General features: G+C 38.1%; 3 protein-coding genes and 2 non-coding genes across 5 annotated transcripts; 3 read left to right on the top strand and 2 right to left on the bottom strand.

The window, feature by feature from the left end:
* Positions 1 to 5862: 5862 nt before the first annotated feature.
* On the top strand, positions 5863 to 13980 carry LOC141325606 (uncharacterized). The gene is made up of 3 exons (XM_073834384.1): positions 5863 to 5892; positions 6560 to 6675; positions 9425 to 13980. The coding sequence occupies exons 2-3, from the start codon at positions 6591 to 6593 to the stop codon at positions 10150 to 10152; spliced, it is 813 nt and encodes a 270-aa protein (XP_073690485.1). The 5' UTR covers positions 5863 to 5892; positions 6560 to 6590; the 3' UTR covers positions 10153 to 13980.
* A 20347-nt stretch (positions 13981 to 34327) lies between these two features.
* LOC141326536 (uncharacterized) lies at positions 34328 to 43085 on the top strand. The gene is made up of 2 exons (XM_073835274.1): positions 34328 to 34909; positions 42217 to 43085. Exons 1-2 carry the CDS (start codon positions 34465 to 34467, stop codon positions 43065 to 43067), a joined length of 1296 nt encoding a protein of 431 aa, XP_073691375.1. The 5' UTR covers positions 34328 to 34464; the 3' UTR covers positions 43068 to 43085.
* A 6020-nt stretch (positions 43086 to 49105) lies between these two features.
* On the bottom strand, positions 49106 to 49177 carry trnaw-cca (transfer RNA tryptophan (anticodon CCA)). Its single transcript has one exon. It is a non-coding gene; the product is annotated as a tRNA-Trp (tRNA).
* Positions 49178 to 50524: 1347 nt separating this feature from the next.
* trnaw-cca (transfer RNA tryptophan (anticodon CCA)) lies at positions 50525 to 50596 on the bottom strand. Its single transcript has one exon. It is a non-coding gene; the product is annotated as a tRNA-Trp (tRNA).
* A 3007-nt stretch (positions 50597 to 53603) lies between these two features.
* Positions 53604 to 62023, top strand: LOC141326535 (membrane-spanning 4-domains subfamily A member 4A-like). Its single transcript, XM_073835273.1, has 8 exons — positions 53604 to 53715; positions 54120 to 54321; positions 54822 to 54932; positions 55051 to 55119; positions 57950 to 58093; positions 58360 to 58473; positions 61423 to 61503; positions 61651 to 62023. Exons 2-8 carry the CDS (start codon positions 54145 to 54147, stop codon positions 61714 to 61716), a joined length of 762 nt encoding a protein of 253 aa, XP_073691374.1. The 5' UTR covers positions 53604 to 53715; positions 54120 to 54144; the 3' UTR covers positions 61717 to 62023.
* Positions 62024 to 72089: the final 10066 nt, after the last annotated feature.

Raw genomic sequence — 72089 nt, 5'->3', positions numbered from 1 at the left:
ATAAAAAAAAGAGATTTTTTTTTTTTTTAAATTCAACAGCTTTCTTAGTTTTCATACAAGTTCGCATTTTAAAGGTTGTATCAGCGATTTCTAGCCTAAAACATAAAGTGTCGATTTCAGCTTACCTTTCTTCACAATCCGCTCGCTGCCTGCCCCATAAATTGTCTGTGAAAAAACCGCGTCTCTCTGGTCAGCCTAGGGTCCGAGATATGCCAAAAAATACAATCGGCGCTATCAACACACCACAGACAACCAAACAGTGTTCCAACCAATCAGCGTATAGGGGTTTGGTGTTGTGGACTTTCCTACTGGTGCTGGGATGTGAGGGAGGCGGAGCGAAAGTCCACAACACCAAACCCCTGACGCTGATTGGTTGGAACACTGTTTGTTTTTGTGGGGAAAGGTTGGTAGTGCCGATTGTTTTTTTGGCATATCTCGGACCCTAGGCTGACCAGAGAGACGCGGTTTTTTCACAGACAATTTATGGGGCAGGCAGCGAGCGGATCCTGAAGAAAGGTAAGCTGAAATTGACACTTATGTTTTAGGCTAGAAATCGCTGATACAACCTTTAAGGTTTAATAAAAACCTTCTGTATTAAAATGAACTGATAAGGTCTGTCTGTCACTGAATTTAAAAAAAAAAATTTAACATGATAGTGTTCAAATTGTCAAGATGTCAAATTCTTTAAACATGCTAGCGATGCAAGATTCTATGTGTGTGCGACGGGTCCTACCCGACGGGTGACCCGCTGAAACTGACGTAATGTTGGAATAATATTTATCTGTCAGGTGCAGTGCGGGTGACATGCACGGGTATTTGCTCTTTGGACTCAATCCGGTACACGCTGACGCTGCTCTCAAACGGTCCCGTTTTGTGTTCACGCTCTGTCTGAAGATCGTTTAAAAGCCCTTTCACATGGGACACGTGAAGCGGTGGAATCTCTGCGCGGCTGCCGCTTTCTCTCATAGTGAAAGTGTTTTGCGGTCGAACTGGTGTTCGCGACGCGGTCTCAGGGTAAACATATTGCAAACAACAAGGTCTCATTTTACATTACAAAAACAAAATAAATGAAACGTAATGAAAGTACTGTGTGTTATTTGCTATTTGTCATTTTATGGGACAATGACTAGCGTGGTTTTCATGTCGGACACAGTTTTACTATGACATTTTACACACTGGATTTTTTTTCTTTATTAATAGCCTGCCTTTCTCTGTATTTTATGGATCAAACAGCTCTGAAATGTTGCCGTATATTGCTGACTTAAATGAGGAGGGAGGGTCTGCAATCTCTGGGTTGGTTGCCATGTTTCCTCACGTTCTTCTTCAACTAGCTCAACTTTTGCAGGCAGGCGTCACATGATTGGAAAGGTAGTCACGGGGTATGTCGCGATTCTCCTTTATCACACCGCGACACAGGATCCTGGATCTGAGTGTCGCGATTTCGATTTCATATTGCGTATCGTTACAGCCCTAATAGACCTTTCTCACAACTTCCGTATTTTACACCGGAAATACGTAATTGCTGTGTAAACCTATTTCCGCCCCGGTATGCCGGTAACCAGTTAAACAACAAAGATGGCGCAAACATCGAGCAAAAGTTGTTGTAGCGTACTGGGCTGTTCTTGTAATGCCAAAAAGCAGCCTTATTTATCTTTCCACTCCTTCCCTGCTAACGAAAATGGGTTCAAGCTATTCGAAAATAAAATGTTAACTGATGATGACAGCATTCGGCTAATGTTAATATTAGGCTATCGTCGCTAGCTGCTACTCACAAGACGTTCACTTAGACCAAAGGCAGACAGTGAATGTCATATTGTTTGTAACATCACGACTATATTGCTTTAATAAAGATGTACATGTCCTCTATACTATCCATACATAACCTTATAACCCTAGTCCTGGGTCTAAGTGTACACACTAATTTGTTAGCCTGATTGCTCTCTAACGTTAGCTACGTTACTTACCTTGAAAGTTACGGATAAACGGGACGTTCTAAAATGCTTAACGTGGCTTAATGTATGTAAAAAACGACCAGGAAACCCCAAGTTTCTGTCAAACCTTACTTGTAACAAACACTAACTACTATCAAAAGAACGAGCCCTTATTCCACAGATAAAGTGAATAATATCACGTTAAGCGTTTTCTCCCCCATAGAAGCCCATTATAAGGAAACAGCTTAACGTGGTTTAACGTACCTCAACAGAGACCAGGGAAGACCAAACTTCTGTTACATTTTACTTATAATAAATACTTGCTGCTCTCAAAAGAACGAGCTCTTATTCAGCATATAAAGTGATCGCCCCCCATAGAAGTCCATTATAACAAACCATGTTAAGCTTTTTCCTGAATGGAGTTCTATAGGGAGAAAAAGCTTAACGTGATATTATTCACTTTATATGATGAATGAGATCTCATTCTTTTGACAGCAGCAAGTACTTTTATATAAGTATTTTTTGACAGAAATTAGTTTTTTTCCCCGGTCGTTGTTAAGATACGTTAAACCACGTTAAGCTGTTTCCTTATTGATTTCTATGGGGGACGCTTAACGTGATATTATTCACTTTATATGTTAAGCGTTTTTCACGTTAAGCGTATAAACTTTGTGGAAAAATTAGGGATGTAACGGTATTGTAAATACTGTCATACCGCAATAACACATTTTTTCGATACTACCGTGGTCGCATGACTCGATAAAACGATAGGTCTTCTGAGAAAAGTTTGCTCAGGCGAATGGAGCGAACGGGAGGTAGCGGGAACTACATTTCCCATCAGCCCAGGCGTGGCCATCATCCTTTGCGGTCTGTTGTCTAGAGACTGTAGCAGCAAGGAATGAGGAAAAGAGATGGAAATGGTCGAACCTGCTCCGTCTGCAGTGCGTATGCATTACGTATTCTTTTCAGCACCCATGTTAACGGATTAGAGCGTTCACACTGCACGCGGTTGCAGTCCGGCAGTACGTCCTAGAAGCGGTGCCTTTGCAGCAGTGCAGCGATCGTTTCGGCACCGAGTCTATTTTTTTTTTGCTGCGTTGAATTAATGTTACAGTGCATTGTTCGCTGTAAAAATGAACATGGATTGACACGGAAATGTACCATAAATGCATATAAATGAAGTCTACTGTGTTTCACAGTCAACACGTGGCTTTTTGGCCATGTTTAAAATAAGGAAAGGTGCAGTTTTAAATAAACTAGGCAACATAATAAATGCACTTGTCCAGGTAGAAAAGTTCTTTAAAGGATTGTTTTTAATAAAGATTTAATGCGAAAGAAAGGCATGAGAGCCTACTGCACTGCAAAAAATGCTTTTCTTATGTTTCCAGCCAAAATATCTCAAAATTCTTAAATCAAGAAGGATTTTCTAGACAAGTAAAAATTATTGTCTTGTTTTTAGTAAAAAAAACAAGTCAAAATTAATTGAGTTTGTTTAAAACAAGCTAAATAATCTGACAATGGGTTAAGAAAAAAAAAATCTTATTTCAAGCAGACAACTAGATTCAGACAACTCATTCAGCTAAACTGATTTGACTGTTTTTTACATGCTTTAATAATTTTTTGTTACTAAAATTGAAAAATTTAAGTTTCTGTTTCAAAGTTTACAGATAGATGGCTAATTTGTATGCCATTGATATGTTCAGTGTTCATGTAAACTGTTTAATAAACACTTCTGGCACTTTTTTCGAGTCTCTTCATTAGTTTTGTTTTTCCTGTAAATGATTCAATAAATACCGCACCGTGCCATCCATACCGAGGTATTACCGTACCGTGAAGTTTTGATACCGTTACATCCCTAGGAAAAATGTATATCCTTTATCCAATTTGTTCCTCTTTGTGACTGAGTTTTCCTCCACGACTCTTGTCAGGTCGGCAAAAGTTATCTTTGGCAAGAGTGAGGGAAGTTGTGTAGACTCTCTCCATTTTAATTTTAAATTACCCGGCTTTCTGCTGTGTTGACATTACACAGGAAGTCTGCATACCCTGCGATTGCGTATTTCCAGTTTCTGTGAGAAAGGTCTATTGCAATCTTACACCTCACATAATTACAACTAAATGTAACTTGTTTGTGTTTTGGCTTTTTTTATTGTCAGACTTGCTTTATATTTACAGCACTGTTTGTAGACAGCACGCAGTCACCAAATACAATTACTCACATTTTCAAGGTTTGCTTTGTGCAAAATTATTTTCTTAGAGACTTCTGCATATTTACCAAAGTGCTAGAAAATCAATCGTTTTGAATTTAGAAGCAAATGTCGGATTTAATGTTACAGAAAAAATGTAAAAAACCAACCAACCTGTTTGTTCCTCAGTATCTTCATGCTTGACTCTAAATATGTCTTCACTCTCCTCTTTAATAAACTCCATCTTTCTTTGTTCCTCAGTATCTTCATGTTTCAATGTTTCTTCAATCTTAATGTCCTCACTCTCATCTTTAATAAACGCCATCTTCATAATAATGTGTCACATGGATCTCTGTTGATTCTCCAGGAGTTTTTCTGTGTGTTTGTACACTTTGTCCTGTTTAATGAGAATATTTAACAGAAAGTACAATCAAAGCAAACTCAATCTCTGGGTGTGTCTCAATCAGCTCCTAGTTCAGTAGTCAGTGCACTAGTAAGATAGAGAGTTAATAGACTTATATTTACATTTGTAAAAAAGACGAATTACCCATAAGGTTCATATTTAGGCCGGCTATTTTTGATTTAGATATGGTATTCAATTATTTGTACACCATATCTAATATACTACACTTTAATTAAATCATTCTCGGTTGTCATCCACGTTTGTGTTTGTTGTTGTCGTTTGTAGTCCGCGTGCCGCTGAATTGAATCACTGAATCATTTCACAAAAGATTTGATTCAAATGATTCGGATTCGCAGTTTCTCTCATCACTTCTTATCATCGTTTGATTCATGATATAAAGAGCGAAATGAGACGCACCTTCTCTGTTACTAAAGGCTAACGTTTTCACTGACACTAAATAAAGCATTACATTTATTTTACATAGCTTGTAAAAACGCTTTAATTGATGCAACAATGTCTATTGGTTTAAAAACTTTAAAAGCACAAACCTTTCTTCAGGTGACTCACAACAGATGAGGAGCGCGGCACAGATTTATGACGTCACACCAATAGAGCAAAATAAAAGTCCCACTGGTGCACTGCTCTCTAGAATCACAAATATATCATATAAATGTTGATTATAGAATAGAATTTCGTATCCATATGATGATGCTTTTCTAAAGTTACTAACATTGTGAATCTATTAATATTATTCTCGATTTTTATGTAAATTTATAACACTGTTTTATGTTGATATACCTTGCCATTAAATTCACATTAAACTCATGCTGCTGTGTAACTGTTACAAAGGGGGTGTGATGACAAATTTGATCTAGCACTCTTTTGACAATTGTAATCATCTCTTGTTATTTTGTTTGTTTATTTATTCATTTATTCATCTTTTGGAAAGTTACTGAAACACTGTCAGGGATTCACACTGAAAATGAACAAATCTTCTGGAAATATTAGATATAAAGAATACTATGGTCTGTATTTGATCTTATTTCAGTGGTAATGTTCTTTTATGTAAGCAATTTTGTTAAAAAAAAAACTTTTTTCAGGGAAAATGAATACGGTTCATTGATTTTTACCTTTTCAAAGACACCTGATCCAGCTGATCAAGGTCTTCAGGATTACTAAAAACTTCCAAGCAGGTGTGAGTTGGAGCTGGTTGGAGATAAACTCTGCAGAGCTGCGGCCCTCCAGGAACTGAGTTAGAGCATTCTCTTCGCACTCCATCACAGTAGGTGGCGCTATGCACCTCTGAAGTTGGTTCACAACCCACCATAAAATTAAAAGAAGAAGACGACGGACTGCAGTCCAGCAGAAAAGAAAGGTTTGTTGTTTTTGATCATTTAAAGCTGTCACAACTCGTTTAGACGATTGTATATAAAATTAAAATAATAAAATTACTGAAAGAAACGTTAATATGTTTTACCCAGTGATATAAACGAAGGTTATTTTGTGCATCTCTTTCACTTTCTCTATCGTGAATCATTTTTAAACACTAGTTCTACCATTGGCAAAGTAACTTAGTGATAAAGAAAGAGAGCTGCTTCTCAATTCAAGGGAGCATTTGAAGGCTGCATATCATTAAGTATGTCTAATTTAAGAAACCTGTAAAAAAAAACATGCCTCATGAGGTGTAAAATACAACTAAATCAATTCATTCTCAAAATGATTCACTGTTATGAATCTCCTGATGAAACCTGCTGCTCAAAATGAGAACTAGCATGTGTAAGGACAACAAATGATTTCATCAAAGTGTGATCAAATATAACGTACAAATATGTAAACATTAAACAAACATAGAAATATTAATCTTATATTTGGTGTTTTCTATTAATTTGAATGCTAGTTTGTTTTTATCTCTCTATATTTCTCTGACTGACTCCCTTACCAGTGTGCTGACTACTGAAATAGGGAGCGATTTAAAAACGCACCCAGAGGTTTAGTTTGTGTTTCTTTTTCTTTCTGCCAAAAACAGGGAAAAACTCCTGGAGAACTCGCTGAAATCGACTCGACGCTGTCAAGATGGCTTTTGTTGATGAGGACAGTGAAGACTTCTGGATACAAGAAACAGTTCGTATCAAACAAGAAGACACTGAGGAACAAACAGGTTGGTTTTCATTCTCAAGCTGAACTAAATCATTTGATCCTTATTAAAATGTCCAGCTCTACAGAAATGAATATGTTTATAGATGTTACGAGTGTCCAAATTAAAGTGGTTTATATCAGGGGGTCTCAACCTCCTTCTCGGGTCAATTTTGCAAGGCCCCCCTATGCCTGACATTTCCAATAAAAGTGTTTATTTTTAAACCTTATTTATTAACCAAAACATTTGTTTTGCCTTTTTATTCTTCTACTGCACGTTATAAAAAAAAAACCCTCCAAATTCAAACTAACTTTAAATTAAAGCTATACTTTTGAATTTAAAAGAAAACCCTCTGCTTGGTTCTAGCTTGTAACATATATACATATATATACATATGTTAAAAGCTAGAACCGAAAATATATATATATATATATATATATATATATGTATATATATATATATACACATACACAGATTCAAAGTTACTGAATTGTTTAATTCAGACATTCTTTACAACTTCAGAGTACTTTTTCTTAAGTAAGTGAACCTGCCAACAGGGAGATGACAAAAAACACTCACTAAACCTGTCCATTTGAACTGGACTGTCTGTTTGTATCTATTATAAAATAAACATACAAATGAAAAATACAGCAAATACATTTTAAATCTGTTGATGCTGGTGCTCATATGTGCATAAACACAAGGTCCACATCTATGGGTGAGCATCCATTATAAAACACTCACAGGACATTCATTTTGACAACTATGCAAATCAGGGCTCGACATTGAGGACTGTCCGATTGCCTGGAGCCAGCGTACGAGACGCTCGGGAAAGTAGACAGTATCATTTCCTATTCATAAAGAGTCACTTGCTTTATTCCTGAATGAACCATCCGTTCGAACAAATCAAATGAATATGATCCAGTAATTAAATCAGTCTCTTGCTGCCACCTGCTGGCAGATCTCTGTATTCAAAATTTTATATTTAAAACATTAATCTCAACATGAATTTATGAATTTGATTGCACGCATGGCACCTCTGAGCCTAATTAAACATAAAAAGTTTAAAAAAAATCATGGACAATGAACGGACTCTAGTAACATTGTTTAATTTTCTTCTTTGCAACAACATTTCTTTAATAGGAGTCCTCCATTTATGCATAATTAACTGGTGATCTGGGACAATCAACCTGGACATACTGTTGTGCATAAATTTATCACAATTATAATTTTTTTTTTTTTAAACTGTCAGTTGTATTTAAGGAAAAGTGTGTGCAAACAGTTATATTTTGGCTTTTGACACATTAGTTAAAATGTGGTTAAGAAATAGCTATTAAACCTTTTTTTTTTTAACCAATCGTTTTGCTAGATAAGACCCTTCTTTCCTCGGCTGTGAAAGTTTAGAGTCCTTTGAAGCTGCATTTAAACTGCACTTTGGAAGTTCAAATTCAGGGCACCATAGAAGTCCACTATATAGAGAGAAATCCTGAAATGTTTTCCACAAAAAACATAATTTCCTTACGACTGAAAAAAGAAAGACATGAACAAAGGGATGAGTACATTATCTGTAAATTTTTGTTCTGAAAGGGAACTACTCCTTTAACACAAAAAATAAATATTAAAAACAACTGAAGTAACATTTTTGAAAATGCACCTAAGAAGATCCTACTTTCGACTTGTATAAACAATTGTAATAACATGTATAAACCTTAATTAAACAATTTGATGTTCAGTTAAAAATTATTTTATTATGCTGTACTCACATTGGAACATTAATATAGAGGATGGATAAATCAAATTTAACTGAATGTTGAAGCCTTATGTTAAGGGACCCTTTTCACAAGAGTGTGATGACGTGTGATAACGGTCATCATCATCATCAGAAATCCTTCCCTGATAGCACACATATGTCTCAGATATGTCTATTTGACGTCTGCATTTACATCTGCAAGACAAAGTTTGCTCATCTGCAATACGTCTATTGGACATTTCCTATCAGATGTCAAATAGACGTCTATTAGATGTATTTAAGATGTTTATGAATCAGAATGAATATAAAACTGACATCTTACAGACATCTGCCAGACGTTTGTACACAGCAGATGCTTTCCAGATCAAGAGATCTTTAACAGACTTGCAGACGTACGTGTGCTATCTGGGTACTTTATTATATCACCTTTCAATGAAGTTACAAAAGATCTCTTGATCTGGAAAGCATCTGCTGTGTGCAAACGTCTGGCCAATGTCTGTAAGTTGTCAGTTTTACATTCATTCTGATTCATAAACATCTTAAAGACATCTAACAGACGTTTATTTGACATCTGATAGAAAGGTCCAATAGGCGCATTGCAGATGAGCAAACAATCTAAAAAATACATCTTCAAGATGTAAATGCAGACGTCAAATAGACATCTCTGTGATGTACGTGTGCTATCAGGGTAGTTAACGCTAATACGAGGGTGTTTCTAATGCCACATCTATGGGAGGTACTGTACATTTTACGTTGTTCTCGTTTTTATTTGTTGAGGAAAATGTCAATAGATTTCCATCATAGTTTTTGTTATTCAAAACGAGTTTTTGTTTCATTTTCGTTGAAAAAATTTCGACACAAATGATTCGTTAATGAAATTAACACTGCCTTCGGGTTAATATAGGATCTAGCAAAAATGTTCTATTTTCTAGATTCTAATGCTTTGATTCTTCAAGTTGTTTTGACGTCTGTTGTTTGTACTATTGAGCTGGAGTTCATTTGTGTTTGTCTTTTTCATTTTAGACATGACGGCACTGAAAGAGGAGAGTCAAGAAATGAATGCAGCAGAAGAGATGTCCATAAAGACTGAAAATACTTCCTCAGGAAATGCCACTCAAGGATGTCTTGAGCCTTACATATGTGGTCAGTGTGGAAAGAGTTTCAGATGCAAAAAACACATTTATCAGCACATGAGAGTTCACTCTAAAAAGATCGTATGTCAAAGTGAAAGATGCAAAATGGTTTTCCCAGACTGGAAACAGCTTAAGCAACATGTCAAAACTCACATCAGAAAAACAAAGCCTTTCATGTGCCTTTACTGTGGAAAGAATTGGAGGAAGCAAGGACACCTCACGGTTCACGTGAGAGTTCACACCAAAGTAAAGCCTTTCGCCTGTAAACTGTGTGGAAAGAGATTTGCTCAAAAATCAAGCGTTCCAGTCCACATGAGAACTCACACGGGAGAGAAGCCTTTCATTTGCTTGAAGTGTGGAAAGGCTTTTGTCGTAAACGCAAGTCTTAAAGAACACATGAGAACTCACACTGGAGAGAAGCCTTTCCCGTGTGAACTGTGTGAAAAGAGATATTCCAAAAAACAAATCCTTCAAGTCCACATGAGAACTCACACTGGAGAAAAACCTTACAAATGTCTTTGGTGTAAAGAGAGTTATTTCTATCAAAGAAAATTTAAAAATCATTTGCGAACTCATTCTGTGTCACAAGTAGGGCTGGTAACTACCGAAAAAATTTAAAGTCTCAATATATATATGTATATATACACACACACACACACACACACACACACACACAACACAAAAGCGCATTCTGTGCACGTCATGACATGCCATCTAGGGATGTGGCGGGATTTCGTGACACCAGATCTCGCGAAACGTAACAATATCCTCGCAACATTTTGCAGTGTTTACATTAGAGCTGCGCAATTAATTGTTAAAAGTTCGCTATTTCTGAGGACTTCCGCTCCTCCAATTAACAGATTGATGGACCATAACAGCCATTTAGTTACTTTGTTTGCCATGGTGTCTGCGGGGTTGTAAAAGGTAGTAAATGAAATGAGCCAAAATTAAGGGCATTAAAAAGTAATAAACGTCATCTGACGAGGTATAAAATTTTCGACACCATTTTTTTAGATACATTGTCAATTTGTGTTAAGTGCAGGCCTTTCTTCTAAAATTTGCATGGATTTATTTATTTATGCGTTGAGAGGTAGGACCTGAGGGATATCATGCGTGCGCAAATTAAATTTGGGGAAATGCAAATTTCGAACCTCTGGCTGGAGGACACAAGATTTAAAGACTGGCTTAGGCCAGTAGTTGACAAAAAAAAAAAAAAAAAATCAAATATATCAAATTAAGGCCATAAAAAGTTGTTCATATGTTAACCTGTCCTCTTTTTAAAATCACACTCGAGAATTTCGGGGTTCTTTTTTACCGCGGTAAACAAAAAGTAATTTTGTACCAAAATAATAGTTTAAATAAAAATATTTTTGTGTTTATTAAAGTTTTTAGCAGTTTTTAGTAGGTTAGTTATATTTTTTTAAATATATATAATATAAATAATAGATAAATATATTTTTAAATGGGTTTTATACAAAAACTGTTTTTTTTTTTAATGTAAAATTCACTTTATAAAAGACCCACATTTCACATGGTTTGGTGAAGATTTTTGCCCATCTTTTGGAAAATACAGTTGTTACGACTCCCTAATTTTGGCATCTAGGGTTTTGGGAGGTAAAATTTAAATAGATAAAAAAGAACAATCAAGCTCAGTACTTTTCTCTGCTTTGGAAGTGTGGATGTGTGAAACTAATAAAGAACAGACAGACAATCGGATTCAGACTTTACGTTTAGTGAGATTCTCTGTTATACACTTACATAGCTCTCAATAAGAATAATATCAATCAATCATATAAACAATAAACCCAAGATACCTTCAAGAAATCCAACGATAATCTATTTACAAATTATATACAAGTGAAAGACAACAAAAGTGAGGGACAAGAGCGGTGCTAAAAGAAAGAAAATAATAAAACATAAATCCTCTAACTAGCCCCAAATCAAGACTAAACTAAACAAAAGAAATGAAAGAAAAGAACATCTTCAGCGTAAAACGCCACTGACTACTCTGACTCACAAACATAAATACAAAGATGGGCATCCGCTCGATAACTAGTGTGTCTAGACAACTTTACCCTGCGTGTAGTAAGATGTAAGTCACGTGACATGCTGAGCTGGTCCCATCACCATGTGTCGAGGTAGGACTGAGAGTCGAGTCACAGCGCAAACGCGTCCAAATGGATAATCAAAACAAGAGTGAAGTTTAACAAGAGCAAACTCAAACACACGATAATTCAAATTCAGCAGAAATAACAAAACGAGAGCAAGACAAGCAAACGTGGGAGAGCAAACAAATGAAAAGCAATCGCTCCTCCCGATCTCACGTCACATCCACGTCTTTATACGCGCCCATTGACGTCTGATTGGTCCTTCAGGTGTTACTCAGGATTGATGATTGACGACAGCGCGATCCAACCACAGGCTCTGTGAGATAATAGAGAGAGAGAAAAAGAAAAAAACCCTCTCCCCGAGCAATAAGAGACATATCACAGTTTTAAAAGTAAAAATAATAATCACTTTTACCACTAGATGGCTGCAGAGCTCCACTATTTGCTATTTGCCCACCAGAAAGAAATCTTTTCATAAATTGTTTCAGTTGAGTTCAAAGCTACAAATTATGAAGTCACAATTCTAACTATGAAATTTATTTTTTGTCAAAGTTCAGCATTATTTTGCACTGAAACAAATAAGTTCTATCACATATTGAGTAGCAGTACACAATATGAACATAAGAATGCAACTACAGCAAATGTTTTTTTTTATTTGAAAAAATTATAATAGAGCAGTTTTGATGGTCTCACAAATGTATTTGTGTGTGTCCTGTGTATTTCATAATATGAAGATATGATCTCAACTGAAAAAAACTTGTGAAAAGATACCTTTCAGTTGGTCAAATAGCATAAAGCACTGCAGCCATCTAGTGGTAAAATATTTTTTTTCCCCTTTAAAACAGGATTTTCCAAAAGATGTGCAAAAATCCTAAACTAAACCATGTGAAATTATCCATGTTATCCCCATGAATGAAAGTTAGACGTGGGTCTTTTATAAAGTTAATTTTGAATAAAAAGTATATATACAAAAAATTGTGTATAAAAATATGTATTAATTATATAAAATTTAAAAAATATCATAAATCCTCCTAAAAACATTATAAACAGGAAAAAAAAATTAACTATTATTTTGTTACAAAATTGCATTTTGTTGCAGAGACCCCAAAGACCATGAGTGTGACTTTTTTTTTTTACACCAACATAAAATCATGCTATCATTCCAACTTTTTTATTTTTTATTTGTAGATCCAGAAAGTGTTGACAGTTTTACAAAGTCTTATAACTCTTGGACAAAAATAACTTTTTTATTTTTAGCAAAAGCCATTTGGGGTAAAAAAAAAAAAAATACCCCGAAGACCGCATAAGGGTTAAATAGTAAAAGAAGAGGGCTAATTATAATTTTAAGAAGCCTTACATTTGGAGACAGAAAGACAAGAATTGTGATAGGGCTGGATAAAACTTTTAAGAGGCAATGATGTCATTGAATAAATATGCACGCTGCACGTTTTAAAGTCAAAACGCGGCACTAATGTCTTTAAATGAATGTATCTGAAGGGAACCGACTGTCCTCAGAAACGTGTCGTCGGCATTTTCATTTCATGCTGATAAAACAGCGATAATGCTGCGTTGTGTACAGCCGATACTAAAATGTAAGCGCTCCTAAAGTGTGACAAAGAATTGATTTGCACGTCCAAATTTTTAGCTGTTTTTAGTCAAATATCGACCCATGTTTTTATGCAGCAAACATATAGAGCTGTAATGTGAAAGAAGTTAATGTGCTTTCTAAAAATCTAAACAATTAAGACATTTATATTTATGTTTTAAATAAATATAATACATTAGAAACTTGATTAATCCCTTTTAATGGTATAAAGGCTGAAATGCCATTGTATACGATTTTTTTTTTTTTTTTTGTCATTTTATGGCTTAATATTTCCGTACATCGTCCAACCACACTCATACTGTTTATTTTACTTGTGCAGCTCTTTACAAGGGTCAAACATCGCCTTAAATTGATATTTAAAAATTCTGCAGAATTCATTCCTTGATATTTGTTGATATTTGTGTATTGAAGTTAAAATAATTTTCGGGCTTCCAAAATCTGAAGAGTACCTGCCCAAAGGGCTACCAGAGATTTTGAAATTTTGTGAGCCCTGAAGTGCTGCTGTATCAGAATTAACATTTTATTTAGATATTGCAAATGTTTTTGTTTGATTCATATTTTGATTATGCAACTAATGGTGTTCAGTGACTTTGTTGCTTTATTTATGTTTTGTTTTTTTGTCAAGCAATGAATTTTATGTCAAATAAAGTTGGCCATAGAAATGAATAGTAACTATAGACCAGAGATCTATTCAAACTTTTTTGAACTTAGAGTTTTAAAATAAAATCAGTTGTTCACTGTATGTGTTTGCCTGTTGTTTTTGCAATTATTCTCAGAAAGAAATATTTATCAGCCTATATATCGGCTATCGGCCTCCAAATATAAAAGGGCTATCGTTATCGGCCAAAACTTCCATATCGGTGCATCCCTAGTAATTTTAACAAGTAACTTTGCCTTTTGTTGGTTCCCTTGGTTGTGTATGTTGCATAAGTTAGTTTGATCGTTATTTGTCAATTGTTATATCCAGCATTTCAAAGGGGGATTTAAGTTGTAGCCTAAAGTGGAGGTTGTACAGGGAAGTGTGTTTGCAGAGAACCGATTGGTGTATGGCACATAGTTAACGAGATATTGTGCACTTTATTAATAAGGCACTTTATTTTTCTTAGGGCCAAATGAGTAGACATGCCAATGACTGGTCAACATAGGCCCAAATTTACAGGCAGTGAAATCTGTCACGTACTTATATAATTACAGTGTAAAGTTGCACTTTGTTATTATCTGGTTGCTTCCTCTTTTTATTTTTCAAGGCCCAAATTGAACCACTTGGAAATCACGAGATCTTGTGCCACAAGATATCATTTTTTAGATTTTTTAGATTTTTTAGATCTTGATTTCCAATTTATTTAAAAAAATATTCATATATTTTTGCAATATAGTAGTCAACATTTAAAGGGAATCAAAAAAGTTAATCAAAGTCGTCGTAAGACAAGAATGAGTATTGTTTTGGTTTTAGGACATCTTTGATTAAAGGTTTTGATCCACTTTAAATGCTGACTACTTTAGATCCTTATAAGTATAGTTTACAGTAAAAAATGTTGAAGATTAGCGGACAGATTGTCAATTCATTATATGTGTAAAATGGTATTTTCAAGTGATATTATGTTTGATTGTGAAATATTTACTCACCACTTTAGCAAGAAGTTTGTCTGCTCTTCAGCAAAATGCTAATTAGCAGCACAAAACGTCACCAGGTGTTGTCACTAGATGTCACAAAAAAGTAAATCAATCAAGCAAGGCCGTTCTTTTATAATGCGTAAGACTCCTGTCTTTTAAACCTTGTCTTATCTAATGAATCTGCTTCTCCCTCTGACCCATGACCTATAATAATTCATTTGAAATTAATGATGTAAGAGTATGTGTACTCTGTAAAAAAGAGTACTGTTTGAAAAACTATTAGCGATGAACAGAGTAGTAATGAACAGACAAGCAAAGTGATATAGAATGTGAACCATCACAGTGCTGTTATACTAAATATCACCACTCTAAGGACAGAAATAATGATTAAGTATTGCAGTACGTCATGAGTAAAATCAAAAAATTATAGTATGATACTTACTGCATGGTACAGCATGCTTTGTGCCAACCACTTTCAGTTTTCCTCTTTTACTTGTGGGAGATCCCAGATTATTGCCAAATTATTCATCTGGTCAATTTTCCACTCCCGAGTTCAGGGACCACAACTCCACATTGTGTAAATGATTCCTCGTGGAAGATGGCACTCTCCCAGTCTATGTCAACATCCACATCCTAGGGATTAAGCATTTAATCATTAAAAATATCGAATTACATTTGCACACTATCTGTATCATCATAAATGAGTGAAATTAAAATCATTCCTACCTCTACATTATCAGTCTTTGGAATGTTGTTATGTAGAAGTCCCACGTCCTAAACTTGCTGGGGGCTCATATTTCCCTCAGTGTGAAGGGGGTGATGGTTCCTGTCCTCTACAAATGTCTGCAAGTTTTTGCGGAGATGGGGTAAAAACACAAAGTGGACGAGGAAGATGTGTAGTGTGTAGGTATCCAGCAGGCCATCTTCTTCAAGACTCTGCAGGACATCTTAATATGTGCATACTGCTGTCCACACATCACGCCAGAGCAGGGTCCCCAAACTTTTTTCTGAGAGGGCCACATATTTTTCTTTTCTTTAATGGGGGGCCAGTTTGTTTATTAAAGAAAGACCGATGGGCCGGACTGACTACTAGTAGTAGTAGTATTATTTTATTATGATTTTACCTGTATTTATTCTACCTTTTAATGCTAGAATAGTTTATTTTGTTAGGCACCACACAGACAACTCATAATTTATTTTCAAAAGATATACAGGTGCATCTCAATAAATAAGAATGTCATGAAAAAGTTAATTTATTTCAGTAATTCAACTCAAATTGTGAAAATTGTGTATTAAATAAATTTAATGCACACAGACTGAAGTAGTTTAAGTCTTTGGTTCTTTTAATTGTGATGGTTTGGCTCACATTTAACAAAAACCCACCAATTCACAACAAATCTCAACAAATTAGAATATGGTGACATGTCAATCAGCTAATAAACTCAAAACACCCACAAAGGTTTCCTGAGCCTTCAAAATAGTCTCTCAGTTTGGTTCAGTAGGCTACACAATCATGGGGAAGACTGCTGATCTGACAGTTGTCCAGAAGACAATCATTGACACCCTTCACAAGGAGGGCAAGCCACAAACATTCATTGCCAAAGAAGCTGGCTGTTCACAGAGTGCTGTATCCAAGCATGTTCTCAGAAAGTTGAGTGGAAGGAAAAAGTGTAGAAGAAAAAGATGAACAACCAACCGAGAGCACCAGCCTTGAGAGGCTTGTGAAGCAAAATCGATTCGAGAATCCACTGTGTTTTTTGAATCACACGTCAAACTCTGCCTTCATCATTTTCAGCACTTCAACAGACTTTTCAACTGGAAATGGGGCCACTGGGTTCTCAGCTGAAAACTTTGGGTAACTGGAAGATGAGTGAAGTCTTGCTTTCGCACCTGTCCCACAAGCAGTGCAAGTTTCACCTTAAATGCTATTGAGTCATTTTGTCATCGCTCTGAATTTTCTAGCTGCCTCGCGCATCACCTGTTCGATTGCGATGACAGTATGTTAAATGTACCAATCTGTAGGTGAATTTAACAAGTAATTAGGCTATATGATAATAACTGAGGTAAATTTTAGTTAGAAAGCCAACCTTTATAATCAAATACCGATATGATAAAAGTAAAACATATATTTACAACCTCTAATTTTCATTTTTCCTTTTCAAAATATGTTTCTGGCATTGTTCAGAGGTCCGGTCCAAATGTGGGGGTGGGCCGCATTCGGCCCGCGGGCCTTAGTTTGGGGACCTCTGCTATAAACCATTACTGTTTATTTGATTGGAGAGAATACAGCTCCGCACCTCTTTTGTCAATGACTGTATCACACCCTCCACCAAACACAACACACTACACCACACCCAGCATTTAGGACGCTAAAGGGGCCTCCTGCACCCACCAACCAGCCAAAAAATTTGGCGGCCCTAGAATTTATTTCTGGTCCCTAGTGCTTCCTCGTTAGTGGGAAGAAAACTTTTACTAGAGTGAGTGTTTAAGAGAGAAATCTGAGGCTTAAATCTGCACAAGAGTCATTCAGAAGCTTCAACTGAAGATCAAAGATTTCAAACATTCTTTTTTATGCTAATGACTCTGTCATTGTGACATCATACTGTGTATGTCAATCTGGCAGTGTGTTCTTCATGAGCAGTAGTAATTTGTCTCGGACACCACAAATTGAACTCATTACTAGGCCCCTTGCATTGCTATAGTGCACTGAATGCTGGATGTGGTGTAGTGTGTTGTGGTTGACGGGGGTGTGACAGTGATTAATAAAATTGCTCCAATACTTGAACACACTGATGTCACGATACTGTGCTGGGAGGAACGACAGAAACGTAGATCAAAGGAACAGAGTTTATTAAAGTTCAAAGACACAGGGTAAGCCACACAAGGAAATAGGGAAGACAGACGTATTTTACGATAGAGACCCAACAGAGACAGAATGCACAGACTTTGATTTTAATATATGGGGTAACTGGGGAACACGGGTGCACAGAATGACTAACTGGACTAAAGGAAAGGAACGCAACCAAAAAAGGGCACACAGAAACAAAAACAGGTCCATATTCCTGGCATATCATCCCCCTTCTGGAAGGCCCATCCTTGCACTGATGGAACAACAGGAGGAGAATGGACATCCTGGAGGAAAATGATTAACAGAGTCCAAGGTGGAGACGACGGAGGGAGGAGCCTGTCTCTGTATGTCCTCGTGTCTCCTTCCCTTTCTCAGGGACCAAGGGTTGTAGTTGTAACCCGAAACGGTGATGTTAAAAATGCGAACAATGTCCTTTATTGTGCTTCAACCAAAATCTGCACCTTCTGTGAGATCTCTTTTCAATTCATGATACAAATGTGAAGTTCTTACATTGTAAACAGAGCAAACACATCCATATTATTCCTTACTCTTTTATGCATTACCGTGTCAACAAGCTATATTGTGTTGGACTGAGCTTAAAGTGTACTATGGACAAAACATAATGCTTTACATTTGAATGAGAAAGTTCCATTCTATACATTTTGTTTTAAATTCACTCTACACTAAGGGGATCTGTTGGGCTTCTCTCTATTATGAATTTTCATGTGCCTTTCAAGGCTTCCTTTTAGACTAAAACGTTTCCCACACTGTTTGCATGTGTGAGGCTTCTCTCCAGTATGAACAAACATGTGCCTTTTAAGGGCTCCTTTTTCATTGAAACTCTTTCCACACAGTTTGCATGAGTAAGGCTTCTCTCCAGTGTGAATCATCATGTGTCTGTTAAGGCTTCCTTTTGAAGTGAAAATCTTTCCACACGGTTGGCAGGTAAAAGGGCTCTCCATGGTGTGAATTTTCTGGTGGACTTCAAGGTTTCCACTTAGAGTGAAACTCTTTTCACACTGTTTGGATGTGTAAGGCTTCTCTCCAGTGTGAAGTCTTATGTGTCTGTTAAGGCATCCTTTTAGAATGAAACTCTTTCCACACTGTTGGCAGGTAAGAGGCTTCTCTCCAATGTGAATCATCATGTGTCTGTTAAGGTGTCCTTTTAGGATGAAACTCTTTCCACACTGTTGGCAAGTGTACGGCTTCTCTCCAGTGTGAATACTCATATGCGTTTTAAGGCTTCCTTTTTGAGTGAAATTTTTTCCACACTGAACGCAAGAAAAATAACTCCTAGTTCCTGTAGTTTGAGCTCTTTTTTGTTTAGAAGTCTTTTCAGACTGTAAGGAACAAAAAACCTGATCTTTCTCTTCAGATTCATTCAGATCTTCTCTCTCCTCTTTCAGCGCTGTTAGGTCTAAGGTGGAAAAAAAGGAATAAAAGTTAACCCCAGTTTAGTGGCACAAAACAATTAACATCAAAACATGTAGATATGTAAAGCATGTATGCTAGAGCCTATACCAGGGTGTCCAAACCTGATCCTTCTCAGCCAGTACTGTAACAGTCACTGTCTGTCACAGGTTTTGTCAGAGTCTTCTGTTTGACATGTTCATACTTGCCACTAGAGGGAAACGTGTAGCTCAATCTGTACTAGCTAAAACAGGAAGTAGTAGAGTAAGTGATAGGTTCTGTTTGTTCTTACCGGCTGCATTCGAAACCGCATACTTCCATACTATATAGTAGGCAAAAAGCAGTAGGCGAGCAAAAAAGTATGTTTGAATGTTCAGTATTCATAAAAGAGTAGGCGAGAATCAGTAGGCGAGTGCACTAATTCTCGCGAGATTCGGATGAACGTCTACTTAAAGTGCGTTCGAATATGCTTACTTACCTACTATCTAGTAGGAAAAAAGAGTACGTGAAGAAAGAAGTACGTTCGAAACCTCAGTATTCATAAAAGAGTAGGCGAGAAATCCCCGGATGTCCTACTGCTTCAGCCCAGATTCTGAAGTGTTCATCTGATGCACACTTTTCAATCCCAGGAGGCCACAGGAGGCCAAAACGTCATCATCGAGCGTGATTGGGAACCGCAACGAGAGTGTTTACAAATGTGAGTATTACAAACCAAAACACGGTTCCCTGTCTTAAAATCGTATTTGTTGAGCTACTGTATCGTAAACTGCTGATTAGCATAAAGTGTCAATACGTGTAACGTTGAAGTATATTTGTGATTTCTCTGTAAAACACGTTTTTATTACGTATAGCGACCATAGCATCTTAAAGATGATTACTAAATGTTTAACAACTGACAGGAACATGTTCTGAGAGAATTAAATGAGCACATCACAACACCAAACAGACATCTAAATGAGTGATGGACGTTATGTGAGTTTAAGTAGAATTCTCTGTTGTCAACACTGCTTTAGATTAATGTAATGTAAATAAACACATGTACATATAGTAACTAAACATGAGTTATCTATTTAATTTGTCTAATAGTACTGTTTATAAATTCAGGAGCATTTGTATTGGATAAAAAGCCAATGAACACAACAGCTACCTCATAAATGTAGTATTGAGCACATGAATCAGAGGGAACTGAATCTTGTGTGGATGTTTCAGGGACAGATGAGACAAGTATGCTTGTCCGGTGAAGAGTGACTGATGAAGCAGTGCTGCCATCAAAGGCTTTGAGTGAGTACACTACACACATCTATTTAAACCTTAAGTTGCAGTTTATTAATAATAAAAAAAACTTTAATCACTTTTCTGATTCTAGATTTCTGTGCCTTTGTTGCAGATATTTTGCGGTGGAGCAGGACCTGAAAGGAAAGGTGACAGCAGCATTTGTGGGGAAAAAAGTAAAATCTGTAACTTAAAATAAAGTTTGGTAATTTTGTTAATTCTTATACAGAGATCTAATGAAATTGTGCTGTTAAAATGACAACTTTTGTATTGTATTTGTACATCTTTGTATGATCTGAAATATCTGCTGCAAACTGGTGTGTGCATCGAGAAAAGGGAAGTCCACAGCAGTAGGGATGGGCATTTTAAGCAAAAATACTATTCGATAATCGCAGGGTATTATTCGATTATTATTCGAAAATCGCACCCCTCCCGTGTATGCACGCACATACATAAACAGAGAGAGGACACGAGACCATTCACGCTTTCAGTGTGTATGATAACAAACTGTTTAATTCATTTGAGAATCTGTCTTAACAAATCTGTCTTAACATAAGCCATTAAATGGTTTTAATGTATGATTGCTGATATATTAATATAATAAATAAACATAAACGAATTATGGCACTTATTAACGTAACAGTCCATCGATTAGCATTCAGCTGCTCATAAGCCAAGAAATTTCTGTTTTAAAAATGAGCATGAACATTTATAGCATTAAAAAAAATGCTGGGGATAGTTCGTTAGAGTTTTCCCTCGTTCCCACGCTTTCCTTTGATTTTAAATGGCTTTAAATAGACCGTGAGCATTTTACTTTCGATTTAGCGTCAATTCGGTGTCAATTAATTGAATGGACATCAACAAAACAGTACGACAAAATTATTTAGTCTATATCAAACATAGAATTATTCATTTATTAACAAAAATAAAATAACTGTTACATAAGCAAACACGGTGGAACCAAATAAATAAACGAATGTTCTTCCAATGAGCTTCCAAAATCACATTTTAGATAAACGGAAGCAGTCAAATTATTTTTAAAACAGACACTTTTGCATTTCGTTTAAAAACTAAATCTTTTGCCAACATATTGCCTTTCTCACCTCACTCGACTTGCACTCCTCATGTGATGAAATCAGACTCCTGCCCCAGATGCGACTGTTAGACTGCATTGAGCAGCCGCGTTCAGTTCTCAATTGTACTGTTTGTTCTCTAACTGAACTAAATGATTTTTATTACTAAAAATAAAATAATCAAAACAACAGCGGGGCAGGTGCCGTGGTGGGCAAGTGACAGCAGGAAGCATTTCAGAATCACTAAAACAACATTGCTGTGCAACAAGATGGTTAGTCAAGTTATCCCGTTCAGTCGTGCAAAATCACATGACTTTTTTAAAGCACATTTATTCTGTTAAAGTTTTCTTATTGTAGTTTATGCACATTTTTTTCTTATCGGACAAAAAGTCTATCCTACTTATTTGTGCACATACCTTTTATGCGCATTTTTTCAATTCATGCGCATCTTCACGTTTCCATTCAGAGTTTTGTTTGAGATATTCCGGCCGCAGAGAACGGCCTTTGCATTGCAGTGTTTCAACTATGATAAACAAGCCTCGCACTGCAGAGTTTGCACTGCACTTCATTCTCATTCATTTTATTAGAATTAGAAATCTTGTTCTTCTGTTGTCCTTGACAGCTTTGAAGTGCGTTATTGGCGGCGCCACCCTCCCCCGCGCATCATCACCGAACACTTGGGGAAATTAATAATCGCACAACCTATTCGATATTCGGTAATTAAATCAACTAATCGAATATTCGAAAATCGTGACCCATCCCTACACAGCAGCATCCTGGAAATGGTCAAGTGCCATCGATGAGACCCTCCATCACTCCACCTGCCCTTTGTCTCATCTGGACCAGATGTTGCTGTGGTCTCTTCATCCTCAGAGACCAAAGAGCCAGCGAGAGCATCTAGAGAAAGACTAAAATACCAAAATGTCTGAATAAAGCTTTGTTCCATGTGTCTTTATTTAAGTTCATGGTTACTTTATTATTTTACTCATATGTCCATGTTGTTATCAGTAAATAAAATATAAGTTTCATTAACATATGTGTAAAGTTTGCAAGGGATTTAGGGTTGGTTGAGGAACGTGCTACCAGGATGGGGTGTCCATTAAAACACAGATGAATCCAGTACTCAGTCCATGCATTTTATTCATCATTAGAGGCATAAGATTTAAGCCAGGGTGGCATGACACAGATAGAGTTGTATGGTTTCTAAGAACAAAAGACAATAAATGGCAAACAAATCTTAGATACAATTAATGTAACTCCAACAAATTGAAACAAAGTAACCAAACACAAAAGAAATAAACTTACAAAGTCAGGAACACATCAACTCTAAAAGAAGCTCTCTTTGTGGGAAAGGAAAGGCAATGTTAGCTTCAGCAGCATGTTGCACACACTCCAAACAACAGCAGCTAAATACTGATTAGTGCACCTGAGGAGACTTAGCTCCACCCATGGCTGACTGTCATGTGACCTCCTGGGAGTTCTTAACAGCCGCCCCCAAATATGAAAACATATTTGCACTTAAAGAATTCTGCACAGTTATTATTCTGAGTCATCTGAAAACTTGGTAAGTACCACCAGGCGACTGACAGGGCGTACATAGCGTTTTCCGTCAATAAGAATTTCCACAACCCTTATCCTACCATCAGAGCTTGGTAAGGTCTTTATGACAGTTCCTATAGGCCAAAGTCCCCGTGGAAGCTGAGGTTCCACTACCATAACTACAGCATCACATGAAATTGATTCCCCATCCTTTTTCCACTTCTGCCGACCTTGAAGAGAAGGAAGGTAATCCCTGATAAAACTCTGCCAAAATCTGTCAGCCAGTACTTGGCTATGCCTCCACTTCCTGCGTGAAAGAATTTCTGAGTCTGCATATATTACTTGAGGAAGGGAAGCATCTCGCCGCCCCATCAACAATATATTGGGAGTTATAGGATCCGGGTCTGAGATATTAGAGGATACATATCCAAGGGGTTTAGAGTTTAGCAGCTCTTCTACTTCAACAAGTACTGTATATAAAACTTCTTCTGAAAGTACCTGTGTACCCAGTGTCACCCGTAAGGCTGTCTTAATGGATCTGACCTCTCTCTCCCAGCAACCTCCAAAGTGTGGAGAATATGGAGGGTTGAAGTTGAAACGTATCTGAAACTGGGAAAGCCGTTCCTGGAGAGCAGGGCTAAGCTGATCAAAAGCCTCTCTGAGCTCTCGCTCTCCTCCCCGGAAATTAGTTCCTTGATCCGATATGAGTTCATAGGGCCGACCTCTGCGAGCTATGAAACGTCGGAGAGCTAGTAAGAAACTGTCTGTATCCAAGCCAGATAGAAGTTCAAGATGGACACATCGTGTTGTTTGACATTTGAATAGAAGACCCCACCGTTTCTCATGTCTACGACCTACACTAATATTGAAAGGGCCAAAACAGTCCATACCCGTTGACCAAAATGGGGGCTTATAAAGCCGAAGTCTAGAGGAAGGTAGATCCGCCATCCTAGGAACTGAAGGAGAACCTTTCCATCTCCGACATTCACAACATAATCGTTGAACTGATTTTACTGCTTGCCGTCCTCGTAGAACCCAATATTTTCTTCTAAGTTGAGCAAAAACACGTTGTGGACCTGGATGACACAGAGTTGAGTCAAGATCTGCAATCAGAAGCTTAGTAATATGATTCTTAGGATCCAAAACTATTGGGTGGAGAGATTCTAACTCCAAGTCCTTGCTCTGGCGAAGGCGTCCTCCTACTCTTATAAGACATGTCACAGGGTCATACTCAGGTGCCAATTCAACAAGTCTACTCCCTTTGGAAACATCCTGGCCTAGTTGGAGTAACTCACACTCCTCAGGAAAATCCTCTTGCTGTGCATGACGAAGGAGCAACAGCTCTGCTTGATTCTGACTGAGTCTGTTCTCTGGTGTAGAATTAGGAGAAAAGTTCTCAATGGTATACTCAACTAGATTTGACCAAGTATTGAATTGGGAAGTTTGTAATTCGGAAAGGCTTGATGAAACTTGTGTCAGGCCACAAAACAAAGGTTTCCGCAATTCTAATGACACATCATCAGAAGCAATACTTGGGTACTTAGGCCATTGATGAGGAGGTAGTGTGAGGAAGGAAGGTCCTCGAAACCAGCGACTATTAGGAGACAACTCAGCCAACCTCTTTCCTCTAGTTAAATCATCGGCCGGGTTGTTTCCAGTGTCCACATATCTCCATTGTTCTGGTGTAGTGTGATCTAAAATCTCAGTGATACGGTTAGCTACAAATACCTTATACCGGCAAGATTCAGAGTGGATCCATGTCAAGACTGTGGTTGAATCGGACCAGAGTGTAACTTGATGAAGGGGCACAGAAAGTTCCTTTACTAAGAGATTTGCCAGCTGAGATCCAGACAGAGCAGCACATAGCTCCAGACGAGGGATGGATATGATCTTCTTTGGGGCAACTCTAGATCGAGCCATAACAAATGAGATGACAACTTTACTCACATTTGAGAGGCGAAGATAGGCAACAGCTCCATAAGCCTGCTCCGATGCATCACAAAATATGTGCAGTTCCCTCATCTCTTTACCTGATGCTACTAATCCATACCATCGAGGAACTTGAAGTTTACTCAAGCCCGATAGCTCTTTCTCCCAGGCTATCCAATTCACTTTAATGCCTTCAGGAACATCTGGATCATCCCATCCTCTTCCTGGTTTGATCCACAATTGCTGGAGCATAATCTTAGCACGTGTAGTGAAGGGAATAATAAATCCTAAAGGATCATATTGACGAGCAAGGATGCGATACAAAATTCGCAAAGTCAAAGTCTGGTATTCTACAGGACGATGTTTATACCCTAGAGTATCTTGCATACAATGCCAGCTCAGTCCAAGTGTACCCTCACATGGATCATTACAGTCATGGCTCAGCCACAATTCAGTCTGAAGGGAACGAGCTTCCTCTGGTAAGTGGTCAATCACAGAAGTCTGATTACTTATCCACTGTCTAATCTCGAAGCCCCCTTCACTCAAGATGGAACACAATTTTGAGGTCATTTCCTTTGCTTCCCTTATGGTGGGAAAACTTTGCAAGCAATTATCCACGTAGAATGAGTTAAGGACTGAATCTTGAACTTCTGGATAGTTTGCAGAGAAACCTTGAACATGTCTCTGAAGGGCATAAATAGCACAACAAGGACTTGATGTGGTACCAAATGGCAAAACTTGCCATTCATATACATCAGCTGGAGCATCTTTGGTCATATTTCTCCACAAAAAACGTAATAAAGGTCTATCCGAAGGCAGTAATCGAACTTGATGGAACATGGCTCTGATATCGCCACTAATTGCGAATTGGTGTTCTCTGAAACGAAGCAGAACTCCAAGAAGAGACGGACCCAAGGTAGGACCAGGCAACAAACAGGAATTCAGACTTTACATTACATTACATTTACATTTATTCATTTAGCCGACGCTTTTATCCAAAGCGACTTACAATTGGGAATACAACAAGTGATTCATCCTAAGGAGGCAGATCAACATAGGAAGTGTTCAAAAATACCATATATCAGGCGTTGTTAGAAGAGTGCAGGCTAGAAGGAGAAGATCAAGAAAGAGAGGAAAAACAGGCTAGAAGGGAGGATTTTTTTATTTTTTTTTTATTTTATTGAGTCAGATAGTGTCGAAAAAGATGGGTTTTCAGCAGTCGTTTGAAAGCTGTTAAGGAGTCTGCATTCCGGATAGGGGTGGGAAGATCATTCCACCAGGCAGGAACGTTGAACGAGAATGTTCTGGACAGTGATTTGATACCTCTCTGTGGTGGTACAATGAGGCGTCTTTCACTAGAGGATCTCAGTCTTCTGGAAGGAGTGTAGATGTGTAGTAGTGAATGGAGGTAGGCAGGTGATGATCCGGTGGCTGTCACCATTATATAGATCCGGTGGCTGTCACCACTGACTTTCACCATTATATTGATAGGAACAATCAAAGACCAAGCGATGCTTCCCATTGTGCTCAACTAAGTGATGGGGTACATACCAAGCTTCTTCTGTGAGAGCAGTCTCTTCTGGGGTCAACCTTTTCACATAGCCAGTTTCCACAAGTTTCTGAATCTCCCGATTATAAATTACTGCACGCACTGGATGCTTTGCAAGCTGTCGTTCTGTGCGACGCAATGTTGGCATTACTGATTGCTGGGGAGCTTTCAATTTGGGTGCATATTTGGCTCTAAGCAAGGGTGTAGCATATCTCACAACTCCATCGATCTCTAGGCATTCTGTTCTCAACTCCAGGCATTCAAGGGCCTCTTGATCTTGCTTTGATCGTAAAGCAGCCTTTGGTGTCTGGGAAAAGGGTAGGACATCAACCTGCCACAATCTTTCTACATCCTTCTGCAACTGATCATTAGTCGAAACAGCTAGGAAATGACACTGAGTGGTAGAAGTTGTTTCTGGTATCAGAGTAGTAGGACCCTGCAATACCCATCCTAAATGAGTGTGCAATGCAGCAGGGCTTCCAGCAGGACCAAATACCACTCGTTCAATAGAACATAACAGGTGAGGATGGTCTGCTCCTATTAGCAACAGAGGCTTAACCTGATTGAATTCTTCAAGCGGAAGACCTCTGAGGTGTTGGTAACATCGTTGGAGAGTACGGACAGGGTAGGTCTGTTCAGGTAAATCCAACATCTTAGATGTAAATGCTGCTCTTATCTGATATTTCTTTTGCTGGAAGGATGCTGGAGAAATTGAAAATGTAACAGTGGAGCCCCTAATTTCCTCAGAACCCTGTCGAATGGTTCGCAACTTCAGGGACTCAGCCGCCCCATTTAGACCCAGCATTTCTGCAGCAGAAGAAAGCAGCATAGTTTTTTCAGAACCATCATCAAGAATGGCGTAGGTCTCCAAAGTTCTTCCTTGATAACTCAAAATAACTTTTGCCACCTTCAAAAGTACAGAGTTAAGGCCACTTGGTCTGCTCAAATAGAATATGCCAGAGTCAGGCTTACGAATGTTGACATCATGCAGAACTCCTAGATGGCGCTCTTTACAGGAGGGACAATGCTTCTTCAAGTCACACTTAGATGAACGATGTCGTCGACCACATCTCCAACAACGGCCATTATCAAGGATCCATTTTTTCTTAGCGTCTACATCAAACTGCTGGAATTCTGGACACTGACTCAGGTGATGGGCTTGATTACCACAAAAGGCACAAAATGACTTGGTTTCCTCTCGTGGCTTGCTATGAGAATTGTTAGATGGAATTATTCTTTCTTGTCGGTTACAGCTTTCATCTTGATTTATGCCCTGCAGGAAAGTAGCTGTAGGAAATGAAGACCTCATTGGTTTCCCTTCTCTCACTTGAAACTTGGGTGCCCCTTTTGACTGATCGGATACTTGGACTACTAAACTCTGACATTCAGCTTCTTCCTCCAGCCATTTGGCAAAATCCACCAGATTATAAGGAATGTTTGGTTTGACATTTCGAATATGCCTAGCAAAGCTGGAAACATGATGTGCTGGAAGTTTACTTAAAAGCTGGTGAACATGAGAAGCACATGCCAATTCCTTCTCCCCTTCATCCTGACCCCATGACTGAAGCATGCCTACGAGAGCCTGGACTCGTAATGCAAACTGACTGAATCCAGTGGAATCCCCAGAACGAATAGCTGGAAGGCTCTGAATGGAGGCTATCTCCCGCAACACTAAGTGATGAGGCTGGCCATATTTTCTTTGAAGAGCTTTCAGTGCTGTACTATAAGGCTGGGGGTCATGAGCATATGCCAAGGCTAAGTGTCGAGCAGCATCTAGCTTTAAGTGATCCAAAAGGATATGATATTTGTACTGTTCCGTTTCCTCAGAAGGCAGCAGATTCTTCAGCGCCATATTTAGCATTGCAAATTCCTGTGGATCATTACTTTTAAAGCATGGAAATGAAGGTCTTTCAATTGGACCTAGTCTTGAAGTCACAGTTGGTAAAAGGGGCTGAACATTAGCTGCTGCTGCTACTGATTGACTCATAGTTAAATCTCTATTAGGGATCACTGATGAAGGTCCAAATGATGTCTGAGGCGCAGACACAGGAACATTGCTCATTTCAGTCACATTTGAGGGTCTATAGGATGATTCTACTGGTCTAATCGGAACTGGAGGTATCGAAGGAAGTTGACTCATTGAAGATGGTACTGCCATTGGAAAGACAGGGCTTGGATGAACAAATGGACCATAAGTAGTAGGAAAGGGCACTGGATAATTAGGAAACATCCATGGAAACATTGCTTGGCCCTGCTGGTGACTAAAAAGAGGCATACCACTTCGTGACATATGCTGATCATTGGGTGTATATACTGGATATGATGGCTGTTGACCAGATGACAACCAAGAGGGAACATTACTCAAATGAGCTGGATTTATACTCATTACAGGAGGATTCACCGAAGTCTGGAACTGTGAGTGAGTATGATCTGTAGTAACTGATATAGTCGGTATTTGTGAATCAGCAAGGTGTCGAGAACATGGCTCTAATAACCATCGCCCTTCTTGTGGCAGTGGTGCTGGAAGCATAGACTGAGGTGAAGGAGGGAGTGTATTTTGTCTGTTGAGCTTAGGTGGAGATATAGATACAATATCATCACATTTTGCTTCATGTTGTCTCAAGCATTCACCCAGTTCACGGACTATAGGAGCTCTGGCATCATCATCTTGATGGTTAACAACAGGAGATGTGTGATTAGAACTTTGCTCAGAACTCACAGAAAAGGAAGAACTTCTACTTCTTGACTGCATTGCTCTCATTGCCTGGCTCAACTCTGATAAAATTCCTTTTATGTGCTTCATATCGTCAGCAAGAACTCTCACCTCCTCACGAGTCTCAGAAATGGAAGCTCCCTGTGATGCATCCATAAGAACTTGATCAGAAGTTACTTGTCTTTGCGTAGAAGCTGGCACATTTTGCTGTGGCTGAGTAAGTAAATAATCTTGATGCCATCTAGGTGGTTTCAATATCCGTTTAGGTCTACCAGATCCAGATTCATCATCCTTCTCCATCCTAGCAGCCTCTCCGGCTCGAAGGACCATGTAAAGTTTGCAAGGGATTTAGGGTTGGTTGAGGAACGTGCTACCAGGATGGGGTGTCCATTAAAACACAGATGAATCCAGTACTCAGTCCATGCATTTTATTCATCATTAGAGGCATAAGATTTAAGCCAGGGTGGCATGACACAGATAGAGTTGTATGGTTTCTAAGAACAAAAGACAATAAATGGCAAACAAATCTTAGATACAATTAATGTAACTCCAACAAATTGAAACAAAGTAACCAAACACAAAAGAAATAAACTTACAAAGTCAGGAACACATCAACTCTAAAAGAAGCTCTCTTTGTGGGAAAGGAAAGGCAATGTTAGCTTCAGCAGCATGTTGCACACACTCCAAACAACAGCAGCTAAATACTGATTAGTGCACCTGAGGAGACTTAGCTCCACCCATGGCTGACTGTCATGTGACCTCCTGGGAGTTCTTAACAATATGTATTAATTAATTACTTGATTAAAAAAACATGCTTGTTTTACTAAAAAATATAAATAATTATAGGTCAGCATTTATCATTATTATAAGCAGTGCATTCTGAGGTAATCTTAATTTCTAAGTAGTAATACTTACATTTTTTTGAGTGTAAAATCCTCAAAAAACACCTCCAAACACAAGATCTTCAAGCAGCTGATCCACTTCTTCTTTGTGCAGATATTGCAAACATGGAGGAAGATGTACTAGGTAGGGTTGTTGTGTTACTGATGCTATGAGGTGTTTGAGCAGCTGTTGTGCTTATTTTCATTTTATTACTAATACTACCTAACTAACCTAACAATTACAGGCTCAGGGAAAGATGGTATTTATCTTTAACAATAAACAATCATAATGAGAAAAACTAAAAACAACTATTAGTATGCAATTATATACACGGGGAAATATGATTAAATATCTCTGAATAATCAAAATATTCACATCATCGTTTATCAAAAATTGGATTTATTTTTGTTATTGATAAGCCTCAGGGATGAAAAGAGAAATTAAACAATTTAAACTATTTTTGTGTGTGGATAAACAATTTTTAATACAAAACAAAAGAAATAACTTTTTCAAAAAATAAAGAATTTGGGTTTTCCTGACAAAAAATATTTCTTTAAGAATAAAAAAATACAAAAACCTAAATGAACCCAAAACGTATCTGTTATACTACAATCACAATAAAAGAACAGCTGTTAATTCAACATGACCACAAAATGAACAAATTTCATCAATATCAAAATATTTATAGAAAGATGAATTAAACCTGTCGCTATATGTTAAGTTGTTGCACTTGTTATAACATCTTGGGTCACATGATAACGTCAATGTTTTTTCTTAATTGAGTTTAATTAGTTATTCTGTGTTTCTCTCTTGTAGAGGATGGTTAATGGTGTAGTTCAGGGCTATTCAATTAGATCCACTTGAGGGCCGGATTATCGAACTGGAAATTTGAAGCGGGCCAAGGGGATGGGGGCCGTCCCGATCTTTTTCTAGGGGGCCTATACAATTACATTGAAATTCATATTCACTAATTTGTACAAATATTACCAAAACCTACATCTATAAAAGGTAAAGGTGCTGTCTGTCAATCAATAATAAAAAACTAGATAAAAAGTTTGTTAGCAAACTTTAAGTTGGCTTGAGAAAGCCTAGCCAGTAAGTTTTAAGTAGTTTTAAAAGCTTTTAGTTTAAAGAAAGTTTAAAGGTTTTCAGTTTGAAATAGTTTTAGTTTGATTAATAAAGTTTGAAGATAGATAGGCTAGATAGATATAAATAGTTTGAAAATAGATAGATTTATAGATATAAATAGTTAGAAGATATAAATAGTTTGAATGTGAATAGATGCTAAGGTGTTGCTATGCGGTTGCTAAGGTACCCAGGGTGGTTGCTAAGGTGTTGCTATGCGGTTGCTAGCATTATTTAAGCAAGACTAGCAAGTTGTTAACATGATTTTTAGCATGACTAGCAAGTCGCTAGCATGATTTTAGCACGACTAGCAAGTCGCTAGCATGATTTTAGCACCACTAGCAAGTCGCTAGCATGATTTTAGCACGACTAGCAAGTCGCTAGCATGATTTTAGCACGACTAGCAAGTCGCTAGCATGATTTTAGCATAATTTTAGCATGACTAGCAAGTCGCTAGCATGATTTTACCATGATTAACAAGTCGCTAGCATGATTTTAGCATGACTAGCAAGTCGCTAGCATGATTTTAGCATGACTAGCAAGTCGCTAGCATGATTTTAGCATGACTAGCAAGTCGCTACATGATTTTAGCATTATTTTAGCATGACTAGCAAAGTCGCTAGCATGATTCTAGCATGACTAGCAAGTCGTTAGCATGATATTAGCATGACTAGCAAGTCACTAGCATGATTTTATCAAGACTAGCAAGTCGCCAGCATTATTTAAGCAAGACTAGCAAGTCGCTAACATGATTTTTAGCATGACTAGCAAGTCGCTAGCATGATTTTACCATGACTAACAAGTCGCTAGCATGATTTAAGCATGACTAGCAAGTCGCTAGCATGATTTTAACATGACTAGCAAGTCGCTAGCATGATTTTAGCACGACTAGCAAGTCGCTAGCATGATTTTAGCACGACTAACAAGTCGCTAGCATGATTTTAGCATAATTTTAGCATGACTAGCAAGTCGCTAGCATGATTTTACCATGATTAACAAGTCGCTAGCATGATTTTAGCATGACTAGCAAGTCGCTAGCATGATTTTAGCATGACTAGCAAGTCGCTAGCATGATTTTAGCATGACTAGCAAGTCGCTACATGATTTTAGCATTATTTTAGCATGACTAGCAAAGTCGCTAGGATGATTCTAGCATGACTAGCAAGTCGCTAGCATGATTTTAGCATTATTTTAGCATGACTAGCAAAGTCGCTAGCATGATTCTAGCATGACTAGCAAGTCGTTAGCATGATATTAGCATGACTAGCAAGTCGCTAGCATGATTTTAGCATGACTAACAAGTCCTTATTGCTATTTGGGCCATTTGGTGTCGCCAAAACACATACACTCACATGCACATACACATGCACGGTCAAGAGCATCCTTACGCTGCGCACTTATTTACGCCAAGTGTATTATTTATAAATCCCGATATGTGCGTGGAAAAATTTGCATGCATATTTCTATGCCCATTTTGTGCGTACGCAACGTTTATACATCAGGCCCCAGCTCTATCAAGATGTATTGAAGGTATTTTGTTCTCAAAACATATATCTTCACTAAAATCATAACATTAAAACAACATAACATACTTTTTTTCTGATAGATGTACTTATGTAAAGTTGCTAATAAACTGTTTGTGTATTTATTATCTGAACTTTTCACTGTTGATAAAAGAAGATATGGAGTAACAGCTGAATATGTTTGCATGTTTGTGCCAATTAAAAAAACTGAAAAGGTAAAAATCAATGAAGCATATTCCTTTACACTGGAAAATTTTTTTTTAAAACAAAATTGCTAACATAAAAGAACATTACCACTGAAATAAGTAAGATCAAATACAGACCATATTATCATTTATATCTAATAATATTTATATAATTAATATATAAAATATATTTATATATATTTTATATAATAATTTTAGCACAGATTATATGCACATTTAAAAAAAGACAATCTTTGGAAATTTTAATCATATTTCAATAACATTCACAATAAATAAACCTTTGTAGTAGTAAATAGAAACTGCGACACATATATTTTTGTGTCCTCATTTGCCTCGATAGCAAAATAAAAATAAAATCCCTGACAGTGTTTCAGTAACTTTCCAAAAGAGGAATAAATAAATAAATACACAAACAAACAAAATAACAAGAGATTGATTACAATAGTCAAAAGAGTGATAGATCAAATTTGCCATCACAACCCCTTTGTAACAGTTACACAGCAGCATTAACTAGATTAATGTGAATTTAATGTCAAGGTATACTGTATAAGAAAGTATAGTGTTTTAAATGCACATTAAAAATAGAGAAAACTAATTCTAGATTTATGATGTTATTAACTTTAGAAATGCATCATCATAAGGGTACGAAATTCTGTTCTACAATCAACATTTCTATGATATATTTGTGATTCTAGAGAGAAGTGCACCAATTGGACTTTTATTTTGCTCGGATGATGTGACGTCATAAAGATGCGCTGCGCTCCTCATCTGTTGTTTTTCAAGAGAAGAAAGGTTTGTGGTTTTAACGTTTTTAAATCAATGCACGCTGTTGAAAGCGTTTTTATAAGCTGTGTAAAATAAATGCATCATCATCAAATATAACGTTGTCATGCGTTATTTAGTGTAACTTAAACGTAAGCCTTTAATAACAGAAGTGCGTTCCGTTTCGCTCTCTATATCATGAATCAATCGTGTGATGATAAGAAGTGAGAGACTCAGAATCCGAATCATTTGAATCGAATCATTTGTGAAATGATTCAGTGATTCTATTCAGCGGCACGCGGACTACAAACGACAACAACAAACACAAACGAGTGAATCACAACCGAGAATGATTTCATGAGACTGTAATATATTAAATATGATAAATAATAAATAAAGATCAAAATCGTCTACTTGAATATAAACCGGTGTAATTTGTATTATAAATTTTATATAGAAGTCTTTTAACTCTGACTGTCTTACTAGTGCAGCTGTTTTAGATACAGATAGAGATTTAGTTTGCATTGATTGTTCTTTCTATTAATAATTCTTATATTAAACAGGACAAAGTGTTCAAACAGAAAAAACTCCTGGAGAATCAACAGAGATCCATGTGAAACACTATTATAAAGATGGCGTTTATTAAAGAGGAGAGTGAAGACATGAAGATTGAAGAAACATTCAAAGATGAAGATACTGAGGAACAAACACAGATGGTGTTTATTAAAGAGGAGAGTGAAGACATGAGTGAAGAAACATTTAGAGTCAAAGATGAAGATACTGAGGAAACAAACACAGATGGTGTTTATTAAAGAGGAGAGTGAAGACATGAGTGAAGAAACATTTAGAGTCAAAGATGAAGATACTGAGGAACAAACACAGATGGTGTTTATTAAAGAGGAGATGGAAGACATGAGTGAAGAAACATTTAGAGTCAAAGATGAAGATACTGAGGAACAAACACAGATGGTGTTTATTAAAGAGGAGAGTGAAGACATGAGTGAAGAAACATTTAGAGTCAAACATGAAGATACTGAGGAACAAACACAGATGGTGTTTATTAAAGAGGAGATGGAAGACATGAGTGAAGAAACATTTAGAGTCAAAGATGAAGATACTGAGGAACAAACACAGATGGTGTTTATTAAAGAGGAGAGTGAAGACATGAGTGAAGAAACATTTAGAGTCAAACATGAAGATACTGAGGAACAAACAGGTTGGTTTTTATTCTCAGAGCATTTGTTATTATGACATCATGCATTTAAATCAACAATAATATGGAATTAGCCTTAACCAAACATTGTAACATTAAACCTAGTAGGCTATCTGCTTCTAATATTAAAACCATTGATTTATAGCACTTTGGCTAATTATGCAAAAGTACTAAGAAAAAAAATTATTTGGCACAAAGCAAACCTTGAAATGTGAGTAATTACATTTGGCTACTGCATGCTGTCTACATGTTCATTTAAAGTATTTGGTAAGCAAATAAAACAAGGAAAAACACTTAGGCTACAACTATATGAATCCACACTTGCGTTTTCAAGCATTTTTCAAAAGTTTCTCATCCACACTGAAATGTCAGAAAACATTTAATTCACCTCACACCTAAGACTATACAAATGGAACAGATGATACTTTTTCATGCAAATTTCCTTTAATTTACCATTTTTTTGTAGAAGAAGACAATGTAGGACATACATAAAAACAGTACAAAATGGGACAAAACAGTGTTGTAAATATAAAGCAAGTCTGACAATAAAACAAACACAAAAATAATTATATCTTGTGTGTATATAAAGTTAAAAAAAAGCGAATAAGGAGGAAAATGAGGAAAAAGGGAAAGAAGAAGAAAATATATAAAGAAAATTACTGGTTAAAGAGAGCAAATGAAGAAAATTATTAAAATAATATCAATATATTCAAGTAAATCAATAGATGACCACTGTTCAGGAGGCATAGGTCAAACTTACACCAAGGTACTGTATTTTAACATGAGAACGGTATAAACCAGTGGTTCTCAAACTGGGGTACGTGAGGTGATGGAGGGGGTTCAAAAAAACAAAAGGCTGAGCTTTGGCATTAATTTAATTCTACCCCAACTTAAGGTTAAGGTGATGAGCAGGCATACATTGGGCTCAGGTTGTTGTGCTGAGGTGTTTCCCATGCATTGATTTATTTGTGGTGACTCAAATATCATACATCGTCACTACATTATCAAAACTGACCACAACCAATAGATTTTCCAAAAGGCTTTGACTTTGTTAAACAAACATGAGCACTGTGTATTTCAAAATCAAAGATTTTATGTCACTGTTTCTCTGAAGGAAACCTTTAGAAGGTTCAGAACCTTCTTTAGAAAATTTTCTTCAAATAATGCCTGATAAAGCTACCAGTCTCAGATGGAACATGTGAGCTAAGGACTCTGTTCTCTTCTCTGTGCGCAGTCATATCAGGTTCTTAGGCCTTTTTTGCCTCCCTGTTAGGCTGCTTCTGCTTGGCAGTGCTTCCCAGACTCTTGAGGTTCTCCTATGAGCAAGCCAGGAAAAGTGTCTGGGTCCCCCTCTCATCTCTGAGAGTTAAGTCCTCTGCCCCATGGAGCTTCGTGAGGCAATCATATCAGGTGTATTATGCTGATGATACATGGGGCAACTTTTTGAGCAATTTTATCGGGCAACTTTTTTTTTGCAATATTGTTTGGGCACTTTCCCATTGAAAATGGGTAACAGATTTCTATCTGGATAATTTAGATCAATCGTGAGCCCTGTATCTCACCTGGTTGCCCATCGACGGCAACATTTGCCAAAGTTGACCGGCAACATTGCTCAAAAAGTTGCCCAGTGTATCATCAGCCTTGGGCCTTTCCTTAACTGGCCTCTGTGCTCATTATAAGGTCAATTATGAGCATGCTGCCATCATCTTTTGTTTTATCATGTTGTTAGGTCCTAGGTACTTTTTGGAGCCTTGCCTGATTGAGCTGATAAAACTGTGATGAGAATATTGCTTGTGAATAAATTACTTAAACAAAAAAATAAAAACAAATCTTACATGCATCTAAGGCCTTGTCCACACAGAGATTAGCTGTATATGCAAAAATTGTATATTTTTATTGACGGATCTGGCGTTTTGGGAGAGTAAAACCAATATGTATTTAAAGGTGCATGATGCATTTAGAAAATATTTTAAGTTGTTCTCTGATATCTACATAGAAGGTATATGGCATAGGAAAGGGCAAAAAAAATCTCCAGAAACGGTTTTACAGGTCCATTTACAACCAGTGGCGGCTGGTGCTAAAATTTTTTAGGGGGGCGCACACAAAATGAATCACACTGTTAATACAGGCTTTATTATCAGTAAAGTAATCATTTAACATTTGTAATCATCCCAAAAAATATTAGCCATTTATTTTAATGTGATTCAGAGATAAAGGCCATAGTAGTAATGTTATCCACACGAGGGAGCCACAGGATAAATCTCAAAGACAGAGAAAATAAATTGATTTGTAATAAAACATTGAATATAAATTAATTTCCATCAAGTTATATATAGTCCAATATAATAAGTAATTATAATGCTATTGACAATATATTTGTATGTCCAATTAAAGAAGGAACACTATATTATATATATATATATATCTATTTTAATATTGTGCTTATAATAATACTAACATAAACACTCACAATTTACTTGAAAAAAGACATCTACATAAACCCTTGCTTGTACCCCGACGATTGAGTTAATCTGCATTATTACAGTTTACGTTACTTTCTGTGTAGTTGCCCACAACGCTTCGGTGACAGGACTTTGAAATAACAAACAATGAAAACAATAAAAGGCATGACTTACATGGCATCTAGCAAGCAAACTCTATCCAAGCTCCATGATTCGTACGTTTATTTTATTTTATTTTTTTCTTCATTTGAACGGCTTGTGAAAGATAAAATCAAATTTATTTTCATATCGGAAAAGATATTGCACATATTTGACAGTCGAGAACGGTCCAATCCCATGAGGACAAAATATATAAAAACAAGATTGATTGGCTAAGATCTAAAGTGGGAGGGTCTGGGGCGCAGTGCTCTGCGCCCCGAGGACAATCTGAAACAAGCCAATCAGAGCGCAGCCTCAAGTCACATGCGTTTCAAAAATTTACAGACCTAATAGACACCCATTTGGCCGGTGTCCCGCATACACAAACAAACGAAAAACAGTTTAGATTTTTTTTATATTTAACAGGTACCTAGAATGAAATGCTCTGTTATTGGCTTATTTGGAAGCTTCATGAATATTAATGAGCTCTGCTCTGATTGGCTGTTTCACAGAGCTGCTCATCTCTATAGCGGGTACACTATATTTAATTAGGAGCTCTAGCCGCTTTTAATATGTGGTTTGTTGAATCTGCCGTTTTGAATCTTAGTCTGATTACTGTGATGCATGTGCTCTGTGTAAAGTTATCATGCAGAGAGAGTGCTTCTTACCACACACGTTCAGCTGTATGTCAGTGATACTCAAGATCTGTAAATCATTCGCCATCATCAGGCAGTTATTTCTCCATCATTCACCATCATCAGCGCAGTCATGTATGTTTATGTGGTAAGTGAAATCCTATGTATTGCAATGTAACAGGCTAGCGCTAGCATTAAGCTAACCGTGTCCCTTCAGTGGCTTGCCTTGTTTTACTGATGTGCTGACGATACTGATGATTGGGCGATGCAAATGTTGGGGGCGTAACTATTAACGATCCCAGGAAAGTTTCGTAACAGTCTGTGTTATGTTGGAATTGACCTTTTTTTCGGTGGTCTTTTGCAAATACTAGATTTATATAAGGAGGAGGAAACAATGGTGTTTGAGACTCATGGTATGTCATGTCCATGTACTGAACTGTTATTATTTAACTATGCCCAGGTAAATTCAGTTTTCCATTCTATGGCACCTTTAAACCCGGTCCCTGAGTGGAAACATAAGAAAATGACACTCATGTGGTTTCGTGTGTACAGTGAATCTGTATATTTTCTAAAATGATAATGTCATCAGCCAATGTCTCGCCCCTAGTCAGACACCGCTACTTCACATAACAAAAACATGAACAAACATTGAATGATTGTCTTTTTATTTACTAACATTAACACAGATTAATAAATGTATTGTTTCATGTTTTTTTTTTTTTTTGTATACTGCGTGCAAGGTTTATGGGCACTGCCAAAAGTTTCTTTTCAATTTTTAGTGTATCTCTGTGGCAGAATTAATGCGCTACATATTTATCTGGCATATATACTACATAGTTTTGTGTCAGTTTCATGTGGTCGCAGATATTTCTTGAGATGAGGGGGAAAAAAAGATTGAATAGAGAAAGCTCTGACATTGTGTGGATGTAGCCAAACTTTTTACTTGGACAAATGGATGATTGATTTAGGTGTCCAAAGGACAAGCACATATCAAGGCTTAATGTTGAGCTCTGGGGGCTGTTTCAAAAGAGACACTCAGAAAACCTGGGATTTAAGTCCAAAACGTGATCTGAAAAAAATCTAACAAATCAATCAGGGTTAAAGTTGGACCAAAAATGACCATTTAAGTTAGGTTATTAGTGACTAATAAACTCACTAATAACTCACTAAATCTCACTAATCCAGGTTGAGTTAGTCAAGATAATTTAATATGCATGCTTCTTAAGCAGTCCCTAGTGTCAATTATAGATCAAATTGATCCACCATGGCAAATATATTTGTACCATTATATATATTTGAGATGTTGTGTTTTCCTCAGTGTATATTCTTCATAAGAATATGTAAATGTTAGAAAGTCATACAACCATCCACTTTGTTGTCAGGAGTGGACGAGGTATACACATGTAAACAAGTGCTGACACAATATAATAGTAGTTTAGTAAGTTCTGAAGAAAAACATACATTTGGTTAAAATATGTGTTGTTGGACATTAAATGTGACATGTTTTATAAACTATAATGTAAGTGTAATTTTTATCATAGCAATAAATGTAAATCAATTGTAAGCTGACTAATACAGTCCTAATTACTTCCTCAAATGAATAAATGTATTTTCCTCTTCCCAGTTAAAATGTAGGCTGTTTTCTATCATTTCATTTTTAATTTAGTCTTTCAAAGACTGGAGATAGAAGGTACAGCTGTCATAAAACCAGAGAGAAAGGCTGTAAAATCAGTGCATTCTTATTGGTCATTGTTAAAGGACTCAGCTTAGCCTGTCTGTTTGCCTTTGGACCAGGATAGTTTAACAGCATTATGCCAAGTTCAGACTGCATGATTTTAGCCCCGATTTTGACTCGCCGACAGGTTTTGAGAAATTGCCGACAAATGCCCAAAATCACAGGCAAATCGGTGCTCGTTCACGCGAGTGACAATCACACCGTGTGAACTATCAAAGACGCAATCTGAGAGAATCGCAGACGAGTCGCCGACACCCATGAGATATTTGGCATGCTAAATATCTGGACCTGCCGTGTGAAAGGTGATCTGACTGAAAATGACATCAGCGATTAGCTACAGCCAATGAGAGAGCAACATCCAGGCCAGCGGGAAGTTGGGGGACCAGTTACGAAGGTATAGACCACAATATCAACAAGCATTGTTTTGGCTTCTTTTCTTTTCGCTGCAGATGAGTGCACATGCAATTTGTATGACAAGATTCTTGCGGGCTGCCATTTTTTTTTATAATAATCCCAGTCTCACGTGAAAACTTGCACGACTGACCTCGCGTTGTTTCCATGTCATTTCTCGTGAGTGTTTGGTTGTGAGACGTAGTTTGCGGACCGGGACAAGGTTGTCAGTGATTCTTCCTATTGTAAAGTCAGGCAGTGTGAAACCTCCTGTCGCTGATCCATCGTGCAGCGTGAACACAGCAGCGACAGAATACTACCCCAGATAATCATGCAATGTGAAAAGATCTGTGACACGATTGCTTTGAAAATCGTGCAGTCTGAACTCGGTATTTGTTGTGATTTCTGTGGAGTTTTGTTATTTATATGTTTAATTAAATGTTTAATGATTAAATTTACTTTAAACTAGAGCTACCAAATTTGCAAGTTACACTTTAGCAGCCCAATATTGTAGTGCCTCTTTAAGAGAGGAGTGTGCTGTGAGCACATGTGACCGGTATTTACTACGTGAAAAGGAAGCGTGAGATTCATTCAGTTTGTAATAACTTTCAACCCGGTGTGCAGCCACTTGGTAAACTCTCTTAATCTCAAATGTTTTCTTGTCTACTTTAATGATGTATGCTTTATGTTGTCTGCTGTCGCAATGCTATGTTGTTGTATTGTGTTTATGTCCGTTGCACGTTAAAGATAACGCTATTTCACAATTCTCCGGTAGATCAAAGCAGATTTGTTTACTGATAGAGATAGACGTGGTGGCGAAGCCGTGGGATTAACATTTAGATTCATAACATTACTATACTATACGTGTTCATTTGTATTTACTTTATTTAGTTTTATAATGTTTGATGAAGTAGGAATCGCGGACTTCCTGGTTTGCCGATTGCATGCATTTTGCATAGAGTTGTGGTAGGACTTGAGTTGATGCATAATGTTTGAAGTGTGAATTGTGTACGTTTAAATTATGAAATTAGTTTTATTATTATAGTATATTAATATTATTTATATTTGTATTTTGATTAATGTTATTTATTGTTATTGGGCTGTTGAGTTAAACAAGGGGCTGGTTGTAGTATGTACATGGAAATTGAAACGTTTGCATTTCTTGTTATTTCAGGTTTATTACTGGTTATCCTTTTTGAACTAAAAATAAACAAACAAATGTGGAATACAGAGTAATATCCTCTTTGTACACGGGGTTGCCCTTTCCGAGGGAAGAAAACGGAACAGTATTAGTTGCCCTGTGCTCCGTGTCTTAGAGTTTGCACTTGACTAACTAGGGCGCAGGTCAGGAAGCAGACAGACTGGCTAAACCGACCGTCTGCTAGCCACCTCACATCAGAAATCAGATAATTCTCAGCATATAGAGATCCCTTTACCTAGATATCACACTATAGAGAATGTGTCTGTTCCTCGAGCTAGAAAATACAAAAAAACACCCAAACCAAATTAAGAGTAACAATTTAACTGATGTTCAACAAATAAAAAAATGTATATAATACAGAGAAACAAATGATAAAGCTTGGCTTATTAAATATCAAATTTGAAATGAATTGGTTGATTATCTGATTGTGCTCCTCCCGAACCTTGTAAATAAAATATAATTTGGGGAGTTTCTCCTCTTTCTTTTTTCCTAGCCTCTCTCTAAATGTCTCCCCAGGAGACATCAAATGGGTATATAATAGTTGAGAGCAGTCTATATACATTTCTGAGATTTATTTAATTGTATAACAGCCACCTTAATCTCTGTAGGATACCGACCAACTAGGATCAGGTTTGGACGCCCCTGGTAGCATCTAGCATTCATGCATTACATATCTACAAGTTGTGATGTTAATTGCTTTGTGCCATTAAACTGAGGTTAACTTTTAAATTTTTGTATTTCCACCTTAGACCTAACAGCGCTGAAAGAGGAGAGAGAAGAACTGAATGAAACTGAAGAGAAAGATCAGTTTGAAAATCTTCAATTTGTATCTGGAGAAAAGTCTTTTTGTTTCTTAGAGTCTGAAAAGACTTCTAAACAAGAAAGAGCACAAAAGACAGGAACTATGAGTAGTTTAATTTTCTGTCAGTGTGGTAAGAGTTTCAAACAACAAGGACACCTTAAAAGGCACATGAGGATTCACACTGGAGTGAAGCCTTACTCATGCCAACAGTGTGGAAAAAGTTTTACTCGTAAAGGATGCCTTAACAGACACCTGAGATTTCACACTGGAGAGAAGCCTTACTCATGCAAACAGTGTGGAAAGAGTTTCAAACAACAAGGATACATTAAAATGCACATGAGAGTTCACACTGGAGAGAAAACTTACTCATGCAAACAGTGCGGAAAAAGTTTCACTCGTAAAGGATGCATTAACAGACACATGAGATTTCACACTGGAGAGAAGCCTTTCACATGCAAACAGTGTGGAAAGAGTTTCAGTCAACGAGGAGGCCTTGAAAGTCACATGAAAATGTGCAATAGAGAAAAGCCTTACAGATCCCCTCAGTCTGAAAAGAGGTTGAATGAAAGTGGAAACTTTAAAGTTCACCAGACAATTCACATTACAGGGAGCCTTTTTACCTGCCAACAGTGTGGAAAGTGTTTCACTCATAAAAGATACCTTAACATTCACATGAGAATTCACTCTGGAGAGAAGCCTTACACGTGCAACCAGTGTGGAAACAGTTTCAGTCAAAAAGGAAGCCTTAACAGGCACATGAAGATTCACATTGAAGAGAATCCTAAAAGATCCCCTTAGCATGGACAGAGTTTCAAACAAAATGTCTAGAAAGGACAGTTCCGGTCCTTGATTCTGATTGGCCACAACCAAAGCTGTTGTAAATTACTCTATGACCTCACCTCTTTGTTTCTTGGCAACTACATTGTTTCAACCACGATTACAGTTGAGGTCAAAAGTTTATATTACCCTTGTCAAAACAATCCTAAAGGATTCCAATAAGAATCCTATACAGGGCTCCTACAATGATATCAATTCTAATTCACATTTTAAAGCAATGTGTTTTGTCCATGGTACACTTTACAGTGCCAACTAGCTATATTGTGTTTGACTGAGCTTAAAGGGATAGTTCACCCAAAAATGAAAATTTGATGTTTATCTGCTTACCCCCAGGGCATCCAAGATGTCTTTCAAGGGAATCATATGCAATGAGAAAAGCAGAGGAGTGAATACTGAGTGTTGTTGGTCAGATGGTCAAGAACTAAATGGTGCTTATTCTTGTCCACAAATGCCAACATCATTTTAAAGCTCTTTTAGGAAAAAAAAAATTGGTTTCTAAATAGATCTTATAGCACTAGAATACAAATGCAACTTTGTTGAGCACAATTTTTGTGCTGTGATGGGAGTTAAAGAGGACCTGTTATGCCCCTTTTTCTCAAGTAGTCTTAGGTGTTTTGAACTGAATAAAGTCAGCATCACATTTGCAATTGTGCTAATATTCAGGAAAACAGGACATTTCTTCTTTAAGAGTTGCTTAAACACACCATATGGTATAAATATAGAAAATATAGTTGACAGCACTGGTTTTCAAAGACTGAGATGCTTTTTCAAGATAAGATTGTGCCTTAAAGCCGATCGTAGAGACAAGTTGCAAGTAAACAAAAAATTTCATTGGACTATGATGTTACATAATTTTGTATTTGTATTTCCATAATGCTTGGCTTTCTGATTTCCTCCTGGGAGTCCTGACTAGCAGTGCAGGTTGCTAATTGAATAGTTACTCATATTTAGTATTTTAAATATGAAATTATGTTACATGTACTTTGTTACTCCCCAACCCTGGAGCCAAATAATTAAATAGAAACCGAAAATGTAGATTTAATTAGAAAATCTTTCTTACTTGAATTCTACTTTTAAATTCTCTAGCGTGAAGATAAACATGGCATAACTGTTTTTAATTATGGCTATAATTAATGGCTAAAATTGGAAGGAAATGCGTTTAATAGAGACAGATCATTAGCAGTATTTGTATCAGTGAGACTGGGCTTCATTAACAATTGGCTACTTGGTGAAAGATGCCAATAAGCCACATTTTTTAAATGTACAATGATTAAGTTGTTTTACATTAATTTGGAGATTCAATGTGAAACTATTGTCAAATTAGTATTGTCAGTTGTGGAGATCTTAAGACTCACATGAAAATTTACATTGAAAAGAAGCCGTTAATATGCCCTCAGTGTGGAAAGAGTTTTACAAAGAAATATGACCTTACTGTCCATATGAGAACTCACACTGGAGAGAAGCCTTTTACCTGCTCTCAGTGTGAAAAGAGATTTATGTGGAAAAGAACCCTTACTGTCCACATGAGCATTCACACTGGAGAGAAACCTTACACCTGTGAACAGTGTGGAAAGAGTTTCATGTATAAAGTAAACTTTAAGATTCACATGAGAGTTCACACTGGAGAGAAACCGTACAAGTGTGTTCAGTGTGAGAAGAGTTTCACATGTCAAAGCAGCCCGATCCGTCATTTGAAAACTCATTCGGGAAAGAAACTGCCGTTTTCTTCAATGCAAGAAGAGGTTTAGAAAATGGAGCAATTTCTACAATCATCTACACGTTCATTTTGAAATACATTCAATTGTAGTCAAAGTACTAAAACATTGTTTTTCACCAGACTTACAGAACAATCATGTCACTCTATTCCATGTGTTGATTTCTCTGAATCAAAATATTAGTCAAACTTTTACCTTGCTAGGAAAACTGTAACTGGAAGATTATAAATGAATTGACATAAACTGAACAAAATGACATGTTCCCATTGATTTTAAATGTATTCTAGCTTATTGTTTAGTCAATTTAATGTTGTAATATGTTTACGTTTATGGACTTTATCAGGAGAAGCATGAAAATATTATTCTAGTTTGTGCAGGTCTTTTTTATAATCTGCACAGTTCATTCTTTGTTGTGCTTCCATTAGCCTGGATGTACAGTAGATTAATTTGCTACAATAAACAATCCTAAGCAGCTGGCCTTCATTAATTTTTTTGTTAATTATACATTGAAAAAAGTGTTTTAAAAAAATTATTAAATAGTTGTACTCAACAGTAACATTTTCATACCCCTCCTCTGTCTATGCACAAATAGCTTCTCATCAACCCATTATATTTATTTTTTTGTTGGCTACCCAGCCAAGCTACATTTTACAACTCATCACTTTTAGCACATACTTCAAACACTTCATGGAATTCTCATTTGTACAGCATTTTTTCTGTTGCCAAATTACACAGTTCTGTCATTTTTAACCACAGACTACTCACACACACACACACACACACACACACACACACACAAAAAAACTCTTCACTCTTTGCACTTTCAGCTCCTACAATCTCAGTCAAAGTCAGCACTTTAAGAACCTATCAGCTTTCGTCTTGATTTCGTCACGTGTTCCACTTCTTTTTGTTCAACTTATAGCCTTATATCATTTTTACCTTCATAGTATCACGACTGTGTGTATGCAATGCACAGAGATGAGAATTAATTGAAAGTTCTTTAATAAAATCCACAAAGGGTAATCCAAACAGGTAAGCAGAGGAACATACATCCAACACAACACAAAGACATTTAAAACTGGACAAAAAGGAAGGGCCAAGCAGGAACCTAAATACACAGGATAATTAAACTCAGGTGCAGCAGGGAATAATCAATTAACTAAACTAAACAGATATGGAAAATAAATTACACTATTGAACCTAAATATGAAACAAACCTCACATTAAAGCATTTATATAAACACTTTCCTTGTACTTGTGACAACTACATACTGTATATCAAATATATCTTCAAATATACATGTGTAGTACGGTGGCCCCTTTAAGTACATCACGTACCTATATAGGAGGAGGTTGTTACATGTCTCCTAGTGTTTCTTCTCCTTGTACTGTCATTTTTTGACAGTACAAGGGTGTATGTACCCTGCATTCCTATTTCATTAAATATTCTGTTTAATTGTTACTCTGGGCTCCTTGTCATTCCCTCTGACTCTTTATTCCCAGCAACCGTAACAGAAGACAGCACCAATAAAATTATGACAGAGGCTGAGGACAGGCTGTGGGGACTAATGGTGCGTTCACACTGCACACTTTGTCTGCGTCAGGCAACGCTCCCAACGCATCTAGTTTGACGCATGTACGTTGAAGCTGGCAACGCTTGCTTTTTGGTGCGTTCACACCGCACACGTCAGGCAACGCACCCAACGCATCTAGTTTTTTGCACACTTCCCCTAAATAAACCATAGCAAACTATTGGGACTGGACATTTTGGGATCCTCTGTTGACCATGTTTGCCTAGCTAACGAAATGGGAAATAATTACGTTGAGAAAAGATTTGATAACGCCGACATCCCCGATCTCTTCAGCGATCTTCATCCAAGCAAGTTCCTTTACATTCCTGTCTTTATACAACCACGAGGGCGGATCATACAATTATCTGCGATTGCAGACGGCTACAATGAGCAATATATATATGTAATATAATTAAATTGAAAATGATTTTTTCTCTGCTCCCGCTTCATTCAAGATACGTGTGGTGACGTCGCTACAGTGAGACGCTCTGATTGGTTGACGCACTGCGTCAAGTGCGTCAAGTCCGTCAAAAGTTCAGCTAGCTGAACTTCTGCGTTGCTTGCGTTTGCTGCGTTGACGCTTGAAACGCAGGTAACGCTTGAAAAGTTGACGGATCCAACGGACACAACGCAACGCAGAGCCTCTGACAGACTCAACCATTTACTTTACATGTAATCTTGCCGCAACTGACGCTTGACATTTGGGGCGGTGTGATCGCAGCATAAGGCAGAGGGGTGATGTGTTTTTTTTTTTGTTTTTTTTTTTTAGTGATCTGAAACCTGCTCAACAGATGAATCCTGCTGATGTTTACTTGAGTCTCTTCAAACTGTTTTTCTCTGAGAGCGCTTTACCAACTTCAGATGTTCAACTACACTGGTAAGTTAGTGTAAAAACAAGTGACTACTGATGAGTTTTTCAATCACTTAAATATCATTTATTTGTTTCATTTGTTGAACAGAACTCAGAAAAAGTTTTCAGAAGTTTTCCACATCTCTGTGGTTAGATCGGGGTGCTCAATAATGTTTCTTTGACCTTCATTATGCATGTTTTGATTATACTTTGTTGTAAATAAATACAAATAATATAATACTCCATTCTTTGAATCTTCTCACATTGTTCCTTTCCTAATACTAACAGTAGTAATAATGGGCCATTAGGGCAGGGCTCTTTGTCTCTCAGGTGTGAATTGCTAAATATTCATGGCTCATTGCCATTCCTTTGAATATTCCCTTTCAAACACAAAACATGTTTTAGAAAATGTATATCAATATATTGTTTTCTATGAACGAGTGAACAAGATAATTTCACATCATTTGGTTGACAAAAATCTAGCCTACCACATCTAATTCTTAAAAGTCTTGTGAACAAATGTTCTGTATGTGTTTCATGGCCTTATTTCAGTGACTTCAAAACTTTAGTTTTTCACTTACCACGCATAAACGTTATTTTCTCAAAAACACAAATGTACATTTCATGTTGCTTAAATATTATTGTAGCCCAATTTGTGCTAATTGCAATGTAATCGAATTTTAGCAATTAATATGTTTTTAAGATGAAGGAGTGGACTTCTGAATCGAGCTTGAACTCCATAATAATAATAATTATTATTAGAATTAGCAGGTAAAACATATATATTAGTAGTTACAGACTATGGTAAGAATCGTCTGACCTCAAGGTGATTTGGAGCCAGACACTCTACCGTTGCACTACAAGATAGCGAAATAATTATTTAGTGTTTCATGCTTAAGCACTTTGATAAACTATGCAAATCAGCTAGTCTTTACACTCACAAAGTCAAGAACAGATCGCTTGACCTCAACATAATTGGAACATGCAACCTCCCGATCCGGGGTCAGGCGCACTCTGTTTTCTCGGCCACGAGGTCAAGAAAACAAGTCGGCGTTCCTTGCTTAATTGCTTTGATTCAATTTGCAAATCAGTCACGGTAAAGGGCTGTAGACTTTATACTATGGATGTCAAGAAGAGATCAACTGATGTGATTGGAACATGCAACCGTCTGATCTGGATTCAGCCATGCTACCGTTGTACCCCAAGACACCACAAACCTATCTGGTGTTCCCTGCTTAAGCCACCTTTTGTCATCCTGCCTTCGATAGCTCAGCTGGTAGAGCGGAGGACTGTAGATGATACATTGGCTATCCTTAGGTCGCTGGTTCGATTATGGCTCGAAGAAGCTGGCTTTTGAATTCGGCACGTAGATGTTTCCACGATTTCTTCAGAGACTGCAGGGCAAGATATGAAAAAGTAATACATCAAGAGGCAGATCTGTCACAGTACACAATGACAGGAATGGTTATTACATGAGATCTCAGGCTTAATAAAAATAACAGGTCAAGATACAAATCTATCACAGTACACCGGTGGTTTTCAATCCTGATCCTGGTGACCCCCTGCTCTGGGCTGTGTTTCCCAAAAGCGTTGCAATCCTTCATACAACGTAGACGCATTGAAACCAATAGAGTTGCAATCAACTTAGGGTTTTGATGACTCTGGAAAACGCGGCCCTGCATATTTTGTCTGTCTCCTTTTTCTGACACAACCAGATGAGTTCATGGAGCTCTCTCCTAACGAGCTAATGATCTGAATCAGGTGTGTTTAATAAGGGAGACATACAGAGCGGTGGGATTGGAAACCACTGCAGCACACAACGACAGGACCTCTTTTCACATTAGAAGTCAACAAGAAATCATGTGACCCCGACGTGATTTGAACACGCAACCTTCTGATCTGGAGTCAGACGCGCTACCGTTGCGCCACGAGGTCCTGAACCCAGAGGTGATGTATTTTGCTTAACCGCCTTGACACAGAATGCAAATCAGTAAATATACGGTGCTCAAGGAACACTCTTGATGTTGGACTTCATACTCAGGAGATCAAAAACAGATCGTCTGACCTCAAGGTGATTTGGAGTCAGACGCGCTACCGTTGCGCCACGAGGTCCTGAACCCAGAGGTGATGTATTTTGCTTAACCGCCTTGACACAGAATGCAAATCGGTAAATATACGGTGCTCAAGGAACATTCTTGATGTTGGACTTCATACTCAGGAGATCAAAAACAGATCGTCTGACGTCAAGGTGATTTGGAGCCAGACACTCTACCGTTGCACTACAAGATAGCGGAAAAATTATTTAGTGTTTCATGCTTAAGCACTTTGATAAACTCTGCAAATCAGCTAGTCTTTACACTCACAAAGTCAAGAACAGATCGCTTGACCTCAACATAATTGGAACACGCAACCTCCCGATCCGGGGTCAGGCGGACTCTGTCGCGGCCACGAGGTCGAGAAAACAAGTCGGCGTTCCTTGCTTAATTGCTTTGATTCAATTTGCAAATCAGTCACGGTAAAGGGCTATAGACTTTATACTATGGATGTCAAGAAGAGATCAACTGATGTGATTGGAACACGCAACCGTCTGATCTGCATTCAGCCATGCTACCGTTGTACCCCAAGACACCACAAACCTATCCGGTGTTTCCTGCTTAAGCCACCTTTTGTCACCCTGTCTTTAATAGCTCAGCTGGTAGAGCGGAGAACTGTAGATGATACATTGGCTATCCTTAGGTCGCTGGTTCGATTCCGGCTCGATGGAGCTGGCTTTTGAATTCGGCACGTAGATGTTTCCACGATTTCTTCAGAGATTGCAGGGCAAGATATGAAAAAGTAACACATCAAGAGGCAGATCTGTCACAGTACACAATGACAGGAATGGTTATAACATGAGATCTCAGGCTTAATAAAAATAACAGGTCAAGATACAAATCTATCATAGTACACTGTTGGTTTTCAATCCTGATCCTGGTGACCCCCTGCTCTGGGCTGTGTTTCCAAAAAGCATTGCAATCCTTAATACAACGTAGACGCATTGAAACCAATAGAGTTACAATCAACTTAGGGTTACAGTGACTCTGAAAAACGCGGCCCTGCATATTTTGTCTGTCTCCTTTTTCTGACACAACCAGATGAGTTCATGGAGCTCTCTCCTAATGAGCTAATGATCTGAATCAGGTGTGGTTAATAAGGGAGACATACAGAGCAGTGGGATTGGAAAGCACTGCAGCACACAACAAAAGGGACCTCTTTCACTTTAGAAGTCAACAAGAAATCACATGACTCCGACGTGATTTGAACACGCAACCTTCTGATCTGGAGTCAGACGCGCTACCGTTGCGCCACGAGATCCTGAACCCAGAGGTGATGTATTTTGCTTAACGGCCTTGACACAGAATGCAAATCAGTAAATATACGGTGCTCAAGGAACACTCTTGATGTTGGACTTCATACTCAGGAGATCAAAAACAGATCGTCTGACCTCAAGGTGATTTGGAGCCGGACACTCTACCATTGCACTACAAGATAGCAGAAAAAATATTTAGTGTTTCATGCTTAAGCACTTTGATAATCTATGCAAATCAGCTAGTCTTTACACTCACAAAGTCAAGAACAGATCGCTTGACCTCAACATAATTGGAACACGCAACCTCCCGATCTGGGGTCAGGCGCACTCTTTCGCGGCCACGAGGTCGAGAAAACAAGTCGGCGTTCCTTGCTTAATTGCTTTGATTCAATTTGCAAATCAGTCACGGTAAAGGGCTGTAAACTTTATACTATGGATGTCAAGAAGAGATCAACTGATGTGATTGGAACATGCAACCGTCTGATCTGCATTCAGCCATGCTACCGTTGTACCCCAAGACACCATCATGGACTTCATCCCCCACAAGCCACTGCACTTATCACTGCTCACACCTGCACATGGACCGGGGCCGCCATTCATGCCTCTGTGTCAGGCCCACTCCATCACTCTCCTGAACTGTCACAGGTATTTGGAGCGTCTGGAAGCCGCTCTTAGGTGGGGGGCTCTGTCACGATTGAGCCTCTGTTATCAGTACTCTTGCACCACTTATCATGGACTTCATCCCCCACAAGCCACTGCACTCATCACTGCTCACACCTGCAGCTCATTCACACACTCACACACCTGCAGTTCATTTACACACACTGCATATAAGCCACTCTCACACCTAGCTCTTGGCAAAGTCTTGTATTGCCCCGGCTGCATTTCTGAGCGTTTCTTCCCGTGTTTGTTTTCCCGTGTTTGATTCTCACTGCCAGCCCCGACCTTTCTGCCTGTGTTTTGACTACGATTTCTGCCTGCCCCTGTGTGTTTGTTTTGTTTTGTCTTATCTAATAAATGCTGCAAATGGATCCACTCGTCTCAGTCCGTCCTTGTGACAGAAGACTTCACCACTACAAGGATCCAACAGCTAGTATGGTGTCATCCGGTTCCAGCACGAACTCCACGGTACAGATCATGCGTCTCAAACAAGGTGAGCGGTCTGTTGAGGAGTATGCGATGGACTTCATCGAATTGGCTAATCGGTCTACTATGGATGATGTATGCCTGATGATTTTCTTCTGTGGAGGACTCTTAGAGCCATTGGCTTCACTGATGCCTATGGTCGAACCTAGCTGGACTTTACAAATTTATGTTGACATTGCTCTGCAAATAAGTGGCTCTCCTTTTACTGTGGGAATGAAAGAAGAGGACAACAATGTTCCCACAGTAAAATCCAGCTCAGAGCCACTACACAAGATGGCTGCCACGCCAGAGTCTGCACACAAGATGGCCGCCGATGTTCCTGAGTCCCCGGCCAAGAAGTCCCTCTGCTCACCTTCAACCCACCTTCGGTGCAGAGGACTTGCCGTGGGACTGCCATTCTCCATCGGTGCCCTGGCTGGAGGATCCCTCACCATCGCCTCCAGCCTCAGAGTCCTGGACTCCGCCTCGGCCCTCCGATCCTGCGGCTCCACCCCGGCTCTCTGCTCCCTCGTCTCCGCCGTCGGCCGTTGGTCCACCAGCTCCACCGGGCTCCATCGTCCCTCCGGCTCTGCCCTGGTCAGTCGTCGCCCCACCTTCGCCTCTGGACTCTACTCCTCCGGCTGCGCCTCATCACTGCGTCCTACCGGCTCTGTGGACCTCCTCCCTCCCGTGGGCACAGCCTCGGTCCTCTGTCGCTCCGGCTCCGCCGCGTACCTCCGGATCCTCGGTGTCACCCATGACCATCGACTCTCCGGTTCCGCCTCGGGCTCCACCGGCTCCACCTCCGTCGCCCGGCCCCATGAAGGAGCCAACCCTTCCACCACCATGGCTTCTCCCTCCGTCGGTGCCGCCTTAGTCTCCTGGTTCTCCACCTGCACATGGACCGGGGCCGCCATTCATGCCTCTGTGTCAGGCCCACTCCATCACTCTCCTGAACTGTCACAGGTATTTGGAGCGTCTGGAAGCCGCTCTTAGGTGGGGGGCTCTGTCACGATTGAGCCTCTGTTATCAGTACTCTTGCACCACTTATCATGGACTTCATCCCCCACAAGCCACTGCACTCATCACTGCTCACACCTGCAGCTCATTCACACACTCACACACCTGCAGTTCATTTATACACACTGCATATAAGCCACTCTCACACGTAGCTCTTGGCTGTCTTGTATTGCCCCGGCTGCATTTCTGAGCGTTTCTTCCCGTGTTGGTTTTCCCGTGTTTGATTCCTGGACTCCCTCCCGTGTTTGATTCTCACTGCCAGCCCCGACCTTTCTGCCTGTGTTTTGACTACGATTTCTGCCTGCCCCTGTGTGTTTGTTTTGTTTTGTCTTATCTAATAAATGCTGCGAATGGATCCGCTCGTCTCAGTCCGTCCTTGTGACAATTCTCTTTAATGGGGAAGTGTGTCCAAACCTTTTATTGGTACTGTATGTTTGTTCCAGTGAGTGAATCAAAATCTAGGTGAGTCAGAAGTACAAAACCTGATAATGTAATAACATGCCGTTACTGTAATATAGCTCTGAACAGCCTTTGAAGTCCACTTATTTTAAAACTATTGCATTTGCTTTAGCTTTGGGGTACAGGGCATGAAGTACCTTTTAACTAAGGTACAGGCATGAAGGGATAATTATACCTTAACTAAACGATGAAATCCACATTGCCTACCACATAAAATGGGTTAAAAATCATGCTGCCGTTATTTGTACACTTGCAAAAAAAAAAAAAAAACACAAAAAAACCTTTTCTTATTTAGATTTTTTGTCTGGTTTCCAGACAAAATATCTAAAAATTCTTAATTCAAGAATTATTTTCTAGATGAGTAAAAAATAATAAAAATGTAATCAAAATTTTTATATTACCTTGTAGCAGTGTCAGAGTTTTGCCGCCCCATCCAATCACCTGAGCTCTTGTGAGGGCAAAGTACGACTGCAGAGCATAGCAACCCTACAGAGCAAACTGAAGAGAGGATTTTTCTCTGGTAAAACAAAATATATTCATACATTACATCTGACTATCTTTATACAGTCTTTTCATTATGTATCTGCATCTTGTTGTTATTGTTGTTGCTTTAACTAAATGGTTTTAATGAATTAATGAATTTCCTTTATTTAATCTATAAAGGCTGGTATTTAATCTATAATGCCTTTAATGTAAATGGATGTAGATCAGTTTCAACATGAGCTGTTAATATAGTCTATTCTTCATTCCCAAGGGCTAATAGAGTTACTCTATTTGAGTAACTACAATGTGACGACTGTATTTATAACAACAAACATAATGAATATAGAATTTTTGAATAAATTAAAAAATTTAAAAAAAAAAAAACATTTATTTTTTAATCATATCCTTTTCATGTTTTGATGTACTATGATTTTTGTGTAGGTCAATATCAGATTCGGAAACAAGAATGTCCCAAACAGTCTTACCTGTGAACTCTTCAACACTCATCATTCAGGTTCAACCACCAACACAAGCAACAGCAGTTGGGGCTGTGACAAATGCTCCTGTGCCTGTTCATGTCACAGGAGTTTCTACTTTTCATGGACTTCAGGCATTTCTGAAAGGCCAACCAAAAGCCCTTGGGGTAAGAATATTCTCATAACCCCAGATATTTCCTTTTAAGTGTGTATGGTAGTGTGAAGTAAGAAAATTACATGAATAAATTCTACAAAAAGGAGTAGTAGACACATTAACACAATATACACTGATTTTATTGCATAATGTGACTTAGATACAAAATGAGGAAGACCAATATAAAATAAGGTTTATCATTTACAGAGAACATTTTACAGTGTACCAGTCACAAAGAGTCACAGAGAAGAATGTTTTACAAGTTGTAAACTATCAAAAAATGTTAACTAATGGACAAAGTTGCACATCTGCAAAAATGAGCTTTCTGTGCTTGAATATTTTAGGATATTTTCGAGTACAATCCATACCCAAAGTGAATCAATATCCAAAGTCCATACCCATAGTTGCCATAAATTTATTGTATATTTAATTTTGGTCCCCAAAATTTGAAACTGTTTTACTTTATAAGAGACTTTCTTGTTCTGTCCTGTACATTTTTCTTGTCCCTCACAGACTGTCCAGATAATGATCGGCCTGTTGACTTTACTGTTTGGGATCGTCTTGACACTTAATTTAGATTCCATCACTGTCATTAGTGGTATTCCTTACTGGGGATCAATCATCGTAAGAAACAATTATATAATTTTTTTTCTGTTTTTCAGTTTTTTTTATTTATTTATTTTTTATTTAAGCTACATATTCCAACAGAATATTCCATTTTGTTCTTTCTCTCTCCTCTCAGTACATTATCGCAGGCTCACTCTGCATTGCTGCTGAAAACAAAGTTAATTCTCCCTTCGGTTTGTGTTTGGTATGTACTCAACATTTGTACGTTTTAAGGGCTCCAAGCTGCCAAACACAGGCAGGTGGCATTGTAATAATATGATTCACATTTTTGTGCAATTGATATAAACAATTCTTACAGATAGGGATGTTTCTGGCAAAAATGTATTAAATGAATTTAGATTAACTGAAGCACTGAGATATAAACTAATTATATAAACTAATTTTATCTCCTGAACTCAACACCCATACTTAATGAAACTTTGGACATTTTGATATTTTATACTAAATTGCATCAAAATTGCACCTATAGATACAACCCACACCGTATCTTATAATCACTTCTTAAGACACTAAAAAAATATTTGTACTAACAGTAAAAGGGAGAATAAACAGTTTTCCTTTTTGAGACCAGCATATTTACTGTAATCTAAACAGTAATCAGTGAAGATTGACTGGACTTTGCATTCATGTTGTGTATTTTTCCATCTACATTAACCCTCTGGGGCCCGGGGGTGTTTTGGGGCCCTGAAGAAGTTTTGACATGCCTTGACATTTGTGCTTTTTTCAGTATGTTAAAAACATATTAATATCCTAAATCTAAATACATTGTATTTAGCACAAATTGGACTACAAAAATATGTAAGCAACATGAATGTACACTTTTAAGTTTTTGAGAAAACAATGTTTATGCGTGCATTTTGAAAAACTAAATTTTTGAAGTCACTGAAATAAGGTCATCTAACACATACAGAATATTTATTCTCGGGACTTTCGAGAATTGGATGTGGTAGGCTTGGTTTTTTTCTACCAAATGATGTGAAAATCATCTAGTTCACTTGTTTTCACAAAACAGTATATAGATTTAAATTTTTGAAGACACTTTTTGTTTAGAGTGGCTGTATGCGAGAAGGCGTGAATGATCATGAATAATGCTGTGATTTACACCTGAGAAGACAAAGACCTGCATAATGAGCCGCATAATGAGCCATTCAGTCGGATGTTGACTGAGAGGAAACAACAGAAAGAATAAAGGAAAAATGAAAGGACAAAATACATATATATTTAGTTTGAAGCGTATTTTGAATATATTTAACTATCACACAAAATAACTTGTCTTTCACTTGTGAGTGCAGTTAAACTTTTTATTAGGAACAAAAGTAATAAACACAGAAGTCAAGATGTCGAGGGTGCAATATCCAAATCACTTGCAGGAAACTTGAACACAGGAAAACGGGGAACAGCAGAAACTGCAAAGAAAACAAATAGATGTGAGCAACACAATGATCTGACAAAGACAGAGCTAACATGGAGAAAACACATACACTACCAGCCAAACTTTTTATTATTAAAAGTTTTTTTTTTTTTAAGTGAGCAGTTTTTTTTACATAGTAAACCTATTTCACAAAATTAGATAATTATTTTTCTTTAAAAAAGTACCTTTGACTGGTAGTGTATAGCATAGGCGTATAACAGTTAGGTGCAAATAAAACAGTGTGAGATAAATACAGGTGTAAGGTTTGTAATGAAGTGATACAGGAGAAACCATACATCTTCTACCTTTCATACAGATTACTTAAAAAGAGAATATTAGTTTTTTATTTGAATTGGTTTATGTAAAAGTAAACATTTCAAGCTTTCTACAAGTAAATGCATTATGTCTGTGAGGCACGTAATCACTTAGATTTAGGTTTCATGCACGTTAGTTTCATTTATGTGTCTGTGTAAAGATATAACAGAGACAGTCAAGGCAGAGCGCGTGCCCTGACTGTTTTCTTATTTTCATAAAAGCACAGTGTATACAAATAAAAATATACCCTCTACAGTTTCGAATGATGTATTGGTTGTATTTGTACGATCAAAACTGACGGAGAATTTTACATTCTTTTCGGAGTTATTACAAAAGCGTGCCTCAAATGCGCCAGCGCGTTTTTCGACCAAAGTTGAAACATCCTGTCATCATGAGACATTTAGATGCAGTGAAATGAAACATACTTTATAATGTTTCACTTGCTGTAGTCAGGAAATACAGTTGGCAAAAAGTCTTAACTGGTAAAATGTGTGCACATTCTGTCACAGTAACAACTTACAAATATAAAAGAAAAAAAACTTACTTGTGTAAATATCTCATCTGCTGGTTCACGCTGTGTCTCATATAATGTTCATCTTCTGAAGTAAGTTTTATTCCTGACAGCCCATCTTCTTCCAGAAAGGACTAACTTGAAAGAAAAGAAACTGCTTTCTCCTTTGTTTACCGTGATGTGGGCGTCTACTTTTGGCGCGGCGCCCTCACGTGGACGATTTGAATATGAAAGACTGGAATCGCTCTTGGGCGTGATCTAATTAAAACTAATGAAGCAGACAAGAGAGACTGGACATCGTGTTGGTTTCATACGGATTACTTTATCACAGAATATTTGATTTCAATAAACATTACTTTATTTGAAAGTATAGATATCAAGCTTTCTCTAGACATATTGCTCATGTCTCTGTGTTGTGTATTGGCTGAGTTATAGTCTATTTTAATGACGCGTTTCTGAATGAAGATCACGGAGATCAACGCGGCAGACAGCACACCCTTTTTGTTTTCTTTATTTTGTAAAATCACAATATTTTTTTGGTTTTGTGAGTATATACAAATAAAAGTAGACCCTTTACAGATTCGATTGATGTACTGCTTTTATCTGTACAATCAGAAATGACCGAGTAATTGAAGTTCCTTTTGGGAAACTGCCACAAAACGCGTATACGCGTGTTTGGACCCCAGGGGGTTAAAATGATGTGTTAACAAAATGTGTTAAAGTTATTCCTAATTTATTAATCAGTTTTATGTTGACGTTATTTTCTTCTGCCGATAGGTGAAAGGTTCGCTTGGAATGAACATTTTCAGTGCTATAACTGCAGGCATTACCATTATTTTAATTCCATTTGATTTGGCTCTTGGACCATTTTACAATTACTGCTACGATACTGACTGTTACGAGTTTAGGGAAAAGTATACGGTATGTCATCAATGTTTACATTTGCATTAATGTAGTAATCACAATAAGATCAGTGTGTGGTCAGTCACTTCTTGTCGAAAGTAAATTCTTAATCTGCTCTCATCTGTCCAGTCTTTTTCTCCCCAACATCACATCTCTTACTATTACTGATCATTAATAATTTAAGAAGGCATTGATTTTATACATTAAGCAGCCAGTGTACCGGTGTGAGTACTAATTGTCAATTATTTTAATATTATTTGTGCTAATGTTGATTTTCATGTCAGATTCTCTTCTGGGGAATCGGAACTGTGTTGCTGATATTCGCCTTGCTTGAGTTTATCATCTCCATCTGTCTGTCAGCATATGCCTGTAAAGTCAGCTGCAGCTGTTGCACCCAGGTTAGTAATGCGTCAAGATGGAGGTTCACAAACTTTTTAATGAACTGAAACCCTCTGATATGTAATGGAAATAGTTACTTATGGATGTCTCGATAATAAGCAACAAACACTAAGTTATGTTACAAATATTTATTTATTAAATTCTTCACTTTCAAATGGTCAAACGTTCACGTTTTTAACATAAAATTCTTGTGCTATAAACATCTGTACACAAAAACATTGGAAATTATGTAAATGTTGATGAAGTGAACTTTAAACACATTGCGTTTCCAGATATTAAAGGGGTCATCAAGTTGATATGATTCTTTAGGGTCTCAATGAGAAGTCTGTACTATATTTTGGGTAAAATTTTGCAGTGTGAAAAACACCCATTTAACCGCGTCAAAAATCAGGCCTTTTTAGAGTGACCCATTCTTTTGCATTTGCCTTAAAAAAGGCTAAGGAGTTCTGCCTACCCAGTCCCTCTCTTCCATGGGGTGACGAGCTGTAATGTTTAGCCACGGAATTTGCTATCTAGCACATAATTAAAAAAGGTGATTTGCAAAGATGCATAAAAAACACTTATACTCACTTACTGTATGCTGTAGGTGAAGCTGTATCCCAAATGATTTACGTGAACAGATAGATTTTTGTTGATCACCGGGCGCATTTTCTTCAAAAGTTAAAGCAATGTTAATCATCTCACAAGATTAACTGACTATATGGGTTATTGCTACTATTTAGTGGATTTTATGTCCCCATGAAACAAAACAAGGGATGTGATTGCACAATTACCTCAAGAGACAATATTGAATGAATTAGCATATGCAGTTAAAAACAAGAGCAATGTCTAAGCCCGGTAAAGGTTTTGCCGCGAACTCAATGGACTGGTTTCTCTCCTATATGATTTCACATGACCATTCTGAAACATTAGAAATGTACGTGAGCTTCTAACATCTGATTAAAGCTATGTGTGACTTTCTCCTTTCCACAAATTTAACATAAAAAATGGGGCTGTCAAACCATTTAAAAACTTCTAATTACTAACACATCAGATACGGCTGAGAAATTACACCCAAAATATCATATAAAATCATTATTGTGTTAAATGAGAAAAGCATTAAATTACTCTTGCGGTACTTTAATGCTATATGCCGATTGGTCTGCACAGTGATGGTGCATCTTAAACAAGTCTAATAACTCACTGAATCATTGATTCACTCAATTCAAAATGGACGATTCATTTAGTAAAGAAACATCACTTGCAACAGTTCCGCTGTGGCTTTATTTGGAACTATTTTGTTTGCAGAACTGATCCAAACAGCTAATATTGAATTAAAAATTTAAAACAATATTAATTTATAGCTTACTGAACTATTGTATAAAATGTTACAATTGCAAGCACGCAAATATCACGATATTTCATCTTGACTAGAAATATTTTCACATTTTAAATATTGTAAGTTCTTGTGAAATGAGATCTCATCACAAACCCATAAACAATACTACATATTTTACTGTATTTACTGCATATAATCAATTTTCATGCCAATAGCTTTCACATGCATATGATTCAGGATTCATAATTGTTAGTACCTAAAAACTAAAAAGCTTTCTGAAGCACTTGATTAATTCTCATGTTCCTCAATCCTTTTTCCACATCTGATCCTCACTTTGAAATAAAGGTCACATATATTTCTAAATTAGCAATTTTGAGTATTAGCATATGCATCTCCTTCTTCTCTTAAAGGAGTAGTTCACTTCCAGAATTAAAAATTACAGATAATGTACTCACCCCATTGCCATCCAAGATGTTCATGCCTTTCTTTCTTCAATTTTAAAGAAATTATGTTTTTTGAGAAAAACATTTCAGGAATTAACTCTATACTGGACTTCAATGGTGCCCGTGAGTTTGAACGTCCAAACTGCAGCTTCAAAAGGCTTCAACACAACACAAGCACTGTTTTTTGGGAGAAAAACTCCCATCTCATTTTCTTCTTCAACTTCAAATTTCTCCTACATCACTGTTTTACCTTTTTTGTAAAGGGTGCTTGACCTTTGCGTGTTCAATTTGCAAACACAGGGTCGGTACTTCTACTGCAATGTAGGATGATTTTGAAGTTAGAGGGGAAAATGAAAAGGCAGTTTTTCGACATTCCCTACCTGTATTGACCCACATTACACAGAGTACGCATATGCAGTATGAGCATTCAACGTTAAAAAGTATATACATTTATTTTATTTTTTTAAAGGATGGATCGTTTCGCTAGATAAGACCCTTACTTCTCGGCTGTGATTGTTTAGATCTCTTTGAAGCTGCATTTAAATTGCATTTTGGATGTACAAACTCACAGGCACCATTGAAGTCCATAATTCCTTAAATGTTTTCCTCAAAATTTTAATCTTCGTAATTTCTTCACGACTGAAGGAAAAAAAAGGCTTACTTTAAATTATATAAAATTCAATTTATAATGATAAATTTACTCATGTATGAAACAATTAATTAGTTTGTCACTCAAACTCCACTCCACCCTGTTACATTGGTGCTACTTGTCCTTTAAAACCTTTGAAGTCATAATACCCTGAAATCACAAGACTTGCTGGACATAATTTCCTTGGAAAACAGGCATCTTCAAGAGCTAAGAATATATTAGTCTTTAGCTTTTCTCTCTAATGCTCATTTTAGTCAAGTTATTCTGAACAAAATTTTTTTTGATTAAACAAATTATATATTAAAGTTTTCCAAAATGTCATGTTTGACCTAATGATGGAGGCTTGAGTAATTAATGTGCAGAGATTGAAGTGATGTGAATTACCTGAGTCAGTGCATTTCTCAAAAGCATTTAGCAGCAGCAGTGTCTCTACTAATAGCAAAAGCTGTAATACTGGAACTGTATGCCAATGTTGTTGCACTTTTATGGGATTTTACAATAATTAGAAATAAAATGCTATATGTGCATTTCTCCAAAGGTGCCGTATGTTCCACAAGTTTCACCTCCACTGCCCTGTGACTTTAGGCGCTGCCATTACCATGATCTTGACCATTCAGAGGTAAGAGAAGTTTATAAAGTAAAATGGTATACAAAAAATGGATATGTGTAAAGCAATATATAATAGGAGCAGTACTTTTCGGATATTATTAAGTAAATAAGCAATCAATAAGTAAACAAGCTGATCATATAGCTTTTTTTCTTATAGATACCTGTGATCAGCAACCCTTCCGTGCATCAGCATCCTGCAGACAATCCTCCACAATACAGTTGATTATTGTTTGATCCTGCTGTTTTGTGTTGCTTTCATGGGACACATGGACTTGGACTTCCCAATGATTACCAGACCCTCACTATTTGCATGTCATTACCATAAAAGGACTAAATAAGCAAAGACTTTACTTGATCAGATTACAAACTTTACAAATTTTTTAAAGTCACATGTGTTTAAACAATGACTATTCAAAACACTAATAGATACTATTTCCTGATTTTCTCTCTGTGGTTAAGTTACCTTATCATAAGTCATGTTTGGTTGCTTAATACTGTATAATCTGTCAGAATAAAGAATGTAAAAAATGTTTATTGGCTTGTTTTTTCGCACTGTTTTTTCATACTGTGTGCTTATTGTTTTTTACATTTTGTATGTCAACCTCATCTAGCACACCTGATTCATCAGATTTTTAGTAGAGACTGCAAGAACTAAATTGGGTGTGTCTGGAAAGGTGGACATACAAAATGTGCAGGGCTGGGGGTCCTCCGGGACAGGTTTGAAAACCCCTGCCCTAGGGGACACTTTGGGAAACAAAATACCTACTATACCATGCCCTGGTCCATGCTTATCAACCTGGTGAGAGAGCACAAAAAAATAGTGGCAAACATACAATGATTAAAGGGAGTGGAGTGGAGGCATCGCTACATAAAAAAAAAAAAGTCAACCTCAGGGGGCCTCTTACTTAAAGCCCTAAAATGGAAAGAAAACCTAACCCTGCTACCAAAAACATAGGTAGGAATACTTCAAGGGGGGAATCTTATCAAAGAAAACCAGCCTCGACTGGTACATCTTTGACAAAAACTTCATGAATAGGGAGCCTGAAAGAGACCTATAGCCTTACGTGGACTGTCTACTGAAAACCTCCTAGATGAAGGAAACAACCCAATCAAGAACAACCCATTCATGTGAACTATCCTCAGATAGCTACATACCTCTGACAAGACTGCTATATAGGTGGGCCATCTACTTAAAACCCTCTAATACAGGGAAGACTATGAAGGTAAAACAGTAGCAAAACTCGAGAGCTTGTTAATTTGAATGTGAGAACTTGACATATTAATATTCGTATTTGTAAGCTGAAATTTGAACTCACAGCTCTGATGTGAAAAGCTGAATCTGTCGATTTGCACACACAGACAATGAACAAAACACCCGTGTTATGAATTTGAAGTTGCAAATTAATAACTACAAATGTGTAAAATGACATCCACACAAACAAAATGACAGACACAAGTGTGTACGACATATTTGCTTTCGCACTTTACTTCAGTTTTACTGTACAACCTCAAGTCGGCACTTACAACCTCTCAGATCTGGCAGTACAACTTCAAATCCTAGCGCTTTGACTTTTGCTACTCTTTTTGCGATATTCCTGTAGCAAAACTCACTCGTGCACTTGTAAATGCAGACGTGAGAGCGCAGAGTCAGGGGCGGGGCTTGGGTGGGAATGAAGACATTTTATTGGTCGATGCCTGACCAATGAATATTGTTGTACCAGAGTTGCCATATAACTCTGTTGTTTTTATATATATATATAATTTAAACTTCTTTATTGGGTTAAATTCCTTATTTGCTTGTCTTTATTAATATTCACTTGTGCTTATATGAATAGCATAAAATAACAAGGGATGTCATTAATGAACATTTTTAAATGCAACAATTTAAAAAACGTATAAAAATCGAGTGCTTGATAATGCCTTAATGTACATTAAAAAAGCAAAATTTAAAAAAATAAGCAGTTATGACCGGCAATACTGTTTTGAGCAACTAGCTAAAGAATTTATTAAAAAGCCATAAGGGCATCTAGTGGTTAAACCATGACATTACATTTGAATATTATCTTTCTAGCCACTAAATGCCTCTAATTTGCCTCTTTGCGCTGAAATAATAGGCATATTAAAAATTGTTACATTTTAAATGACCATCATAATTATTGTGCATATTATTTAGTACCAAAATCAATGCACATTATGTGTTAAAAATTACTAGAAATTGCTGCAAATACAGCGAAACTCCTGTGTGTCCTGATTAATTCTATTCAAATATATTCACAGCGCAGAGATATATTCAGCATGTCGCAACCAACTCTGTTTTTTCAGCGGTTCTGGTACAGCGATATTAGGATATACATATGAAAGATGTTGCATTATTTGTTTAGCAGATTATAACTGAATGACGAGATGATTGCAGTGGAAAGTCCCCTAAAAGCTAAGGATATTCAATGAAAATTGTTTCCAGTGTTTTACTAATAACTGATACATATGCATTAAAAATTGTTTCTTACTGCACTGCTATTCGCGATGGCTAGCGATATTCATTGGTCAGGCATCGACCAATAAAATGTCTTCATTCCCACCCAAGCCCCGCCCCTGACTCTGCGCTCTCACGTCTGCATTTACAAGTGCACGAGTGAGTTTTGCTACAGGAATATCGCAAAAAGAGTAGCAAAAGTCAAAGCGCTAGGATTTGAAGTTGTACTGCCAGATCTGAGAGGTTGTAAGTGCCGACTTGAGGTTTTACAGTAAAACTGAAGTAAAGTGCGAAAGCAAATATGTCGTACACACTTGTGTCTGTCATTTTGTTTGTGTGGATGTCATTTTACACATTTGTAGTTATTAATTTGCAACTTCAAATTCATAACACGGGTGTTTTGTTCATTGTCTGTGTGTGCAAATCGACAGATTCAGCTTTTCACATCAGAGCTGTGAGTTCAAATTTCAGCTTACAAATACGAATATTAATATGACAAGTTCTCACATTCAAATTAACAAGCTCTCGAGTTTTGCTACTGTTTTACCTTCATAGAAGACAGTCCAACCCATTTCAACCCGTGGGCAGTTCGTTTTGCCTCTGACCTTATTGAATATGCATTTATAGGAGTTTTCCTTTAAGATACAAATATGTCAGGATTGTGGTCTGTTTTGGAGTGTTTTCCTAATGTATTTCCCCCTGTTTTACCATTGATTTGGTTTGTTCCTTTGTCTTCCCCTTTGGTTCATTGTTTATTTGGTTTAGCCTTGCCCGCATTTGGACTTTCCACTTGTTATCCTGGATTGTGAACACCTGTCTTGTTTAGTGACTACTCCCCTTTGAGTATGTTTAAATAGTCCATTGTTCCTGTTTCCTGTTGTCCGGTATTAACCCTTTGAGCAGTACAGTCCCACATATGGGATTTAGAACGTTCGGTGACGTCACGCAACTGCCAAATTCTAAATTTCAAATCGTCCTCTGCGCAAACACAGAGAGAGGCGAGAGTGATAAAGGCTGTCATTCGTATTTGCACAACTAGCTACTCAAACAGTGTTTATAGGCACTTGATATGTTTATTTTATGTCATAAACACATTGTCACAGAAGAACCAGACACAAGATTACAGAGCAAATAACCACAATAATGTAAATATATGAATGAAACACGTGCAGCCGTTCATAGGCTGATGAGTGGCTATCCTTTACGTTCACTGAAACTGTGTTTGCAGGCTCATGATGTGCTTATTTTATGTCACAAACACATCTAAGAAGCACCACAACAATAATTCTTTGGGCATATAAGCACAATAATGCCAAAGTATGAAACACAGGCATCTTATGCGGGTAGCCGTGTTTGTTTTGATGAGCGGCTGTCATTTACGTTCACTCAAACAGTGTCATGTTGTGCTTAAATTATATCTATAACACTCATTATAACACTCAGGCTGTCTAAGAAGCACCATAAAATAAAGTTTATATGGCATATAAGCACAATAATGCCAATTTATGAAAGAAACACGGGCATCCTTTGCGCGCAGCATGTTTGTTTTCATAGGCTTATGAGCGGCTGTTCACGATGTGCTTATATTATGTCACAAACATTCAGATTGTCACAGAAGTCCCACAACAAAACATTTTTGGGCATATAAGCACAATATATCAATGAAACACTGTCACACGATGTGTCACATTGCTATAGTTTAGGCTATTGTTGACATATTACTATACTATAACAAAAATGGCTTCCTTGACAGCTGATGGCATCACTATGCATTATGACAGAGTTCGCGGGGATGTTTTTTTGCAGGAATGATTGGCGGGCTTGTGACAGGTCTACCCTCAGAGCTGACCACATTACTTCAGAGTAAAAATGGAAAGAAAACTAACTCGTGATGAGATTTTGGAAATTCTTTTCCACTCGGACGCTGAATCCGGCAGCGACAGTGATGAAGAAGCTCACCTCCCGGAAAACCCTACAGACTGTGATCGTTCTGAGGCGACGGCAATCCCTGATAATGCCGGCCCTGCCAGTGAGGGCGCTGTTGTGGGGGACTTTTTTCCAACCTGGACATTAGATCCATTCTCTCCACCAGACCTGGACTTTGACAACACTACCACAGGTGTTCAAGGTAGTGTGACAAATCCTTCTAAGGTAGAATGTTTCAGACTGTTTATGAATGAGCAACTTGTGGAGCAATTGGTATTGGAGACTAACAGGTATGCTAAAAGAGACGGCTACTATCCCTGGGAAGCTGGCAAAGTGGTCAGAAACAACTGAAATTTACACATTTCTGGCAGTAGTCATTCTTATGGGCCTGGTAAGAAAAAGGTCCTTGAAAGATTACTGGACCACTGATCCAGTAATACAGACGCCATTTTTCTCCACTCTCTTCTCTCTGGATCGCTTCCAACTGCTACTAAGGACCCGCCACTTTCCTAACAATGCCACAGCAAACCTCAGTGAATAAAACTAGAAGTGTTTTCACCTTTCTGAGGACTACTTTTGGGAAGATGTTCGTTCCTCACACGGACTTGTGCATTGACAAGTCACTGCTGCTGTGGAAAGGCCGGCTTAGATTTCGGCAGTACATTCTATCAAAGAGGAAGAGGTTCGGGATCAAGCTCTTCATGCTGTGCGATGGTCTGACTGGGTACGTCCTCAATAGCCGCTTTTCCACTTTCGGGCCAGTGCGAGCCAGTGCTAAGAACATGCCAGCGGGGCCAATGGCCTCGAGTCACAAGCACCAAGACCAAAAGTAAGCTGCGTTTCCACTATCGAGCCAGTAGCCTCGCTGTGCAAACCTAAAGCCTTCCCTTTACACAACTCCTTGGATCAAACGTCACGAAACCCCTCCCCTTTCAGCAGGAAGATTGAAAGTAAGTCAGGTAGGCCACCATAGTGCGATCATCTAACGAACAAAATGGAGAGAACCGAATCGGCTGTTTGTTTGCTCCTTTTGGTGTTTTCTTGGTGGAAGATGAAGCAGCGAAACCAAGATGCAAAGATGGAGGCTCAGCAGCATTTACACCGAAAGCTTATGTTAGCTGCAATGCGAAAAAGAACAATACAGCGACATGGAAGCCGGATACAGCGAATGCAGAAACGCAGACAATGGATGGAAATGGTAAATACTGATACAGAGTTTGTAATGTAATGTTATGCTTAAGCTGTTTAAAGCTATCAGATGTTTTGCTAGTATTACATCACATAATTCCATAAGTAATGTTAGACATTAATTGAATTAAGATAGTACATCTGTTTATAAATACATGTTTATATACATGCATGACTTAGGCCACAGACAGATACTACCACCACCACCATGTTTCACAGATGGGATAAGATTCTTAAGCTGGAATGCAGTGTGTTCTTTTCTCCGTACATAATACCTTCTCCAATAAGTTCTATTTTGGTTTCACCCATCGTTTAAACCTTTCTCCAATAGTCTTCTGGCTTGTCCACATGACCTTTAGCAAGCAATTTTCTTTTTGGAGAACAATGACTTTCTCAATAAATAAATGACAAATTCATGTTTGATTGGGTTCTCTTTGTCTACTTTAAGGACTTAAAAGAAAATCTGATGATGTTCTAGGTCATATTTATAGTGCTTTTCATTAAACAAACTGTTGCAAACTGAAAATGAAGGTTTCTAAATTTATATTTAGGAGTAGCATACTGTATATATAAAGTGTATTAACTAGTTTAGGTGTGTCTAATTGAGGTTGGAGCTTAACACTGCAGGGCACAGGACTAAGGCTGCATTCGAAATCGCATACTTCCATACTATTTAGTAGGCAAAAAGCAGTAGGCGAAGGAAAAGTATGCATGAAAAGGCGAGATTTACCTGAATGGAGCACTATTTCTCGCGAGATTTAGGCGTACGTATACTTAAGTATCGTTCGAATATGCCTACTTACCTACTATATAGTAGGCAAAATACGTACGTGAGAAGAGTAGTATGTCCGAAACCCACAGTATTCATAAAAGAGTAGGCGAAAGTTCCCGGATGACCTACTGCGTCCTGCCCAGACTCTGAAGTGCCGATCGAGGGATACTTTTCTATCCCATAATGCCATGGGAGAGGATACGTGAACCAAGAAGAAGAGAGGATTGCGTCTAGTTTGCCGCGAACGGCCGAAATAAAAAGAAGAAGAAAAAGAAGAAAAGAATACGTCATAATCGAACATGGCAGAGAAGAGTCAGGAGGATGTTTTCAAATGTGAGTAAAACAGGGTTTCCTGTGTCATAATTGCATTTTTGTAAAAACGTGCATCATGTTGTTAAAACGTGATAGTCGATGGGGAGCTCCAGTAAGCACATAAGTTATGCGTCTACAAAGTGGATTGCTGCCATCTTAAATTTAATTATTCCCACTTCTAAAATCATGATTGCAAGCTTATTAATGTGCAGTTGTAACTAGGAAATTTATGGACGTTAATTCAAATAGCTTGTGACTTTAGCACTTTATATGTTTTAAATCATATACACAGTTAAAAACTTTTAATAAAGGTTTATCTAATATCTGACAGAAACAACTTTGACAAATTCGCTTAAGAGAACATCACAACATAAAACTGACCTCTGTGATATGTGTGTGCTATTACCTATGTAGTAGAATTCAGTTGTCAACACTGCCAATATATATATTTCTGTAATGCAAATAAATTCAAAGTTATCAATAAGCTATCAAATGTATTTGTCTATTAGTACTGTTGATAAAATGAGAAGCAAATGTTATTGGATAAAACACTTCAGCAACTGCCTTAACATTTAAATGTGCAAGTGGTTCGCTGGCTTGTAATCATAGGAGAAGGCAAGGCAAGTTTATTTATATAGCACATTTCATACACAATGGTAATTCAAAGTGCTGTAAAGGAATTAAAGTCACAATAGCATAAAAATCATAAAAATTTAAAATAATAATCACAACAATAAAAACAAAATTAAGAACATTTAAGATTAAGATTAAGACAAATTAATTAATACAGTAAAATGATTATACATAAAATAATGCAATCTGTTCGGACGTAGCACAGTGCTCATTCAATAAATGCACAACTGAACAGATGAGTTTTGAGTCTGCATTTAAATGTGGCTTATGTATTAGCACATCTGATATCTTCTGGAAGCTGATTCCAACTGCGGGCGGCATAATAGCTAAAAGCGGATTCCCCTTGTTTTGTGTGAACCCTTGATATTACTAACTGACTCGATCCTAGTGATCTGAGTTGTCTGTTAGGTTTATATTCAGTGAGCATATCTGCAATTTATGTAGGTCCTAGGTCATTGAGTGCTTTATAAACAAGTAAAAGTACTTTAAAATCTATCCTAAACATAACTGGAAGCCAGTGTGGGGACCTGAGGACTGGTGTAATATGCTCTGATTTTTTGGTTCTAGTCAAGAATCCTGGCAGCAGCGTTCTGTATGAGCTGCAGCTGTCTAATGGTCTTCTTGGGAAGGCCGGTGAGGAGACCATTAAAGTAGTCCACCCTGCTGCTGATAAAGGCATGAACAAGTTTCTCCAAGTCTTGACGGGAAACAAAACATCTAATTCTTGCAATGTTTTTGAGATGGTAGTATGCTGATTTAGTTACTGCTTTGACATGGCTACTGAAACTGAGGTCTGACTCCAGAATCACACCCAGATTCTTGACTTGATTTTTTGTTTTTTGACCCCTAGCGTCAAGGTACGCATTTACCTTATGGACTTCATCTTTGTTTCCAAATGCTATGACTTCCGTTTTCTCCTTGTTTAACTGTAAAAAGTTTTGGCACATCCAACTGTTAATTTCATCAATGCATTGGCAGAGAGAGTCAATGGGGCTGTAGTCATTTGGCGATAAGGCTAGGTAAATCTGGGTATCATCTGCATAGCTGTGATATGCTATTTGGTTGTTTCTCATTATTTGACTTGGGAGCATATACAGGCTGAACAACAGCGGCGCTAGAATTGAGCCTTGTGGGACTCCACATGTCATGGATGTCCACTTAGACTTATGTTCTCCTATACTCACATAATAAGGGTCAGAAGGGAGTTTGGATTGGGATTTCATGAGCTGGAGGAAGGCTAGGAGGGTTTGAAATGGTTGGAGGGGTGATTGAAGGTTTGAAATATAGATGAAGTGGCCTTTCTTTGTTTGGTCTGTCTTACTTTGTTTTATGAAGTAAGAGATGGTTTCACCGTCTAGCACTGCTAGATCGGAGATAGTTGGGTGGATGGGTGGGTTTAAACCAGATGTAATGGCGAGCTCAGAGCATCTGAGGAAACCGAAGAAAGCCAGGATAAACATGGCTTCTAATGTGCGGGCAGTGAGGATGGAATGGTAACCTTTACGGAGGGTGGAGATGCAGTTGGTCAAAATTTTTAAGGTGATAGGTTGTCTTGGGTCTGGGCGGTTGGGCTGGGTTATTTGGATACCTTTGATGAGAAGGGAGGTCTGCGAATTGGTTATATGGGATGAAGGCGAGCCATATAACAGTTTGTGGAAAAACTGGATTCCGCTTAGGTATCCTTTATTGGAGCTGGCTTGGAGGTTTTTACTGGAGTTGAGATGAGAGATAAATAAGCAGGGAAAAATCAGGCAAAGGCAAACTATAGACGGAGGGGAAATGTTTAAAACATTTCCATGCTGTAAGGTAGGATTGGAGAGTCCTAGGGGAGACAGCTTGGAGAATGGAATTGATGGAGGCTTCGAGGAGGGGTCTCAGAGGGTGGTTTACAGGAATATCAGTTCTGAATAAGGAGGAACTGGGGTTGGGGGCGGATCCGCCTCTGGTGCCAGCGATCTGAATTTCTGCCAGAATCCGGGTTCTGATGGAGTTGGGTACCGGGGGAGGTTCCTGCGCTAGAGCATTTGGAGAGGCTGGAAGGGGCATAGCTGAGGCTAATGAGAAGGAAGAGTGGGTCTGAGGAGGAGGAAAGGGGGCTACCGGGACTGTAAGTGGAGGTAAGTCTGCGCTGCGGCCGTCTCCTGGGACGGAAAAAAGAGGAAAGAGAGGGGGAATGGCAGGCAACGGAGTCTGCGAGATTGGAGGCGGGCTTGCGCTGGGGACGGCTCCTGGGGCGAAGAAAAAAAGAAGAGAAGAGAGGGGGAATGGTGGGCATCGGAGCCTGTAAGATTGAAGGCAGGCTCATGCTAGGGATGGCTCCTGGGGCAGAGAAAAGAGAAGGGAAGAGAGGGGGTATGGGGGTCACCGGTGCTTGTGCCATGAGCAGGGGAACACTTGTGTTATGATTGGACGGCGGTGCTGCGGGCCATGGGAGGGGAAGGGAGTTAAGAGAATGGTGGGGCCGCCGGTGTGGGCGAGCTCGTGCTACCGCGGCGGCTTATAGAGGCGATGGCCTGTTCTCCGCCGGCATGAGCAGCGAGCTTCCGCTTGGAAGATCAAGAAGGAGGGCAGTGGCTGGCGACTGCGGCGTTTGGGGCGTGGCCCAAGCTCTGTGATGGCTTTTTGCTGAGTCCTGGCGTAGAGTAGGGGGCCCTGTGGCCCTGTGGAGAGATGCGTAGAGGCCGAGGAGATCCGCTTTGGAGGAACGGCGTGGGAGGACGATGCCAGAGCTGGCGAGCGTCTTGCGGAGCCCAGCTATGGTCCATTTCCCCTTGGCTGGGGCGGAGGAGAGGGCTGTAGCGTAAGAGGACTCTGGGGAAGATGCCTGACGCCCGGAAGGTGGTGGAGATGGCGTTATCTGGCGTCTTGGAGTGTAAGCAGCGGCTGCGCGAGAGGGCCTGTGGCCCCGCGATGCAGCCACGGGCTTGGTTGTTGGATCCTGCGGACCGCTGGTGGTATGAGTGGCGACTTGGACGGTGGCTGGAGGTGCTGCAGGATCCTCGGTATTCGTGGAATAATCCCCAGAGGACAATTCAATCTCGGACATATTTGCGGCGATTTGGATTGCCAATGCTGAAAACTAGAGATGATGAAGGTAAGATTGCTTGGCTATTTAAAGGGATTCTCTTGTAGTGCTTGGATAGGGAATTTGATTGCTGATGGTAAATTGGCTTTGGTAATTATATGTACAGCTCCTCACGAAATTTTTTAATAAAACATAGAATTGCAAAGTGATTCATTTGTTAAGTGAATTTGTTAACGTTGTTTATTTTATTTTATTTATTAGTTTTGT

The sequence above is a fragment of the Garra rufa genome, chromosome 2, assembly GCF_049309525.1.
Source record: "Garra rufa chromosome 2, GarRuf1.0, whole genome shotgun sequence".
In the NCBI taxonomy this organism is placed as follows: domain Eukaryota; kingdom Metazoa; phylum Chordata; class Actinopteri; order Cypriniformes; family Cyprinidae; genus Garra; species Garra rufa.
Note: the sequence above shows the minus strand (reverse complement) of the source record. Positions and strands in the feature narration are given on the sequence as shown.

Coding starts and splice junctions, on each gene's coding strand:
- LOC141325606 (XM_073834384.1), top strand. CDS start 6,591: ATGGCTTTTGTTGATGAGGACAGTGAAGACTTCTGGATACAAGAAACA. Junction 6,676..9,424: donor AGACACTGAGGAACAAACAG/GTTGGTTTTCAT, acceptor TTTTCATTTTAG/ACATGACGGCACTGAAAGAG.
- LOC141326535 (XM_073835273.1), top strand. CDS start 54,145: ATGTCCCAAACAGTCTTACCTGTGAACTCTTCAACACTCATCATTCAG. Junction 55,120..57,949: donor CTCCCTTCGGTTTGTGTTTG/GTATGTACTCAA, acceptor TTCTGCCGATAG/GTGAAAGGTTCGCTTGGAAT. Junction 58,474..61,422: donor GCTGCAGCTGTTGCACCCAG/GTTAGTAATGCG, acceptor ATTTCTCCAAAG/GTGCCGTATGTTCCACAAGT.
- LOC141326536 (XM_073835274.1), top strand. CDS start 34,465: ATGAAGATACTGAGGAAACAAACACAGATGGTGTTTATTAAAGAGGAG. Junction 34,910..42,216: donor AGATACTGAGGAACAAACAG/GTTGGTTTTTAT, acceptor TTTCCACCTTAG/ACCTAACAGCGCTGAAAGAG.